The sequence below is a fragment of the Lactuca sativa genome, chromosome 1 (assembly GCF_002870075.4).
Source record: "Lactuca sativa cultivar Salinas chromosome 1, Lsat_Salinas_v11, whole genome shotgun sequence".
NCBI classification, from domain to species: Eukaryota; Viridiplantae; Streptophyta; class Magnoliopsida; order Asterales; family Asteraceae; genus Lactuca; species Lactuca sativa.
The window spans coordinates 146,168,392-146,240,480 of NC_056623.2; positions in this window are offsets into that span (position 1 = coordinate 146,168,392).

Consider the following 72,089-nt stretch of genomic DNA (forward strand, 5'->3'; position numbering starts at 1 on the left):
TTTGACTTCGTATGATTTTTCTATGACTTTTCTAAAACAGTGCAGAAAGGTTTAATATAGTTAACATCATATAACTTTCATAACACTTTGTATTATGTTGAGCAAAGTGTATAATAATAAGTTCTAAGTGTTGAATGTGTTTATTTGTTAATTTTATCATCATAAACTGATAATTTGTCATTCATAATAAGAATATTCATTCATTTGGAACACGTATATTAAGCTATAACAAGCATAGTTTATGGATTCATAGCACAAATGCATTTCATAAAAGAGTTCTTATACATTACAAACATTTTGGATAAACTATAATAGGTATAGCTTATGTATCATTTACTTCTCAAACTTTTTACCAAAGGTTTTCAGTTTAGATCACGTAAATCCTTTAATGAATAAATTTGTGAGTCATTTTAAAGCTCCGATACCCTTGGCTTCTAAATTTGTATTCATTCCTCTAAGGGATTCACTCGTCACGTTTTCAGGTTTCATGGCTTCAAGTTGGGCCGCCTGAATTTGCTTAGACAAATGTGAATGGATAGTTATTGTCAACGACTTGACTCTTCGACCAGAATATTCCTTCCGACTTAGGGCGTCCGCTACTACGTTGGCTTTACCCGGATGATTACGAATTTCGCATTCGTAGTCACTGAGTAGCTTGACCCACCGTCGTTGTCTCATGTTGACCTCCTTCTGATCGAATATGTGTTATAAACTATTGTGGTCGGTAAAGATAGTTCTTTTCGTTCCGTACAAGTAATGTCTCCAGATCTTCAGAGCAAACACAACTGTTCCTAGCTCAAGATCGTGGGTCATGTAGTTAACTTCGTGTGTCTTCAACAGTCTCGAGGCGTAGGCGATGACCTTACCTCGCTGCATCAGAACACACCCGAGCCCTTGATTCGATGCATCGCAATAGACTACGAAGTCTTCTATTCCTTCGGGGAGGGATAGTATTGGTGCGGTGCACAAAGCTCGCTTGAGCGTTTGGAACGCTCTCTCCTGTTTCTCCTCCCAGTCAAAGGCCACGCCTTTCTGGGTCAGTGTTGTAAAAGGTTTCGCTATGTGGGAGAAGTTCTGAATGAACATGCGGTAGTAGCCAGCGAGACCTAGAAATTAACGAATTTCTGTAGGCGTCTTCGGTGTTGACCAGTTCTCAATGGCCTTAATTTTGGATGGGTCCACGTGGATTCCTTCTTCGCTTACCACGTGTCCTAAGAATTCGACTTTTCGGATCCAAAATTCGCATTTAGAGAACTTCGCATAGAGCTTCTCCATTTGTAAAGTTCCTAAAACTTGTTGCAGGTGATCTCCATGCTCTTCGTTACTTCGGGAGTAGATCAAGATGTCATCTATGAATACAATGACGAACTGGTCCAAGTAAGGTCGGCATACTCTATTAATCAGATCCATGAAAACTGCGGGCGCATTGGTCAATCCGAATGGCATCACCATGAACTCGTAGTGTCCGTAACATGTTCGGAAGGCTGTCTTCAGAACATCCTCCTCTAGCACTCGTAACTGGTGATATCCGGATCTTAGATCAATTTTGGAAAAGTAGTTCGCCCCTTGCAGTTGGTCTAATAAATCATCTATGCGAGGCAGAGGGTAACGATTCTTGACCATCAGTTTGTTGAGTTCTCTGTAGTCGATACACATACGAAATGATCCGTCTTTCTTCTTAACAAACAAGACCGGTGCTCCCCAAGGCGAGAAACTTGGTCTTATAAAGCCCTTGCTGAGCAGTTCGTTAAGTTGACTAGGTAGTTCCTGCATCTCTGCTGGTGCTAATCGGTAGGGCGACTTGGCTACTGGGGTAGCTCCTGGGACTAAGTCGATTCTGAACTCGACCTGTCTTTGCGGAAGTAATCCTGGTAGCTCTTCTGGGAAGATGTCGGGAAAGTCGCTCCCTACTGGAATGTTCTTTAGTTCTTTCGTTTCGAGGCTCGTATCATCGACATGAGCAAGGAATGCGTGGTATTCTTTACATAGATACTTTTATGCTTGAAAACTTGATATAATACAAAGACTCGCACCGGGTTTGTCACCGTAGACGATAAGGGTTTCGTTAGACGGGAGGTTTAGACGGACTGCTTTTTCAAAGTACATGATGTCGGCGCGATGAAGACTCAACCAATGGATGTCGATGATAACGTCAAAGCTTTTAATTAAGACCGGCATAAGGTCGATTGGAAATGAATGGTTATCTAGAGTTAGGATACATCCTAAGTATATGCTATTTGTATTTTCTGTTTTTCCATTAGCCATTTCTACTGTGAACAGTTCCGTAAGTGTGTGTGGTTGTTGTTTAAGCATGCGAGCAAATTTATGGTTCACGAAGCTTCGCTCCACTCCACTATCGAACAGAATGCACGCACAGGAGTTATCGAGGAGAAACGTACCAGTCACCACTGTTGGGTCAGCAACTGCTTCCCCGTGGCCTATAGCTAGTACCCTTCCTGCTCCACCAGCATTCTTCGCATTGGGGCAGTCCCTCTTATAGTGGCCCGCCTCGCCACATCCATAACAGGTCTGGCTCACGCCAGAGTCGGGGAATTGAGTAATCGGCCTCGCCGGAGATTTACAGAAATGGACTGTGTGTCCTTTCTTGTTGCAGTTAGTGCACTGCATTTCACAGCAGGGGCCGTTGTGGTGGTAATTGCATTTTCCGCACTTAGGCAAATTTCTAGCATACTGCCTCACCGGAGCAGCAGCAGTAGCCTGCCACTATTTGCTGCTTTCTGGCAGCTCGCTGCTTCTTCTTCTCCTCCCAGAACTTCCTCTTAGTGCCAGCGGGTTTGGAGGGTTCTGGGATGGATAGGGTGGTTGTGGTTGCATGGGTTTTGACCCCATGGTCAATGAGTCGTTGTGCCAGTCGGTTGGCACTGTCGAAGGTAGCGGGGTTTGATAATAGAACATTCCCCTGATACGGAGGCACTAGCCCCCATACGTACCTTTCGATCTTTTTCCCTTCAGCGGAAACCATATTGGGGCAGAGGGCCACCAGTTCACTGAACTTGGTGGTATAAGCGACTATGTTGGAGCCCTTCATGGTTTGGCTCCATAGCTCCCGCTCCAATTTCTGGATTTCACCTCTTGGGCAGTATTCCTCAATCATGAGGTCCTTCATGGTTTCCCAGCCATTATTATTTGCCACTACTAGAGTCAGCTCTTTAACGTGGCCGTTCCACCACGTCAGGGCCTTTCCTTAAAAGGTGCATGCGACATATTTGACTTTGCTCGCAGCAGGGCATGAACAGATTTCGAAGACTGATTCAGTCTTCTCGAATCATTGCGAGCGGGCAATGACTCCGTCGGTGCCATGGAAGGACATCGACTTACAGTTGGTGAAATCCTTGTAGGAGCACTCTCTCGAGCGCACCGGGATTTCAATAGGAATAGAGTTTACAGGGGTTCCACCTCTGCTGGCATCAGTGGAGTGATACTGAGCCATAGCAGTTGCCACTGCTGCAGCTACGGCAGCATTCAGGGCTGCAGTGTCGATGACCTGAGGGGGAGGAGGTGGTGGTGGAGGTGCAGGGTTATTCCTGGGAGATTTGCGAGGAGGCATCTTTCAGCTATAAGTTTATAAAGATAAACAAAATGGTAAGAATCAATTGTAAGAGAGGTGAGAGTGACACATGGACTAACTACTCATAGCCCAATAGTTGAACGAGTGTTTGAGATCACAACATAGAAGATTAGTAGGAAAACACAAATGTAACGATTTTTCCCACAGATTAGATAGGTATCATTAATACTGGTATTACCGATGTAATAAGTTCAGGGAAAATCGACCTAACAGTAGGTCTTACAACATACCATACGGAAAAGTTTGATAGTTCCTAGATTCCTGATTAGAGTGCTGAAAGTTAGGAATATTTTACATACAAGTGCTACTTAGAGCACAAATACTAAAGGCTATTCCTTAACCAAAAGACAAGGATGTACTAGACATCTTCTAACGGCGATGGGAATTCCTCGGGCGAACCCTTAGGTCTGCCACTTGACGAACCACCTCTTGAAGGAGTCGCTCATGAGCCCTCTGATGTGCTCGAAGTTCTATGACTTCGGCGAGGGAGGCAGCCAACTGATGCTGCAGGGTTTCATTGGTCCTCCTGGTCCTTTCCATTTCCTCTTCAAGACGGCGGATGCGGACTGTCTTGACACCAGAGTTGGCATCAATCTCCATGACTCAGTCGATAGCTGCTCGACCTTGTTCACCATTACGAGCTATCCTGCGGATAAGGACAGGCAGATTTTGATCTGCAGAGCCACCTTCGTTGAGGTTGTAAAAGCTTCGGTCCCCAAGGTAAGGTAAGGGTTGATCTTGTTTATCGCTCCAACGATTCAAGTTGGTTTCCCACAAAGGTGTAGGACCTAGAAAAGCTGGTCGGGGGTTGTTGTTTGGGACTTGACCTACTGGCGGTAGGTTGTTGACTTCAGGCTCAGAGTCGGATTCGTCAGAAAAGCCTTCTGTGAGGTGATCATCCAAAGGGATTCGATGCTCATCTTCGGGCTCTTCTTTGATCCACCTAGCATTGCCTTCGTTGGGAAAGTACGGGTCACCATGATGGAATCCAGCCATTTAATCTACGCGAGAAGAGAGGTATGAGAATCTAGAGTATAAATGGCTTGTAGTAGCACAAAATTCTCCTATCGTATTTTAGGTTTAGGTTCTACTGTTCTCCTTCTGGTATTGTTGGTAAGTTTTTAGACTTGTTAACATATCACAGCCATTCTAGGGCATATGCTAATCACTCCTCGGACCAGCATAGTTGAACAAGCTATGCCATTCCCAGGACTGACCATGCGTCCACGAGCTCACTTGTGATATTTAACAATCGTAATACTTTTTTTCTTGTCGTTGTGACACCGATTTTAGTATGAATGCAGACTAGTATACTTAATTAAATATTTTAATATTTAAAGTATAGACTCTTGGTCAGAGTGTTTTAATCCCAAATGGGTTTATAGTTTAGTATATCTTTTATGGGTTGACTATAAACAATGCTCTGATACCAATCTGTCACACCCCAAAAACCGAGAACAACGGAAACGTTCTGGGGCGGAGGACGTCATGTAAAGTATCACAACACAGTATAACAGTAAATAAGCAAACAACATCATCCATTGCATTATATATATATAATTTTAATACAACTGTGTTCTGTACAGTTATAGACACCAAAAGTAAATCAAAACAATAAGATGAGTCTTGGATGCGCTCCATCTTCTCAAAAGTTGGCCTCGGTACCTATCTACTGTCGACCTAAGAATACAAGTTATTTTGAAAGAGTTTTTTAGCATTAAGCTGGTGAGTTCATAAGTATTTTAGTGTCGGTGTTTGTTATCAAAACGTTTGAACATGGTTTTAAGTATGAGTTTGAAAACGTTTGTAAGTGTTTGTAAAAGTCTGAATCTCCTAGAAAAACCTATATTTTCTATTAAAGTAGCCTTCTACCCAGGCGTAACTGTTTTGTATGTTCATTTATTGTAAAAGTGTGTAATTTCCCTAGTGTAACTATCATTTAACAAAATGTAGTTTGTACATTAATGTTTAAGTGAAATGATCACTAAATATATGTAAATGGTAAATTATTGTGGTATTGTAGTGTTGTATTATAGGAACTACTATTGTACTAACTACCTTAAACCGAATTTATATTAAGGTATCATGTGATTAATTGTACCATACTATCGACTGGATAAACAACAACAATTGTAGGTCGTAAAATGAAATGACGTTTGGCACCCGCAGACCTGTAGGTCCGGCTGTAGCTAGCAGCAAGGTGTAGGATAGTTAATCCAGTATAGATCTTTACGCAAACTCATGCTCTCCCTTCAAAAGACTCTGGCTACAACACGGGCCATGACATTGAAGTCATGCCCCGATACGGATCACAATGGTTAATGTATTCATGTATATGTAATGTAATGTTACTCGTTCTAGTATCATTGTATATGTTCTCTTTCTAGTATAGTTGTATATGTTCTTCTTCTAGTATAGTTGTATATGTTCTCTCCTAGTATAGTTGTATATGTTCTTCTTCTAGTATAGTTGTATATGTTCTCTCCTAGTATATAGTTGTATATGTTCTCTCCTAGTATAGTTGTATATGTTCTTCTTCTAGTATAGTTGTATATGTTCTCTCTTAGTAGAGTTGTATATGTTCTTCTTCTAGTATAGTTGTATATGTTCTCATAGTAATAAGTATTGACTAATGAATGAACTGACTCATTGATCTAGCAATAGTATAAGTATGATCCTGTGTTACCCCGATGGTAACTTACAAATGATGTAACCAGTACGCATGAACATGGAAGAACTATTATGACTATATATGTACACATGATATATAATCAATATTGAAACGACCTTCGGACGACTACCCGATAATCCACCAGACCACATCCAAATTGAGGAAAAGGAAATAGGGTGGACGACCTTCCTAAGCCTTTTAAACATTGCTTATATAACTATACATATACGGGCATGCAATTTATAATAAGTATAACAAAGATTAAGTAAAAGCATTTGATAAGTAAAAGAGTTTGTAAAGCAGTTTGAAGTAAAACAGTTTGATAAACAGTTTGAATAGTAATAAATCATTGTTTTGTAGTTATTAATCACATGTGATTGATGTAATAACTATAAGTATTCAACTTGTATCCCCCCCCCCATTAAAGCATTTAAAACATTTAAAAGTATTTCAAAGGTTAGTTAAAGGGGTATGAACTCACTTGCAGTGAGTGGATTGGTTTGAAGTATCGGATACGACGCTAGGTGGCAAATGGAGACTTGTACACACGCACGAGCCTAGTTATCATATAATGATCATATATATATAACTAATTAGCCAAAAAAAACTAATAAATTTAGTTGGGACACTCTAGAACATGAAAACACTTTGTATAAGTGTTATAAGTCCTAAAGCTTGCATGTAAGTTATTGTGGGACAAGGCTAAAGGGGTTTGGGGTTCCAAAAGACCTTATATATGTGTTTACTCTTCATTAAACCCCACACAAGGAGTTTACGGTCGTAAACCATTGAGTTTACGGCTGTAAGCTCCTAAACTTAATGATATTTTGTGTTTTGAAGTGTTACTTGATTTCTAGAAGCAATTCTACTTGGTGGTTTAATCCTTGGACTAGTTTAGGGCATTAAGACACTCCTTTTAGGAGTTTTCGGCCCTAAGGCCATTTCCTTTTGATTTTACTGCCGTAAACTCATATGGAAATGGTTATTTTTATGTTTTCAAGTCCCATACTCATTTAGGATAGGTTCTAGATAATTATCTAAGCCTAAAGAAGGCATTAGGCACACTTTGGTACCCCCTTTTGATGTTCACGGCCAAAGAACCATTTCCCTTAGAGACTATAGCCGAAATCTCTCATGGGGATGGGTTTTTGATGTTTTAAGGTCCTCAAATGAACTAGGATTAAATAGAGGCTAATGTCCAAGGCTTTAGGAGTGATTTAGGCACTCTTTGGCCTTTGTTTTTGGAGTTCACGGTCCAAGAACTTCTTGGGCCGTGAACACCTAAACTTTGGTGTTCTTGGGGTGATTTCAAGTTATAAACACACTAATATACAAGCCTAAGGTAGTTACACATCACGAGGGAAAGGCTAGGCATCATTTCGGGAGTTTACCGCCCAAGAACTCCTTGGGGAGTAAACTCCTAAATCTAGTTGTTTTGCTATGTAATCTATGTTATTAAACACATTAAAAGCTATATAACACAACTAGAGAGAGATACTCACGATTTGGGATGAAAACCCGAAGATCCGTGAGAGAGAAAATGACTTTTCTCTAGTTGTAAATGTAAATAATGAATGAAACTGGTTCAAAATTCTATATATAGTCTTGAGATTTTTGGCAGAAAATATTATTTTTCAGGAATTGAACTCTATTGTCATAAAGTTTTGAAATAACCGAGTTGCACAAACCCATGTGCATCCACTCTCCTGATATCTCCTGAAATGTAAACCCTGAAATACTCAAACTTATTCGAAAAAGTCTTAAAATTTATTGCACTAATCTAACTTCTATTGACTTGATAATGTTCGTACAGAATGGAAATTTCGGGTTGTCACATCAAGGGGAGCAAATGACGTTGAAGCTGGAAGCTCCTCTACTGTTGGTAGTTCTTCAAATCCAGCTCCCCCTCCTTCCAAGAAAAGCAAGTTAATAGTTAATTTGGAAGAATTGACTGAGAACTAGAAAATTACCATTGATGAGTTCAGAGAGGTCATGTTGGAGCATAATGCTTCAGATTGAAAAAAGAATGGATGAATGTTGATCCATCAAACTTGTTCAAATCATTGCCTCTGATTTTGAAGGGATCAATGTTCAAGAGAAAAACATTTAACATTTCAATATCTATGTTGCCAAACAAAACAGGGTATCTGAGTTGAGTGATCAAATCAACAAGAAGAAATTTGGAGATGTTTTATCTCAAAGATATCAACAAGATCATATCATCAAGTTCGCTTAAAGTTCATTTGGTCAGGAAGAAGGTAGAGTATGAATACACTAAAGTTGTCTTTACTTGTGAGTTAGCTAAATATGTCTACTGCGAGTTGATTTAGATTCAGGAGGTAATTTCAAAACATAACGGTGTTGTTGCTCAGGAGGTAAAATTGGCAATTTAACATTTGATTAACAAAGTTTAGAAGTTAAACTTAGTGCCCTCAGCTGGTCCATCTCAGCCATCTACCTCAGATAGACCAAGCAAGCCTAGGATATCCAAGTATACTAAGTTCCTTCTTTCGTATGGCAATGTCTACATAAACAAAAATTTGTCAGTAGGTGTTTAGCCAGTACAATACATGTTCGTTTGACAACTAGAACATGGTATCTTCTACCTTGATAGTCAAAATCGAATGTGCGTTCAACGCACTAAAGATCTTACCGTTGCGTCCACTGAGCAATTTTTCAATATTTGTTTAAAGATCGTATGACATAAAGAACTAGAACGAGGCTATCATGAACTTAGTAAACACATGACTGATCTTCATATTGATGACTTTAAGTGGATGAAACCTGATATCTTGACAAAAGCTAAAAAGTTCTCAAATGATGATTTTGATGATTCTTTTGAAGATTAGTTTTGACATCATTAGATAGGAGGAGATTGTAAGGTTACACCTTATGATTTGATATGTCAAACACCACCCACTGTCCACCAGCACTAGCGCCAACATCAGCATGATCAGTGACAACATGAACTCAATGATCTTAATGATCATATGTATATTAGGAAGATATTGTAGGTATATTTAGAATAGATGTATGATCCGTAATCTTAGTGATTAGGATTAGACCTTTACATAGATTACAATACATCACGTATATAATGGGATCTCCGTTTCAATAATCATATATATATATATATATATATATATATATATAGTACTATTATGGTTAAATGCTAATAGAGCTTTGTGTCGTCTTTGTGACCTATTCTCTTTGTGCGAACCCTATTTCTTAGTGAAAGTATCTTTCTGATCAAATTATTCTTTTTTCTTTGTTTGTTCTTCGTTATTCATACTTGAGTGTATCTGATCGATATAAACCTTCAACTTTGTTTTCTTAAGTGGGTATGTTTGATTGAAATTTAGTATTTTGATATTGGAATACTACAAGCAACATATATTATAATTAGTTGATATATTGGATATAGTCTTTCGTTAAATAATTTTTTTGTTATATATTAGCAAGTTTAATCCTTGAATAAGTAGGTTATTCTAAATGTCCATAGTCGTTCATAGATGTGGGAGCATCTATGAAGAAAGACTGATATAAGTGGACTGGTTGATTCTCATGGAGATGAGAATAGCAGGAGTTGCTACCAACTTCATAGGTACTTGATTAGAAGAATAAGTATTGAACCTGACCCACATCAAAATAACTTTATGGATCGTAGTCATTCGTGATGTTATGATCATGGTTGTATCTTTTTATTCTTAGACATGAGATACATATTTGCGACTTGAAGTGTAGGAATTGTTGTAGTTAACCCGGTTTAGTGTTAGTCCATAAAAGGTTGTCATAAGTGCCATTGTTCGGTATGAAATGAACTACATGATGATTGTATGTAGTCAAGATAGGATTTTCTTCTCTTATCCGTTGAGAGTTACACTTCTAAGGCCTTACTAAAAGTTAAACACTAAATGAGATTGATGGCAATCCCTATCTCATGATTCAGAATGATGTATAAAACAAAGGAATAACTAATACAACACCGTTAGTAACAATTGTAGCCTAGAGCTCCTGGAATTAGCTGTTGATAAGATGAGACCCCTCATATGTTGTTAGGGACAGTAGCTCATTGCTAGACGCCAACTACTGTCTATGTTAGTATGTTTAGAATCTTGTGCAACTAGGAGATTGTTAAATCCGTATGCCTAAGAATCATTATTGAGTGATATTGCTAATAATATATGATCCTATAGGGTCACACCTTTATAAAGTTGGCACATTTTGTATATTTATTATTAATATGGGTATTAATAAATAATATCAATTCTTGTGTTTAATTAGCCAACAATTATTGTTTTGTGAAAATAATAATTAAAGAGAGTATAACTAGTTGTTATTTCATATGGTATGAATTAATAATTCATGCACAACCTTTTAGACTAGATGAATCCTTTTGTCTTTTACCTAAAGACAGTTTATTGTTTATCAACTTTGAGTTTATAAAATTTAAACAATCATTCTCCTTTTCTTATATATGGTCGAAAGTTGTATAGGGTATGGGAGGTTGCTTGTCAACCTCCCTCCCTTGTTCCCCATACCTCCCTTGTTCCCCATGCCTCTCATCTCTCTCTCTCTCTCTCTCTCTCTCTTGAAGCTATTTTGGTGATTAGAATCCCTCTCTAGTTGTATCCTTTGGTGCTTATTTGAGTTAAGTGCTTAAAGTCATTAATCTTGATTGTGGATACTTGTAGAGAAAATCATACTCTTTGATTTTTCTGTCTTCATCAACACCCTAAAACCATGTGTGTTCAAAGGCTTCAAAGATTGTCACTCTAAAACACTCTTTGGTTGTTTTAATATCATTCTAACCTCTAAAAATGGATCCTAGGTTGTTTCGTTTTGTTATAAACTAAAAAATAAACTTGTTATTTTTAACGCTTCTGTTGTGCCATTTTTATGAAAAACACACACATACTTTGTATCAAAGCCCATAAATATATATATATATATATATATATATATATATATATATATATATATATATATATATATATATATCACATATCCCAAATTGTTTAACAACTAACTAACTTATATCTACTACACACAATCAAATAATATTTTCTACTTTACGGTTTATGTTTAGGAATTTACTACGAGAATCTATTCACTTGAACCACACCTCTGATTCAAATTAGTAATGCCCAAGTTTTCATACCATGCACACCTTAAAATAACAAATTTTCTTAGTAAAATTTTTCGATAATTTGGTTTGCACTGGAACTCTGACATACAAGAAGTTATCACAAGAATCGTATTGGGTACAAGTACATGATCAAGTTAGGCATCACAATTAACTAGCTGCAAAACAACCACAAACAAACACCATAAGCCTCACGACTTAGTGAATAACAACTACAATAACATAAATCACTTAATCGAACAAATATCACACAATTCAGTATCACAATTAAATTTTATCTACAGTTATATCCATGGATCTCTAGCAAGAGAACTAACAAAGTATCAACACAACTTCCCAAGTAAAATTTGATCAGTTGCTCAACTACCACAAAGATCATTATGTCAACTCGTAACACATCAATGAATATTATTGTGTCAGCCCGTGACACATTAACTAATAACATTGTGTCAGTCCGAGACACATCAACATATAACATTGTGTCAGCCTATGACATAACAACGAAGAACATCATGCATAACACCGTGTCAAATTGTGACACATCAAAATCCCTTCTGTCTCACAATTCCAAACATACTATCATGTGGCACATGTGTGTCTATAGAACACCACAACATCGGCAATATGATATCCAATCATTTACATTACAACATAAATCACATATTGTGACACATACTTATCAAAGACAAAAGGTGTTAGAGTAATGGTACTCACCTAGTTAGTTGGTAGACTAATTCCAGCTTCGATCCATGACCCATGCTGCCTTCCAGTTCGTCACCTGCCAATACCTAACCAACAATTATCAAGTTCCTCAGAAACTATCACAATTAACTACTCACTATCATCTATAAATATTTGTCACCAAACTCATTATACTCGGTAACACAACTCTAATAGGCGTAACCTGTAAGCCATTAGCTAAATCTACCACATCGGGTAACTCCAATAATTTAGGTTTTACAACCCTCACCATCCCAATTAAATATCACATCCTAAGGTTTATTTACAAATCTTACTGATGGGTCCGTAATAGTGTCGTAGCATGAACGCTCGTAACATATGCTCGAATCTAACAACTCCCAAAAACTATCAGATATAATAATTACAAAATAAAGAGGTAAGTTATACCTCCACAATCTCATAACATAGCCCCATATCTCCCATACATCTATATAACTCCTCCTGTATAATCCCCCAAGAAAGATTCCTGAGCACCATCTCCCGATCAAATGTGAAAAAATCTCCCAAATGACTTGAAAAATCGCATATTTATAACTTGGGGTGCGGCACATTGTGGCAATATATATATATATATATATATATATATATATATATATATATATATGCCATGTCATGGTGATCAACTAAACCATGATTCTGCAACGTGCCGTACTTTCCCACTATGTGTCTTATTGAATAGTCACATACCACATCATGGTGAATACTCTACCATGTTGTGGGGATCAAATTTCCATGTGTTTCTCTATAGTTGACATGTGTCTCTGTGACTCACTCATTTCCATGTCGTGGTGGTAAATATTTGACTGTTGACTTGACTTCTGTTGACTTTCTTAAAACAACAACTTTCTTTCATCTCAACTTTCTCATATGAACTCTATTTTCGAAAAACTTTATATTTACGGAATCATCATCACATGAACTATAACATTCATCAACTATAATTTGCTAAATGGAAATAAACAATTTCAAGAAATATCATACTCATCTACATACCTGTTTTGTCATAAATTTACACCCTCTTAGGTTACAAAAAAACATGTATTACAAATTCTTTCCTCCTTTAAAAGATTTCCTCCTCAGAATCTCCTAAAGTCACATGTTACAAATTTAGGTATGTTAACCCTTTACATAACTTTTATCTCATTAGGGTCTCCCTAAGAAGGCCTATAAGATGACATTAGTCACTTCAATTTCATAAACGCACCACCATGTATGGTGTTATCATAATTCATAACTATATTCTAAATATAAGTGCTCTATACACTTACGCCGAAATCAAATGTATATTAACAATATCACCTTAGTTATTAAAAATCATTTACCACTTAGAGTGGTCATGGATTGCTACTTGCAAACAAAAGATTCACATCTCACTTTAAATTCTAGTCTAATATCAAATCTTTTACAACAAGTAGTATTTCACTTACTACTAATTCAAAGTCGACTCTTAACCTTTTTCTCAACTATCTGCTGGTACTCGACTTACGACTCATTCTCAAGTCAGGAGTATATCACTAACATCAAGTATATGAAAACTCACGATCACATAATCACAATATTTGACGTTATTATTCCCAATTCACTTAATATTATTGATTATCGTCAAATATTATCTTGGTGTACACAACATTTTACACCCAAATATCAACTCGATAAGTTGAAATTCTCGGATTTATTTATGTACACTATGGTTCTCAACACTAATAAATGTGGGCCAAATACTCAGTAAGTTCTCCACATTGATATCGACTAAACGTTTAACATGTCAAAAACACACTTGTTTTTAATAACTTTATACTAAAGATAAATCCCAGTTTACAAATACCTTCGTATCAGCCCAACTTTATACCTTTGTATAATGAAATTTTCACACACTGCTCAAATACTACACTTGAGTCACTTCTAAATAATTATCACAAGGACATCATTTTGTTTTCACCCCAACGATCTTTCTATCAATCAATAAAGTTGTGACATTTCAGAGTGTATTATATCAACCTGCTACATATCGTTTCAACCTATGACATTATAAACTCATCACACCAACCTGGGACATATCGTGCCAAGCTGTGACACTATCGACTCATCACGCCATCATGTGATGCATTCAACAGATATCACTCAGATTCATAGTTCCCATTATAAGTATTACCCACATTCACGATCGAAAATCAACAAATCAATAAGATAAACTTCATATATCCATTCCTGGTACCAGGGTTCATGCTTTCCCTGAAGCTTCTCATTTCTCACACTATTTTAACTTGGGATTCGTAACTTCACTACTATTCATACCATTGTCGTCTATCTATGCTAGGAATTTCTCCCTTTCTCTATGGTTTTCAGTTAACATCACAATTATAATATTTCAATCTACTTTTTCCAAAACCGCACCATGGTAAACATCTCATCGTGCTATGGTCTATCATTATAAATGATCATATAACAATCTGATTTCAGTCTCATTCGTGGAAAACGCTTTCGTGTCACACCCCCTTACCGGAATGGCGGAAACGTCCGAGGGTGGATGACATCATTTAACAGTATCATAAAAACTTAATATAAATGACACAAGCATCACAATCAATATAGTAAATATAGAGATATTACATTGTTTTCAAAGTGTTGTTCACATAACAACAAAAATGTGTAATAAAAGCAAATGACGCGTTGTGACGTCGTCCCATTACCCTAAAGGGTTGTCACTTGAGATTATCTGTTACTGATATCCTGAGAATACAAGTAATTTTGAAAAGTGTCAACAATTAAGTTGGGGAGTTCATAAGCATTTTGTAAGAAAAGGGTTTGTATCTATTTTGCGTAAAATGGTTGCGTATACTTCTAGAAAATCCAATATTTTCTTTAAAAATGAGTTGTAAGTATTTTGTCCAAGACTATAAATGTAAGTATTTCCTTTGTATCTTTCCTTGTAAAATGATAATGTATGTTTCCAGAAAATCCAATATTTTCTTAAATATGAACTGTAGTCTTAAAACCCTAAGACAAGAAATGTAAATGAGGTTGTACTGAAGAATAGTATGTAGTCTTATTTTTTTTATATAACTGATGAAGTGAAAGTTACCCTGTAGATCGAATGTTTTGTTAATCCCTATGTGAGTTATTATAACCATGCTTAATATCACTGATATACCTGAACGACGTTCTTCAAGCGTCGGAATTGGTAGACATTTGTCACCCTAGACTTTCTGGTTTAGCTGTAGCAAACAACTTGGGTGCGGGGTTGTCAATCCCGTATAGATCCATACATAACTATCTCGCTCTTCCTCCAGGAGACTCTAGTTATAATGCAGGACTTAAGGTGCACACTAGGTAGGTACGGTGTGGTTTGTGTGACTCTCAAACTATACCAAATATGACACATTTTTCTTGTAAAATGAAATATACTTATACCATTGAATAATTATGAAAGTGTGGTTTGTGTGACTCTCAAACTATACCAAATATGGGTTGTCTTGTATGTTTTGTTTAGACTATTTATATAATCTTTTATATAAATATAAAGTTCTAATCTTGTCTAGTGTCAATATATGTTACGAAAACATAATATTTTTGGGTTGTAACCCACCAAAATTATAAATAGCTATAATATAATCATTTTTCTAGGAAGTTTATCTTTTAGTAAAAGGTATCAAAACTTTGTAGTTTTACAACTCATATTTCCCTAAGGATATTTGTATCATATAACAATATATGTTTATATTTGTTAGCTTTGTATATTGAAAAATAATATGTCTCATTCTTCGTATAAAAAGTAGTGATAACTACATCTTATGTAAAAATAATCTCATATTTTAACATAAAGATAGAAACATGCAAATATCAATAAGACAAATAATTTTTGACTTGTATCCCCCCCCCCCCTAAAAGTATGAAAAACTCGTATCCAACCGAGAACCATGTTGTGTGAGGTTTTAGGTCCGAGGGAAGGCAAGTTTTCGGTTGCGAAGCTTCTAGGGTTTAAGGCATCTCGATCCAACTTAAACACTCGTAATGCATATTTGAGATTTCGAGCTCCTTGATTTATCTTAAAACGTTTTTCATGCAATTGAAATTACAAGTTTTGGTCCTCCTCATTAAATTTTCAATTGTTTATTACAACAAGATTCTGATGTGGTTTTATACTATCTATAGATACATTTTGTTTGATCAAAATTTCATGTATTGTCACATCACCCCCCCCCCCCTCCCGTTAAAGGGAATTTCGTCCCTAAATTAGTTGAGAGTAGGCACTCAAGAACTGGGGAAGAGATGTGGGTTCTTTTGTTTCATTTCATCTTCATGTTCCCAGGTGAACTCGGGCCTTCGCCTGGGGTTCCATTGGACCTTCACAATGGGGATGTGACTTTGTGTCATCCGTTTCACCTCCCCGTCCATTATTTCTATGGGTTCCTCAATGGAATGAAGATTCTCGTTTACTTCTATCTCATCAAGCAGGACGATGAGAGTTTCGTCGGATAGGCATTTCTTCAGATTGGACACATGGAAGACATGATGTACATTGCTGAGCTACCATGGTGGTCGAAACTTGTATTCCATCGGGCCGATCCTAGCAAGGACCTCGAATGGCCCGATATACCTTGGGTTTAGCTTCCCACATTTGCCAAAGCTTATCATTCCCTTCCAGGGCAAGACCTTTAACAGTACACGGTCACCAACCTGGAACACCAAAGGTTTGTGCCGATTATCTGCATAGTTATTTTGTCGATCCCGGGATGCTTTTAAGCGCTCATAGATTTGGAAGATTTCTCCATGATTTCCCGTATGATTCCTGGTCATGTGAGCGTGCTATCAGGTACTTGTGCCTTTTCAAGTTGCGTGTCATCAACATTGGCCCAGTACAATGGTGATTTGCACTTGCGTCCATAAAGGGCTTCGAATGGAGCAACCTTAATGCTGGTATGATAACTATTATTGTCGGAAAATTCAACAAGTGGCAAGTGAGCATCACAGTCTTTACCAAAGTCTATCACACACGCCCTCAGCATATTTTCTAGTGTCTGTATGGTTCTATCGCCCTGCACGTCAGTCTTAGGATGATAAGTGGTGCTCATATCAAGTTGGGTTCGCAAGGATTCCTATAGGGAGTTCCATAATTGTGAGGTGAATCTACTATCTCTGTCGGAGATAATAGATATTGGCACACCATGCAGTCGCACTATTTCCTTAATGTACATCCTTGTCATCTTCTCAATCTTGTAGGTCTCCTTTATTGGCAGGAAGTGTGCTAATTGTGTTAACCTATCAACGATCACCCAAATGGTGTCAAGCCCACCCGTTGTCTTGGGTAGCTTGGTTATGAAATCCATGGTTATCTGTTCCCACTTCTACTCAGGTACGTCTGGTTGCTGGAGTAAACCTGATGGCTTTTGATATTCTACCTTCTCTCTGGCGCAAGTTAAACACTTTCCCACATAGGTAGCGATCTCTGCTTTCATGTTCGGCCACCAATGAAGTTTCTTCAGGTCCTGATACATCTTTTCAGAACCAGGATGAACGGAGTACTTTGTTTTGTGGGCCTCATGCATGACGACATCTCTGTACCCACCAAACTTCGGTGTTCAGATCCGATCCATGAGATAGTAAGCTTTGTCATCCTTGACCACTAAGTTCTTCTCCATTCCATGTAAGGCTTCACTCATGGTTTATTCAGGTTTTAAGCCTTCCAGCTGGGCCTCTTTACTTGGTGACCTTAGTATTCTTTCCAGCTCAGGGCATCTGTTACCATGTTTTCCTTGACCAGATGATACCAGATCTCACACTCATAGTCGTTCAGTAGCTCTACCCATCGTCGTTGTCTCATGTTGATCTCCTTCTGGTTTAGGATGTGCTAGTGGCTTTTGTGATCTGTGAAAATGGTGCACTTTGTACCGTAAAGGTAGTGTTTCCAGATCTTTAGAGCAAACACTACCGCTCCCAGCTCGAGGTCATGTGTGGTGTAGTTTACCTCCTGGTTCTTTAGCTGTCTTGACACATAGGCTATGATGTTTCCTCGCTGCATGAGTACGTAGCCTAATCCTTGATTGGATACGTCACAACAGACCATAAAGTCTTACGTCCCTTCTGGGAGAGACAAGACCGGTGCGCTTCATAGAGCTTGTTTCAAGGTTTGGAAAGCAACCTCTTGTTTCATCTCCAAGATGAAGGCTACACCTTTCTGAGTTAGGGAAGTGAGTGGTTTAGCGATCTTGGAGAAATTATGTATGAACCTCCTGTAGTAACCAGCGAGGCCTAAGAATTTCCTGATCTCCGTTGGCGTTCTTGGTGTTTCCCAGCCTCCGGCTGCCTTTATTTTGGAAGGGTCCATGTGTATCCCTTCTTCGCTGACCACATGTCCTAAGAAATCCATTCTGCGGATCCATAATTCACATTTGGAGAACTTGGCATACAACTTCTCCTCCCTTAATGTTTCCAAGACTTTCCGCAGGTGTTGACTGTGCTCTCCATCACTTCGTGAGTAGATTTGTATGTCATCAATGAATACTATCACGAATTTGTCTAGGTAGGGTCGGCACACCCGGTTCATTAGGTCCATAAATGTCACAGGCGCGTTTGTCAGACCGAAGGGCATTACTACGAATTCATAGTGACCGTAGTGAGTTCAGAATGCACTTTAGGGAAATCTTCTTCCCGTGCCCATAGTTAATGGTACCCAGATCTTAGATCTATCTTGGAAAAGTAACTTGATCCTTGTAGCTGGTCAAATAGGTCGTCGATCTGGGGAAGGAGTATCGGTTTTTTACGGTGAGTTTGTTTAGCTCTTGGTAATGGATGCACATGCGGAACGATCCGTCCTTCTTCTTTACAAATAATATCGGAGCTCCCCAAGATGAGAAACTTGGCCTTATGAACCCTTTGTCCAGTAATTCGCTCAGTTAACTAGAAAGTTCTTGCATCTCCGTAGGAGCTAGTCTGTATGGCGACTTGGTGATTGGAGTGGCTCCGGGTATCAAGTTGATTGTAAATTCGACTTGTCCTTCGGGGGCACTCCCAGGAGATCTTCGAGAAATAAGTCAGGGAAGTTACATACCTCCGGGATGTTCTTAATGTTCTTTTCTCCTTTCCTCTTGTCGACGATGTGGGCTAATAAGGCTTCGTTCTTCTTGCAGAGGTTCGTGCCGGGTTTGTCATGTATATGACCAACATTTCGTTGTTTGGTAGGTGAAGGCGAACGGCCTTCTCATAACACATAATCTCGACATGGTGAGGACTTAGCCAGGCCATGCTGAAGATAACATAAAAACTCTTTATGGTAACCGACATTAAGCCGATTTGGAAGGAGTGGTTATTCAAAGTTAGCATGCATCCTATGAATACATCGCTTGTTGTTTCAGTTTTTCCATTGTCCATTTCCATCGTGAATGTTTCGTTTAGTGTTTATGGGTTTTGTTTGAATAGATGTTTAAACCTATGAATCACAAAGCTTCTCTCTGCAACGCTATCAAATACTATGCATGCATAAATATTATTGAGGTAGAACATACTGGTAATCCCAGCGGGGTCCATCGTCACCTTATCAGGTCCAGTTGTTGACACTCTCCCTATGCCTCTGACATTTTTCTTTCTAGTATTTGGGCACTCCCTTTTGAAATTCCCCGCCACCCGAAAACTGTAGCAAACCTGCCCCACTCCAATATTAGTGGCTTGGGTGGTCTGTCGAGCTGGCACCCTACAGATTCAAGCGGTGTGCCCCCTTTTTCTACAGTTATTGCAGTGCTTCTCTCGGCATAATCTATTGTGATGGAAGTTACACTTGCTGCATTTAGCCACGTTCCCAACATATGGTTTCGTCGACACTAAGGCAGTAGGGACAATGGTGGTATGGACTGCCACAATTTGTTGTCTTTTGGCATAATCTTGAGTCGAACGACCCCTTTTCTTGTTCCATAACTTTCGTTTCTTGGTCAGTACTCCTCCATTGTCATAGTAGTTCTTAGGTTTGTAATTTGGGAAGACTTTGCACGAGTACACTCGTTGGTGTCCTTAGTTATCACCATGATTGGAACTGTTAGCACTGTTCCCGTTTTTGTTTGTGTTGTTAGTGCCATGACTGCTGTCACGGCGGCTACTATGGCAGCTTGAAATGTAGAGGGCTCCATTTGTAGAACTGGCACTGCACTGGTACGCTGGTTACTTCCGTGTAGTGGCATGATTCGATTGTATGGTATGAAACGAGTTTGTAAGTAACTATGGTTTTGGCTAGTTGTATCTCATCTATTACATGTTTTGTTGTACAATTCTCAATGTTTCAACCAACATCATCGTAACGTACTTATGGTAGTAAGAAGTAGTAGGTCTTGTACAAATGTTAAGTCACCAAAATAGAATATTGATCTCAAAACACAAAGTTGATTCTGGTTACATTGGTTTTGGAGGGCATACCTCGCTTGATTTACTACTAATAGTTGTAATAAAAGACACAATGAGCCTAACACATAGTGTTAGTAATGTAAGTCACTAACTCACTAGGCTATACTAGTCTACCACATACCAAAATGACGCACAAGGTGTCCTTCCATCTTACACATCTCGCGAGTGTCCTCCTCCCCGCTTTGTTCCGCTATGACTACATGGTGTTCTTGTTCCTCGTGGATGCGTCGAATTCGCATTGTCGCGTTCTGGGCTTCGCCACCGATCTCCATTACCTCGTGATGGAGAGCCTGAACCTGAGTGTCCAAACGGACTGCTTGTGGTACATTCATTGGTAGTGCTTGATCTGTGAGGGTGTTGGGGCCCGGAGCATGGTGTAGTGGGTGCATGCCGAATGAGCATCGGCGGCCGTATTCTCTAGCCCATGCATACAGCTGGGTTGTCCATTGTGGGGGCGCATCCTTGAAGGAGGGAGGTGGGAGGGGCTCACACCTGCTTGTGATAGGGTAAGGTTCATTAACGATCTCCCCAGTTCCTTCCTCATCGTCTGATCCCTCATCCGAATCCTCCTCCTTGTAGTCCATCTCTTGGTACTCCTCGGGATCCTCTTCAGGATCCTCCTTACGAACCTCTTTTGGCTCCTCCTCGATCCATCCGTTGGCTACCATGGCAAGGTAGTAGGGGTCTTTGTAGCGAAATTTGGCCATGTGTTCTAAGCAAGAATAGAGGTATGAGAGACACATAAAGAATCTAGGTGTATGGTTCGATAGTATCATAAAGTACTCCTATAGCATTTTAAACTTTATGTTTGGTTCTTAGCGTTTCTTTGTATGGGGTGTTGGTAAGTTTTAGACTTGTTATTCGCCACGACTATTCCTAAGCACATGTTAATCACATCTCAGATAAATATAGGTTATCAGGCTCTATTTATCCAAGATCTGATTACATAATACCTACGCCTACCCATAGCGTTCAACTTATCTTAATACTTTTATATGGTCCTTGTTATGACACAAATCTAATATGTAGGTATGCACTTATACTTTACTAAAATATCATTATATTATAAAAGTATACTTTTTAGTCAGAGTGTTTTAGCCCTATAATATTTCTAGTTGTATATCTTATATGGTTTGATATACTTAGTTCACTATAAACAATGCTCTAATACCAATTTGTCACACCCCCGAACCGGAACGGAGGAAACATCTGAGGGTGTATAACGTCATTTCACAGTATCATAACAATTAAATATAAATGAAACAAGCATCACAACCAATATAGTAAATATATAGATATTATATTGTTTTCAAAGTTTTGTTTACATAACATCAAAAATGTTTAATAAAAGAAAATGACGCGTTGTGACATCGTCCCATTTCCCAAAAGGTTGTCACTTGAGGTTACCTGTTACTGATTTCCTGAGAATACAAGTAATTTTAAAAAGTGTCAACAATTAAGTTGGTGAGTTCATAAGCATTTTGTATGAAAAGGGTTTGTATCTATTTTTGTGTAAAATGGTTGCGTATACTTCCAGAAAATCCGATATTTTCTTTAAAAATGAGTTGTAAGTCTTATCTCCAAGACTATAAATGTAAGTATTTCCTTTGTATCTTTCCTTGTAAAATGATAATGTATGTTTACAGAAAATCCAATATTTTCTTAAATATGAATTGTAGTCTTAAAACCCTAAGACATGAAATGTAAATGAGATTGTACTGAAGAATAGTATGTAGTCTTATTTGTTATAAAACTGATGAAGTGAAATTTACCCTATAGATCAAATGTTTTGTTAATCCCTATGTGAGTTATTATAACCATGGTTAATATGACTGATATGCCTGAACGACGTTCTTCAAGCGTCGAAATTGGTAGACATTTGTCACCCTAGACTTTCTGGTTTAGCTGTAGCAAACAATTTAGGTGCGGGGTTGTCAATCCTATATAGATCAATACACAACTATCTCGCTCTCCTCCAGGCGACTCTAGTTATAATGTCGGACTTAAGGTGTACACTAGATAGGTAAGGTGAAGAGATTGTCTCACAAGAGCATCAATAGATTTATGTGAACTATGACACCTTTTTCTTGTAAAATGAAATATAATTATACCATTGAATAATTATGAAAGTGTGGTTTATGTGACTCTCAAACTATACCAAATATAGGTTGTCTTGTATGTTTTGTTTAGACTATTTATATAATCTTTTATATAAATATAAAGTTGTAATCTTGTCTAGTGTCAATATATGTTACCAAAATATAATATTTTTGGGTTGTAACCCACCAAAATAATAAATAGGTATAATATAATCTTTTTTCTAGGAAGGTTATCTTTTAGTAAAAGTTATCAAAACTTTGAAGTTTTATAACTCATATTTCCCTAAGGATATTTGTATCATATAACGATATATGTTTCTATTTGTTAGCTTTGTATATTAAATACTAATACGTCTCATTCTTCGTATAAAAAGTAGTGATAACTACATATTATGTAAAAATAATCTCATATTTTAATATAAGGAAGAAAACATGCAAATATCCATAAGACAGATAATTTTTGACTTGTATTCCCCCCCCCCCCCCCCCCTAAAAGTATGAAAAACTCGAAAAATGGGGGTATGAACTCACCTTGAGTGGTTTTTGTGTAGGTTGGTTGATGTGAGAAGATGAAGATTTCGATGCCTAGAACCTTGGATGAAGGTGATGAAATTTCTTGGAAATGCTAGTATCCTAAGTATTTAACACATGATAATGTGTGTGTGAGGATGCTGAAACTAGCATAAAAATGTATAAAACACTAGGGTATTTTTGCAATACTTACTGAAAAACCCGAGAATCACTTAAAGAAGAGGAAGTTTGTGGAGACCCTAGCTTGCTTTTGAGAGGAAAAGATGAGAGAGTTTGGAGAAATGAATTTTTGAGTGTGAAGGAGGCCTCTCATCCGAAACTTAAATAGAAGAGGGAAAAGATGGGTCATTGTTACATGGAGGGTATTAGCATGGAGATATGATGGTTAATAGTACGCTTGCATGGAGATATGATGGGTAATTGCATGGAGGTTTGTTGGGTAAAAGTGAGGTGTCAAGTTGCTAGGTCAAACCTTGGTTTTCCCACCCATCAATGATCCTTAAGCCGAGGCTAGGGTTTTTGATCATCAAGGTCGAGAACTAGGTTCTCGGTTCCAACCAAGAACCATGTTGTGCGAGGTTCTCAGTCCGAGGGAAGGAAAGTTTTCGGTTGCGAAGCTTATAGGCTTTAAGGCATCTCGATCCAACTTAAACACTCCTAATGCATATTTGAGATTTCGAACTCCTTGATTTATCTTAAAACAATCTTTATGCAATTGAAATTACAAGAAGTTTTGGTCCTTCTCATTAAATTTTCAAATGTATATTACAAGATTGTGATGTGGTTTTATACTATCTATAGATACATTTTGTTTGATCAAATTTTCCTGGATTGTAAAATCATCCCCCCGTTAAAGGGAATTTCATCCCGAATTGAGTTTAGAGTAGGCACTCAAGAACTGGGGAAGATATGTGGGTACTTTTGTTTCATTTCATCTTCATATTCCTAGGTGAACTCGGGCCTTCGCCTGGGATTCCATCGGACCTTCACAATGGGGATGCGACTTTGTATCGTGAGTTTCACCTCCCTGTCCATTATTTCTACGGGTTCCTCAATGAAATGAAGATTATCGTTTACTTCTATCTCTTCAAGCGGCACGACGAGAGCTTCGTCAGATAGGCATTTCTTCAGATTGAACACATGGAAGACATGATGTACATTGCTGAGCTACCATGGTAGTCGAAGCTTGTAGTCCACCGGGCCGATCCTAGAAAGGACCTCGAATGGCCCGATATACCTTGGGTTTAGCTTCCCACAATTGCAAAAGCGTATCATTCCCTTCCAGGTCAAGACCTTTAACAGTATATGGTCACTAACCTGGAACACCAAAAGTTTGCGCTGATTATCTGCATAGCTATTTTGTCGATCCCGGGATGCTTTTAAGCGCTCATAGATTTGGAAGATTTGCTCCAAGATTTCCCGTATGATTTCTGGTTATGTGAGCGTGCTATCAGGTACTTGTGCCTTTTCAAGCTGCGTGTCATCCACTTTGGCCTAGTATAATGGTGATTCGCACTTTTGTCCATAAAGGGCTTCGAATGGAGCGATCTTAATGTTGGTGTGATAGCTATTAGTGTAGGAAAATTTAACAAGTGGCAAGTGGGCATCACAGTCTTTACCAAAGTCTACTACACACGCCCTCATCATATCTTCTAGTGTCTGTATGGTCCTCTCGCTCTGCCCGTCAGTCTTAGGATGATAGGCGGTGCTCATATCAAGTTGGGTTCCCAAGGATTTCCATACGGACTTCTAGAATTGTGCGGTGAATCTACTATATCTGTCGGAAATAATAGATATTGGCACACCATGCAGTCGCACTATTTCGTTAATGTACATCCTTGTCAGCTTCTCCATCTTGTAGGTCTCCTTTATTGGTAGGAAGTGTGTGGATTGTGTTAACCTATCAACGATCACCTAAATGGTGTCAAGCCCACCTGTTGTCTTGGGTAGCTTGGTTATGAAGTCCATGGTTATCCGTTCCCACTTCTAATCGGGAATGTATGGTTGCTGTAGTAAACCCGATGGCTTTTGAAATTCTACCTTGACTTTGCGCAAGTCAAACAATTGCCCACATAGGTAGCGATCTCTGCTTTCATGTTCGGCCACCAATAAAGTTTCTTCAGGTCCTGATACATCTTATCAGAACTAGGATGAACGGAGTACTTTGTTTTGTGGGCCTCATGCATGACGACATCTTTGTACCCACCAAACTTCGGTGTTCAGATTCGATCAATGAGATAGTAAGAACCGTCATCCTTGACCACCAAGTTCTTCTCCATTCCACGCAAGGCTTCACTCATGGTTTATTCAAGTTTTAAGGCTTCCAGCTGGGCCTCTTTGATCTGTGAAGACAGGTGACAATGGATGGTCATGGTTAGTGTCTTTACTCGGTGACCTTAGTATTCTTTCCGGCTCAGGGAATCTGTTACCACGTTGTCCTTGACCAGATGATACCATATCTCGCACTCATAGTCGTTTAGTAGCTCTACCCATCGCCGTTGTCTCATGTAGACCTCCTTCTGGTTTAGGATGTGTCGTAGGCTTTTGTGATCTGTTAAAACGGTGCACTTTGTACTGTAAAGGTAGTGTTTCAAGATATTTAGAGTGAACACTACCGCTCCCAGCTCGAGGTCATGTTTGGTGTAGTTCACCTTGTGGTTCTTTAGTTGCCTTCACACGTAGGCTATGACCAGTCCTCATTGGATGAGTATGCTACCTAATCCTTGATTGGATGCGTCACAATAGACCATGAAGTCTTCTGTCCCCTCTGGGAGAGACAAGACCGGGGCGTTTCATAGAGCTTGTTTCAAGGTTTAGAAAGCAACCTCTTATTTCCTCTCCAAGATGAAGGTTATACCTTTCTGAGTTAGGGTGGTGAGTGGTTTAGCGATCTTAGAGAAATTATGTATGAACCTCCTGATGGGTTTTAGCCAAAAGACATCCTATGTGCTCATGCAAACCCTAAAGCTTGGATCTATGTTTCTCTATTGTACATGCCATTAATCCATGACTTAAAACCCTATATCTAATCAATATAACACCTGAATTAGGCTTTAGATCATACCTTGATTGTTATATAGCAATAACAATCTCAATTCCTTCTTGTATTGACTTTAGAAAGCTTAGAGTCACAAATGTCACTCCTCTAATGGTTCACAAACACCAAGAGCAAGAGGATGAAGAGGAGAAGAGAAGGAGGCTTCCCAAAACGTGTGGAAACCCTAGAGAACAAGTTCACCACGTTTTTGGGGCCTAAGGGTTCCTTAAATGGTGAGGCTATTAGGGTTATCTAACAAGGAAACCCTAATTTGGATGCTTAAGCCCTAAGCAACCCATGGACTCTTTCCTTAAGGCCTTTGGACGATTTCTAATGGGTTTTCCCATAGAAATCATCCACCCCCTTAATAAGGAGTCCATCAACTCAATATTCAACTATCACACAATTGACAGTTCCAGTCCTTTAAGTTTAATTAATGTCTTTTAGCCACAAACTTAATTATTATTAATTCTTGACTAATATTAATTAAATAATATGATTTCTCCTTTAATATATTATTCTCATAATATATTAATAAATCATATTTAATCCTTTCTCTCCATAATTCATCCTATCAAGTTCCTTTGGTGAAGGCAACCCAAAAGGACCATCCACCATCGGGTCAAGTACATACCAAAATAGTTATGGACTTAGACACTAATCCAATAGTCTCCCACTTGGATAAGTCTAATAACTATTCCGCGTATGACTTCAGATCCTGATCTGCAATCGTAGCTTTCTAAAGCCGCTGTCAACTCTGATCTTATCAGATACGCGTGTCCTTTAAATAAGGGATCACATATTCCTCCATTCTAGATATTGTCGTATAGACTGAGACATGGTTCTAAATCATTCTCTCTGTCTATGTGTTGTTTCCCGAATTCAGATTTATGACGACTGACAACAAACTACAATTGAACACATCAATTTAGTCCTGGCTTGGCCAAGCGCTTAGGTATCATCACTAAATCATCGAGGGGCCCACAGATATCGCTTTTATCCTTCTTTGGATAAAAGGAACGGATAAACTTTGACTCAATGCTCACTTGCACTCACTCACCAAATTACACACAACAATATATTTTATAACACCAAGTTACTGGTGCGTTTACATATTATCAATGTGCAACCGACTCGCAAGATACAACTCACACATCTCGGTTTCAAGAATATAAGATGATATCGACTCACTAATCACTCGTGATAAAATCCATGAAGTGATCCAAGTGAGCGTGGGTTTAATCCAATGCTCAAATCATATTCATAAGCACTCATGAACGTTGCAGCAACCTTTTGCTTATGTCCAACACTCTTTAGACAATCCACACACCAATTCACGACGGTCTTCATTCATACCTACTTCCAACATATGAACGACTGTGGCCCATTTGAATAATTTGACTATTCTTAACCAATTAAATTATTCAGGAAGTCAAAACATGCAAAGAAGGATGTTCAAAGCAATGTACTTTGAATATGAGACTTCCATTCCATAGAAGTTGACCTTCTTTGGAATACTCTGTAATGACTGGTGACAAGGTTTTGGTGACTTTGTGCATAATCATTACAAGAGGAACATTGCATAAAAGTTTAAAATCTAACAGTTTTTTTTTTGGTAAATGATAGAAATCGGGGATTCTCACATTTACAATAAGGATTTGGGATTGTGAAATGAGTATCATTGGAATCATGTTCAATTGATCTACATCACAATGTAAGGATCATAGACAAACATAGTGTGCATACTTGGAGTATGGCATAACTATTGTTTAGAAAAACAAAGTGTACATGCTAGAAGCATGGGACGACTGTTGTTTTTATTCAAGTCTTAAGCTGATTGTTTGAAACATTATACAATGAATAATGTGTAATCAATATGGTGATAAATAAAAGGTGGTTCTATTTATATTCAAAAGGGTTCTAATACCTTATTGGATTCGATTATTATTGTGTTTCACTTTGCATGTTTTGACTTCCAAAATAGCTAGGTTATTCTTTCCGAATGACTAAGTTATTTAAACACTCCACAGTCGTTCATATGTTGGAAGTAGGTATGAATGAAGACTGTCATGAATCGAGTTTGTAGATGGCTAAATGGGTTTAGTCATAGCAATGGTTGCTACAACATTCATGAGTGCTCATAAGTTATGAGTATTGGAATAAACCCACGCTCACTTGTATCACTTCATGGAATTTATCTCGAGTGATCGTGAGACGGTAATATCATATAAATCTTCAAACCTAGAGATATGAGTTGTTACCTATGAGTTGGTTGTGCATTGATTGCACGTAAACGCATCAGTAACTTGATGTTATAAAACGTGCCTTTGTGTACAATTCAACAAGTAGTAGAACAAGCATATGAGTCAAAGTTTATCTGTTCCTTCTAGAAATAGAAGCGATATCTGGGCCCCTCTATGATTTTGTTGTGACCTATGTACCGGCCGGTCAGAACTAAATTGATGTGTTCGATTAAGTTCTTTGTCAAACAAATCGAAAATCGGGAAACAAACTGCTGGACAATAAGTACGACGTTGTTCCATGTATTTGTCCGGCTGATATCATGAGAACAGAGGAGTATATGATCACTTATCTAAAATGGCGCTTCATAGTTCAACAGAGTTTTCGAGAGCTACGATTGCTGGTTGGTTCCTGAAGTAACATACGCAAATATAGTTATTAGACTTATCCAAGTGGTAGTCTGTTGGATAAGGTGTCTAAGTCCATAACTTATTTGGTACATACTTGACCCGACCCGGCATGGTCCATTTGGGTTGCACTTCACCCGAACTATTTATGGATAATTTTATGAGAGTTATACACATATGTTTATTAATATATTGTAAGTTATAATATATTAATATGAAGTTATTTAATTATTCTTAGTCGTAAATTAATTATGAATTAATTTAGAGATTAAAAGGAAGACTAATTAAATTGTGGGCTATTGTTTTATATGGTGTGGGCTAACACTCATTTGTTAATGGGCTAGGCTTATATGGAAGTCCATGGATGATCCATGGAGCTTTTAACCCATGGATCCTTAGTAAAGGGAAGGTCATGGGTTGTTAGGGTTTCACCCTAATCATGTACACTATATAAGCATGCTTATGTTGCATGAAATTGCCACTAGTGTCACTAGTGTGTGTGCTTGTGTGTGGCCGAAAATTACAAGTGTGTGTACTCTCTCAAAGTTTTCCAAGAGTTTGTGGTGATTTGTGATTCCATTTGAGGCATTCACACTATTGGTGCTTGGCCCTCAAATTCCTTAGGAATCAAGCTCATCATCAAAAGGTATGTAATCTCATCTAATTATTTTATGTTTAAAAGTACCCCATGCCATGTTAGATAGGTTATGAACCTTGGAAAATTATTATTTTGCATGTATTTAGACAAACATAGATCCAAGGTTTATTAGGGTTGCATGCACACTTAGGAAGTGTTAGATTGCTGAAAACCCAACAGTGGTATCAGAGCCTAGGCTTGCTTGTTTGATACTTGATGCAAAATAGTGAAAACAGTTGAAATTGTTGCTGTCTGGCTGATGGACTCGCCGAGTCCATGGGGGGACTCGCCGAGTTCAAGGCAAAATTCATCCTACTCGGCGAGTAGGTTCGTGCACTCGGCGAGTAGAATGATCAGAATGCAGAATTTCGACTTTTGCTGCTGGAAATGGACTAGAAACATTACCCTAAACTGTTTTGGTGTTTTAAAACTTGTTTTAGTTGGTGTAATGGTTGTTCTAATCGATTTACAATAGCATATATCAAAATTCCATGATTTTTATGTGTTCATATAATTCTTAAAATTTTGATGATCATGTTCATGTTCTTATGAATTTAGAAGATGATAGGAATTATTTGCTGAATTGTTTAGAATTAATTCTTGATCATTTATGTGTTTTAATGGAGTCCATAATTTGTCCTCAAGTTATGGATATCCAAAGGTCACTTTTCTTTAACACACATTTAAACACATAAGTTACATGAAAATGAAGAGTCTTCATTTTTATGAACCTTTAATTCATAAGTTATGAAATGAAAAGTTTATGAATTTTTCAAAACTTGCCCTCAAGTTTTGGAATTTGTAAAGTCTCACACAAACTTTAATTCCATACCCTAGAAATTTTAAAAGTTAAAATTCTACCCTTATACTATTATAAGATTAATGGTTAATTATTATATATATATATATGTATAAGAATAAGTCGTTCTACCGTTAGTAGGCCTCATTCACGAAGCCGGTCTATAAGGTGGGTATAAGGTTGTTGCCTATAAAATGGCAACTTAATGGGTGTCCACTCTCACCCACTGCTTGCGTGATCGGTGGAGGGTCGTTAGTCGAACGGGTAGGACAATGACTTTAAATTCTCATTAAAAGTATAATGATTATTATAAAGTAACTAAATATTTTTATTTAATTCCCAATCTTAGTTACTTTAGGAAAATGTGAATTTGGTGCTAGCCCATGGAATTCACACTTTGTACCTTACCAAGTCGTTGGTGGAGCGTGTGTGGTTAACCGGCACACTAACTTGGACTAGTAAGGATCCTGAAGGGTGACTTAATGTTTGTCATAGATCAATGGAGCATTTGTGGTTAACCGGCACATTGATTAGGTGATAATATTAAGGGTACCAAGTGAATTGGTATGGTTATTCACACCTTGTTTTGTGATCCTCGGCATCCCAGTCACAAAATTTGAGAGGGCACACTCGAGATTGAAACATGCCATTGAAAAGTTCAATGAATCTCAAAAGATCTAGGAATTTCAAATCCAATTAAAACCTAATAAATTATTTCGTTTTTCATGGTGGAAATTGGTGAATCGTCATTCGCCTACCTTCAAATATTTTATAGCTTGGATTACGGCATCCCTCTTCCAAATTATAAAATATTGTGTTGGGTCCTAGCCTTAATATTTCATATTGGGTGTTATATTAAGGATTTTGAATCAACTAACTTGATTTTCTCCCATTATAGATGCCTGGTTCAGAAAACTATGATCTTCCCAAATCTCTTGATGATGGTGTCCCTCAACATCATGCTTCACTTCCTCCACCTCCTCCAATTATTCTCCCTCACCCACAAGTTCTTGAAAAGTTTAAAGTCACTCAATCCCTATTGGCAAGCATAGTCTATGTGTGCTCACATCTTGGAGATAAAGTCACATATTGACAAGCCGGGAGAGTTGGGTGTCAAAGTCCCGTGAAAGTTGGATGTTCAATCACTTTCTTAGTAACATAGTGAGTCTCTTTGGGACTACTATGAGACGGACTATGACATGACCATTAATGATGTTACCTATTTGCTTGGTGTTGTGGAATCAGCAATGATTTGGAACACCAGTAAAGCAAATTTGATTAAAAGAACAACTTCACAAGTCTACATGGACATTGCCAATGGTAGCATTGGATATCTAGAAAAGGATTTCTCTTCCCAATGGAAAGGGATCGGCTATAGTCAACTCGGTTGACCAAATAGTAAAAAGAAAGGCAAATTATGAGATAGTCTCATGTACCATTACCAAAGGGTCCATGTGTTTTGTTGCCAAAGGAAGGGGCATTGGTTGCAAAGCTGCCCTATTCACCTGAAAGGTCATAAGGTTGATCAAGTCAAGAGGTTTGACTCTACTTCGGGTAAAGTCCACTGTCTAACTCTATTAAGTTCCTATTTGGAGATTCTTATTACATAATGTGAATGGGTCACATGCTGATGTTTTTAAGAATCAAAGAAAAGATAGGAAGCTTAAAGTAAGTATATGTTGATTCTGATTGCAAAGGTGGGTTTCGATCGCATGGTTCGGTAATCAGAATTTTGAGCTATTGCTTAAGAGTTATAATATATTGCTTATGAATAGATAACAACAAGGTTTTCATGTGGATTGTAAGGATAAGTTTTTCCGCAAAGTTTTAAAATAAAAGAAAAAAGGGTTTTAATTTTATTTATTTTAAAAAATATCCTTACAATGGCATCTGTGGAAAATTGTTGCTTATATGTTTCCAGTAATAGGAATATTGGAAAGTGGATTTGATTCTTTCATTTGTGGTAGTGTCTGAATTTACCAAATGAAGAAAGTTTTTCATCACCCAAGTTTCAATTGGATAGAAACTTGGAATCATACAAGTTGTATTGTATGATGAATGAGAATTTTCATCTTTGAAAATTAAGACTAATTCTTTGATCACATGTATATGTGAGTCAATTGAAGGACTAAGGAATTAGGTACACTGGGTGTGCGCTGGTCAAGGTCCACCACAAAGATTGACTTGTCATGATTTACTAAAGATTAGTAAATATGATTATACTTATGAGGTTAAGTATAATTCTGTAACATTGGAAAGGTTACAATGTATGACAAAACAAATGAGAAGAATCAAATTAGGCAGAAAGATAAAAGTTTCTCAAATCTGAAAGGATGGGAGAGTACTTTAGTATCATATTTCATGATCATCTTAATGATTATGAAACCATATCACAAATTCATACTCTAAGGACGTCTTAGTGCATTGTTATGGCTAAGAAGAGAGGTCATGAATTGTTGGATTGGTTAAAATCAAGAAGATGAGTCATACTTCGTTCCAAAACAATTCTTAGAGTCATACTCCAAGATTGTAACATTGAGTGACATAAGGGAAGATTTATTAACACTAGTCAAATGTAAGAGTAAAATGTTTTCTACTCTTGTACATTTGAGATTGGTAAGTTGTGATGTCTTGGATGAGACAAAGACCAACTAAGACCAATTGTGTGAAGTGTTAGTCTTGATAAGAATCCGCACTATCCCTTGAATATTTGTTTTATCAAGGAATGGTTCTTGACTGGGGAAACTTATATGTCAAGGGGACAGTGGGAGCCTTAAAGATCCTGAAAGAGTTTCAAGATTTAATCAAGAGTAAAACCTGTAATTTATCACTAGCACACGACTTAAGGTTTGCAACCTATCGTTTTAACATAATTCTTATTTCTGTACCTACTTCAAATAAGTTGAATTTGCATGTGAGTTATCAGAGTTCAACTTGGAAGCATTGGTGGGCCTTGTGCTACCAAGGTGACAAGAAACTAAGACTGAACAAGTTTAATCCATGTAAGGCTGAATTTGTCACTAACCTTATCTTGTGATTATGGTTTTGACAAATTCACATGGATAGGAACTCATACACTATAAAATCTAAGTGTCATAAGGTTTCTCTCTGACTCATGAAAATGATGGTGAGGAAACGCTTTCACTAAGTAGATTTTACGTAGATATCAATTGTGTTATTTGCATTTTCAAAAGTCGTTAGTGGAGCGGGTGTGGTTAACCGGCACACTAACATGGACTTGTGAGAAATGGCAAATGCCTAAGCAATTGAGACTACGATTACGGCATCCCTTTTCATAATCCTGAAAATTATTTAGACACACATGTGAGCTATCTAAGAAAGGGTGTATGAATCTAAATTTCAGAAGTCCAGCAGATTTCTGGAAATATGTCAGAGCTAGTGGGAGCATAAGTGTTATTCTGATAATCATCATGTTAGTGGGAGCATGATTATTACGTTTAGTGTTTCAAGTTAGCAATGTTAATTATAGAAAACAAAGTTTCAATTCGTGAAGTTGCAGGGGTTGAAAAGTTGTTTTGCTATAATTAAGGGAGAGGAAATTATACTTCGTTTCAATTCTAAAGCTTAGATTGAGATTTTAATCATCTTTAGTAAAGAATATATATATATATATATATATATATATATATATATATATATATATATATATATATATATATATATATGAATTTTATGTTGGAATGGTTCAACTTGAAGAAATTCAATATATATATTGCGTTTTCAAAATTCGATTATGATTACGGCATCCCTCTTCATAGTTAAATTTTGAAAACATGGCAAATAAAAAAATATTGTAGCAAAAGACTGGTCTAGTATCATGTCTTTATGTCAAACATCATGAATCGTGTCCCATATGCTTCGGATATAGGATCGATTGCATGTGCTATAATATTCATCTTTTCTAAATTTTCCAAATGCTTAAGGCATTGAGAAAGGAAAAGTATAGAACTAGATATGACTAAAGTGATTAAGCAATTGTCGAGGACAATCTGAGGTTCGCCAAAGATTGGTTGCTCAGGGAAAGTTGGAAGTATGATGTAAGTTGTCGGAAAGGACCATATTGACATATTCTGAAAAGAAGTAACTCTTGTTCGGAAGTGATAGTCAAAATGGGACTATGGAAATGTCTCCATAGGTGGAAGTTATTCAATCTATGTAAGATTAGAAAACCTTAATGCTAGAAGGATGTTCAAAGCAATGTACTTTGAATATGAGACTTCCGTTCCATAGAAGTTGACCTTCTTTGGAATACTCTGTAATGACTGGTGACAAGGTTTTGGTGACTTTGTGCATAATCATTACAAGAGGAACATTGCATAAAAGTTTAAAATCTAACAGTTTTTTTTTTGGTAAATGATAGAAATCGGGAATTCTCACATTTACAATAAGGATTTGGGATTGTGAAATGAGTATCATTGGAATCATGTTCAATTGATCTACATCACAATGTAAGGATCATAGACAAACATAGTGTGCATACTTGGAGTATGGCATAACTATTGTTTAGAAAAACAAAGTGTACATGCTAGGAGCATGGGACGACTATTGTTTTTATTCAAGTCTTAAGCTGATTGTTTGAAACATTATACAATGAATAATGTGTAATCAATATGGTGATAAATAAAAGGTGGTTCTATTTATATTCAAAAGGGTTCTGAGACCTTATTGGATTCGATTATTATTGTGTTTCACTTTGCATGTTTTGACTTCCAAAATAGCTAGGTTATTCTTTCCGAATGACTAAGTTATTTAAACACTCCACAGTCGTTCATATGTTGGAAGTAGGTATGAATCAAGACTGTCATGAATCGAGTTTGTAGATGGCTAAATGGGTTTAGTCATAGCAATGGTTGCTACAACATTCATGAGTGCTCATAAGTTATGAGTATTGGAATAAACCCACGCTCACTTGTATCCCTTCATGGAATTTATCTCGAGTGATCGTGAGACGGTAATATCATATAAATCTTCAAACCTAGAGATATAAGTTGTTACCTATGAGTTGGTTGTGCATTGATTGCACGTAAACGCATCAGTAACTTGATGTTATAAAACGTGTCTTTGTGTACAATTCAACAAGTAGTAGAACAAGCATATGAGTCGAAGTTTATCTGTTCCTTCTAGAAATAGAAGCGATATCTGGGCCCCTCGATGATTTTGTTGTGACCTATGTACCGGCCGGTCAGAACTAAATTGATGTGTTCGATTAAGTTCTTTGTCAAACAAATCGAAAATCGGGAAACAAACTGCTGGACAATAAGTACGACGTTGTTCCATGTATTTGTCCAGCTGATATCATGAGAACAGAGGAGTATATGATCACTTATCTAAAATGGCGCTTCATAGTTCAACAGAGTTTTCGAGAGCTACGATTGCTGGTTGGTTCCTGAAGTAACATACGCAAATATAGTTATTAGACTTATCCAAGTGGTAGTCTGTTGGATAAGGTGTCTAAGTCCATAACTTCTTTGGTACATACTTGACCCGACCCGGCATGGTCCATTTGGGTTGCACTTCACCCGAACTATTTATGGATAATTTTATGAGAGTTATACACATATGTTTATTAATATATTGTAAGTTATAATATATTAATATGAAGTTATTTAATTATTCTTAGTCGTAAATTAATTATGAATTAATTTAGAGATTAAAAGGAAGACTAATTAAATTGTGGGCTATTGTTTTATATGGTGTGGGCTAACACTCATTTGTTAATGGGCTAGGCTTATATGGAAGTCCATGGATGATCCATGGAGCTTTTAACCCATGGATCCTTAGTAAAGGGAAGGTCATGGGTTGTTAGGGTTTCACCCTAATCATGTACACTATATAAGCATGCTTATGTTGCATGAAATAGCCACTAGTGTCACTAGTGTGTGTGCTTGTGTGTGGCCGAAAATTACAAGTGTGTGTACTCTCTCAAAGTTTTCCAAGAGTTTGTGGTGATTTGTGATTCCATTTGAGGCATTCACACTATTGGTGCTTGGCCCTCAAACTCCTTAGGAATCAAGCTCATCATCAAAAGGTATGTAATCTCATCTAATTCTTTTATGTTTAAAAGTACCCCATGCCATGTTAGATAGGTTATGAACCTTGGAAAATTATTATTTTGCTTGTATTTAGACAAACATTGATCCAAGGTTTATTAGGGTTGCATGCACACTTAGGAAGTGTTAGATTGCTCAAAACCCAACAAAACTATATTCTGGTAATGATGGTCATACTTGGGAAAATTACACACTTTTACAAACAAACAACATAGAGAACATTTGGGGCTTGGTAGAAGGCTACTTTTAGTAGAAAATATAGGATTTTCAAGGAGATACAAACATTTACTACAAAAACTTTCAAACTTTTACATCAAACATTTACAAACACTTTTATACAAATAATGATAAAAAATACTTATGAACTCACCTGCTTTAATGCTGATCTATGGTTTCAAAATAACTTATATTCTCAGGTCAATAGTAAACATATACCGATGACCAGGTTTTGAGAAGACGGAGCTTCAAGACTCGTCTTTATTTTGATTATTCATTTTGGTGTCTTATAAACTATACACATAACACACTTGTATTAAATTATATTATTAGTGCAATGGATGGTGTTGTTTCTTGTTTACTATTATGCATCGTTGTGATACTATACACGACATCCTCCGCCCCAGAACATTTTCGTCGTTCTGGTTTTTGGGTGTGACATATGTCATCAATGAATACTATCACGAACTTTTCTAGGTAACGTCGGCACACCCGATTCATTAGCTCAATAAATGTCACAGGCGCATTTGTCAGATCGAAAGGAATTGCTACGAATTCATAGTGACCGTAGCGAGTTCAAAATGCGGTCTTGGGGATATCTTCTTCCCGGACCCATAGTTAGTGGTACCCGAATCTTAGATCTATATTGGAAAAGTAACTTGATCCATGTAGCTGGTCAAATAGGTCGTTGATCCGGGGAAGGAGTATCGGTTTTTTACGATGAGTTTGTTTAGCTCTTGGAAATCGATGCACATGCGGAACGATCCATCCTTCTTCTTTACGAATAATACCGGAGCTCCCCAGGGTGAGCAGCTTGGCCTTATGAACCCTTTGCCCAGTAATTCGCTCAGTTGACTTTAAAGTTCTTGCATCTCCGTAGGAGCTAGTCTGTATGGAGACTTGGCAATTGGAGTGGCTCTAGGTATCAAGTCGATTCTAAATTTGACTTGTCCTTCGGGGGCACTCTCAGGAGGTCTTCGGGAAATAAGTCGGGGAAGTTACATACCTCCGGGATGTTCTTAATGTTCTTTTCTCCTTCCTTCTTATCGATGATGTGGGCTAATAAGGCTTCGTTCTTCTTGTATAAACACTTATGTGCCTTGATACATGAGATGATGCGGAGGTTCGTGTCGGGTTTGTCACGTATATGACCAAGGTTTCGTTGTTTGGTAGGTGAAGGCGAACGACCTTCTCATAACATATAATGTTGGCATGGTGAGGGAAAAGATGGGTCATTGATACATGCAGGGTATTAGCATGGAGATATGATGGTTAATAGTACACTTGCATGGAGATATGATGGGTAATTGCATGGAGGTTTGTTAGGCAAAAGTGAGGTGTCAAGTTGCTAGGTCAAAGCTTGGTCTTCCCAACCTATCCATGATCCTTAAACCGAGGCTAGGGTTTTCGGTCATCAAGGCCAAGAACTAGGTTCTCGGTTCCAACCGAGAATCATGTTTTGCGAGGTTTTCGGTCTGAGGGAAGGGAAGTTTTCAGTTGCGAAGCTTCTAGGCTTTAAGGCATCTCGATGCAACATAAACACTCCTAATGCATATCTGAGATTTCTAACTCCTTGATTTATCTTAAAACATTCTTTATGCAATTGAAATTACAAGAATTTTTCGTCCTTCTCATTAAATTTTCAAATGTTTATTACAACAAGATTGCGATGTGGTTTTATATTATCTATAGATACACTTTGTTTGATCAAAACCATCCATGCCATGTTGGGCGATCCAAGCCCCTGAGCGTTCAAGAATTGCTTCTTTTGTTCAATTATTGAACTATTACAATTCACCCCTTGTACCTTTAATCAATTCTAATTATTCTCGAATGAGATTCAGATTAATAATTAATTGATTATAATTGATTTCTTATAAATTTATTAACCATATAAATTAACAAATCAATTATTTAACTAATGATCTCATATTAATTTATTAATCACATAAGAAATGAACTATTCCCATTTAATATATTAATTACATCATATATTAACAAATCATTTCTCTCTCTCTCTCTCTCACACACACACACTCTCTCTCTCCTAATGTCATTGCTATCTATTTTTGGTTATTAGGGCAACCCAAAAAGGATTTTGCTTCTATTTGCAAGTTTATACCAATTTAGTTATGTGCTTAGACACCTTAATCCAACAATCTCCCACTTGGGTAAGTCTATAATTACAATTGCAAGTATAACCAAACAACAAAGAGAGCTTTCCAAAGTAACCGTCGAACTCTTACCTAATCATACATTAGCCCTAAGATAAGTGATAAGCTATTCCTTCAATCTATAAGATATCGTTTGGATATGAGACATTGAATAGAATCGATCTCATTGTCCAAGATTCTGTTTCCCGATTTCCCGATTAATGACGGATGAATTATGTCGACTAATTGAATACATCAATTTAGTTCGGGCTTGGCCAATCACTTCAGATGTCAGCAACAAATCATTGAAGGGCCCAAAGATTTCTCTTTTTTAGTTAAGGCAAAAGGAACAAATAAAATTCGACTTATATACTTGTATCTTTTACTCACCAAATCATACATGACACTATGTTTTATGACATCATGTTACCGATGCGTTTTCGTAATGCAAATGCATAACTTATAAATTAGAACTTATATATGTTCGTTTGAAGAATAAAATATATTATTATCTAAAAATTACATGTGATTGAATCCATGAAGTAATTCTCTGAGCGAGGGTTTATCCAATACTCAAAATCTCAATTTTCTAAATAGTCATGAATATCATAGCAATCCTATTGCAATGCCCAGTCCCTATGAAAAATCTACAATTTATTCATGATGGTCTTAATTCACTACTTACATCCCAAAGTATGAGCAACTATGGAATTTTGAATAATCAATCATTCAGGAAGTAAAACATGCAAAGTAAAACACAATAATAAACCAATTGACTATGATATCATGCTTATTGAATATAAAATAATACTTATAATTTAATCACCATAACAATTACAAATTTATTCATTGTATAATGTTTTGAGTAATCAACTAACCACTTGAATTAAATAACATCAGTCATGCCATGTTACGAACATGCATACTATGCCTCTTAATGATCCTTCCTTTGTGAATAGATTGACTGGAAATTACTCCAATGATACACATTTCACAATTCCAAAATCTTATCACTAACCACGATGTAGTTGGAATCCAAACTTTACATGCATTGATCTCCTGTGATATTGAGATTCCAAAGTCTCGAAGGCTGAATCTTCGATGATACAGAATATTTCACTGGAACTTTTTTACTAGAAACAATTCCATGGTAATCAAGTTACAAATTCATGGTACACTACTTGAACACCTTTCTTGCATTAAAGTTTCCAACTCACATGTATATTTTACAAGCATCTCCCATTATTGAAACATTTCCATGTGACCAAGGATCATCATAATCCAGAATCATGCCATTATGGTCCCTCCTAAATAATATCATGCTTCTAACTATCCACAAGCAACCGGTCTTTGGTAAACCTTAGAATGTTCTTGACAGTCTGTTTAATAACTCTAGTCAATTAAAATTCTACTCCCTTTTCTAACAATGATCAGAGCATTTGAAAAATTAGAATAATCGAATTTTACAACATATGTAATCAATTCTATATCCTAAGCATATGGGATTCTATTCATTATGTCTCATATAAGGATTTGATATTTGTTCAATCTCTTGCTATAATACTCCCATATATCGAATGTCCTATGTTGAAACATTTCAACATGATATTCATATATGTATTTGACTAAGTCCTATTAAACTATATGATCTAAACCTTTAGATTCGAAATGAAGTATGAGTTCCCTATCCCTTAAGTCTACTATGGGGAAACAATTCCCAAACTTTTCAATTTGCAATTTGGAGACATTTTTCTCTATGAGCAATATTGTAAACATGCAATACCAACATAACAATTATGCTCCCACTAGTTGTGATATGTACCTATAAACCAACTAGACTTCTAGAAATCAATACTATTTGACTTCCTTACAAAAGCACAAATTTTTGTTACGTGACTCTTCGATAAGTCTCTAATTAGACCTCTTAAGCTTATGCACCTTAATTTGACATCATATGTGTGTATTTGAACCCTTTAAGGATGATATATATATATATATATATATATATATATATCTCCAAAGTTCAAACAATTTTGTGTCATTCCTCATAATTAGAAATATGAAGAGGGATGTTATAATCATATTGTGGTTTTGATAATGGATATAACACAACCAATATCGATATTGATCTTTATCATATCATATAATCTATCAACCAAAGTATTTCCTCATAATTATTCTCCTGAATTAGACCGAAAACTTTGCCCCTTAGATTTTATGTTGCATACGTTCCCATCCATGTGAATCTATCATTTCCAACCTACGGTTATAAGAAAAGGTTTAGGGTCAAACCAAATTCAAATTTAGCTTTCCATCATGGACTGAACTTCGCTATTCTAAATTTCTTTCCCTCTGGTAGCACAAGGGCCTACCAGTGCTTCTATGTTGTTAGCAGCTCATGCATATTGAACAATGTACTTTCACTGACCAACATGATTCTGATTTTTGCAGTTAAATGGAAAAACATAGAACTCATAAGCATTGTAAACTCAACTAGAAGTGTACAGAAATAAGAATGTGTCAATCAAACACGACAAGTTATCAACCTCAAGTTGCATGTTGGTGATAACTAAAAGGTTTGTTGCCGATTGACTCTTGAAACTCTCAAGATCAATATGAATCCCACTAACTTCTTGACATATGACTTATCTCTCAAGGAACATTCCTTGATGAGCTAAAATAAATATTCAAAGGTTCGTGTAGATTCTTGTCAAGAACACTTCAAATAATAGGTCTCAATTTATATTTTGTTTCTCGATTAATGAAAACACTACAACTCCAATTCTATATGCTATAGAGTAAGAAAACAATTTTACTTCACATATATCAAGGTGTTTTCAAACTACTTAGTTTGAAATGAGTTTCAAGATATGATTCATAGTTACTAGAGCTTGGCTCTACAACTTCATTTAGAATGAAGTATGACTCATCTCTTGATCAAAGTATTTCCAACAATATCTGATTCCTCTTCTTAGTCATACAAATGAACTAAGATGTTCTTCGAGGATCAATTGTAATATAATTCCATAATCACTAAGATGATCAAAAAACATGATATTATAGTACTTCTCCTTTCTTTTCAGACTGGAGAAACTTTTATCTTTCTTCCTAACAGATTCTTCTATTCGTTTTGTGACTCTTCGAATCTTTTTAATGTATTTAGAATTTTTGTTTAATCTTATAAAAAAACATATTTACTGAAGCATTAGTAAATCATGACGAATAGAGCTATCGTCTTTTGTGGTGGATCTGAATAGTCCACACCAACATGTACTAGATCCATTAGTCTTTCACTTGCCTCACATAAAGATGTGAACCATGAATTAGTCATAATTTTCCAATGAACAAGATTCATCATTAAATTCAAATTGTATGACTCCAAGTTTTTGTCCAACTGAAACTTGGTGGTGAGATTTCTTTTTACTTGGTTGATTATTACAGTAACACAAACGATATCATAAGAATCAAATCCACAATTAACATTTCCATTACTAGAAACACGATCAACATATTCATTTATTCCATTACAAGGAAATATAAACCAGATGAACCAAAACTTCATTTTATTGAAAAAGCAAATGTGAACTTGTCCTTACAATACATAGAGAGAAAACTATGTTTCTAGACATCTTTGAAAAGTAATAGCAATCTATTAAATTATCCTAACTCTTTAAAAGTAGGAACTTATAAAAAAATTGACCATCAAACCATGTGACAAAAGTCCATCTCTCACGATCAGATTTAGCTCACTCTGCTTAAGCTTTCTTCTTTCTCATAGATTCTGCAATTTCATCAAAATGCGATCATCACATCATGTATTACGAGTATATGAATAGGAACTTATAAAAAATTTTGAATTAGATAATGGATGTACCTGAAGTGGAGTCATACGAATTGACTTTACTATCTTTGAGATCCTTCAGGTACTTTGGGTACTTTCGCAACCAATGTCCCTTCAATTGGCAGTTGAAACACATGGACTCTTTTGGGTTAACACATGGAATGATTCCAGAACTAGCATTTCTCTTTACCATACGATCAAACGGTTTAATATTAGATGACCCTTTTTCGTTGGGAAGAGATATCTTTTATGGACCACTAATGTCACCATTTCCAATGTCCATGGAAACCTTGGAGTCAGACCCTATAAGAATCTCTGTTGTAGATGTTTTCTTAAGCATTTTTTCTTCAACAACCACCAACACATTAGTCAAATCAATCAAGGTCATGTCGAGGTTCCTAATATAAAATTTCTTAATAAACTGATCATATGACTTTGGAAGGGAGAAAAGAACCAAATCAACGGCTTGCTCCCTTTGGAAAACGACACCCATTCCATCCAACTTGTCAATGTATGATTTCATTTTTAGAACATACACACATACAGAGTTTCCATATTGATGTTTACATGCCAATAGGGATTGAGTAGTCTCATATCTTTCAACTTGAGGGAAAAGTGACGTTGGGAGAGTCGTCAGAGGACGAGGTGGAAGAGTTGAAGAAACATGATCTCCAATTATACAATTTCCTATGGAAGGGAAAACAATTTCACATTGACTTGAAATTAGAAGACTAACTCCAGAAGATTGAGGAAAACCATTTCCATTAGAATAAGGAAGACCATTTCTATCTTTAGAAGACATCTAAAAGTGGGAAAAGAAAGAATTCAAGTTAGTTTATTTTAATCTTTAATTATTAACCCAAAATTTAAATTAAGGCTATGATCCATATTTTCTATTCGAACTTTGAAGAGGGATGTTGTAATCAAACTCGAATCTATTTTAGGTAGGTAAGGTTTTTACCAATTTCAATCTTATGAAACTCCTAGATCTTTTGAGACTAATTGAATCAAATCAATGACATGTTTAATGACGTATTATGCTCTCCCTTTTGTGACTGGGATGTCGAGGATAATAAACGAGTTATGAATAACCATGCAAACCTTCTTGACCACATTGATGTTTTTTATTATCTCCAATCTGACGTACCAATTAACCACACATGCTCCATCAACAATGATAATTTATGATATGTACCATTATTTAACTTTATAGTCACAAATTAGTGTGCAAGTTAGCCACACACGCTCCACTAGCGACATATAAAGAATGATGTGTGTTTTCATCAATTAGCATATAATTTCACATTTTCTTCAAGTAACTAGAGATGGATTTTTACTAAAAAAGTAGTTATGTTACTTTATATCATTATACTTTTAATGAGATTTTGTCACATTAAACCTATTCGGCTAACGATCCTACATCATGCAAGGGAGCGGTGGGTGAAAATAAACACCCATTCAACCGTCATTTATAGGTCGCTTCCTTATACTTTTCTTATAGCATGAATTCGTGAATGAGGCCTACTATTGGTTGACTGACTTGGTCTATACATATAATACATTGAACATTTAATCATACATAGTATAAAGTGTATTTTAAAATTTTTCAAAATCCGAGGTTTAAATATTAATTATCTAAATTAAACTTTTAATCAATTAAAATTTAAACCAATTATGATTTAATCTCTATCTTTTAATTAAACAGTTAATTAAATTAATTTAAATCATTGAGGGATTAAATAATTATTTTATATTAAAAAATTAATAAAATAATTCAAATTTGATCCTAATCCTAACCTTTCTAATTTTCGAAATTCGGGTATGGGGATCCAATTTTAATTATTCAAATTTTAAAGCTTTTAAAACAGTAATTAAGGAAAATAGAAATCCCTAAAGGAATCCTAGCATTTTTAAAATAACGGGTGGAAGGTAGGGTTTCAAGAAACCCTAACTAAGTTGAAATTTCAAGGCTCTTGGGTTTAATTTTTATAAACCCTAAATTTTATACATTGACTATTATGCACAATCAATAGAAAACAATCTAGGCTCTGATACCAATGATGAGTTTTACATGTTATAAATCTATGCATGAGGCGGAAAAATACTTAACTCTTAGATTCACATGAAACCTATTTGGATCTGTATTTCTCTATTGATAGAAATAACCTATGAATATAAAAAACCCTAAGGTAACTCTATAATAATTAAAATTTACATAGAGTTGGGGTTTACATACCTCTTGATTATTATAGCAAATAATCACACCAATATCCATCTTGAAAACCTTAGAAAGTAAGCACCAAAAGGTTAGTGCCTCTAATGGGTTTGTAACAAAAACCCTAGAAACCCAATAATAAAGAAGAGAGAGAGGGGAGTGGGATATAAATTTCGTTCGTAATCTTGTAGGAACAGGTATGAACCAAAATAATGAGCCAAGGGGTCTGATTTATAGTTTAGGTAACTTGTAGGCAAAACTAGATTTGAATTAATTAAATGATAGATTTAATCTCAATTCAAATCCTTTTCCTTTTTGCATCCAAGATGCTTCCAGAAACCCTTAAAACCCCTCCAAAACCGTCCATGCCATGGAGGGTTCTAGAAAAAAAATTGGTTAACCTATTGAAGAATTACAATTCATCCATTACACCTTTAATTAATTACAATTAATCTTGAACTAATTTGATATTAGTAATTAATTAAATTCTAATTGATCTATCATTAATTTTTTAACCATATAAATTAATAAATTATCATATAACTATTGATCTCATATTAATTTATTAATCACATAACAAATTAACATATCAATTATCAATTCCCAAATAATATATTAATCACATAATATATTAACGAATCATTTTTCTCTCTCTCCTAATATCATTTCTACTTATTTCTAGTTATGAGGGAAACCCACAAAGAACTTTGCTTTTATTTGCAAGTTTATACCAATTTTGTTATGAGCTTAGACACCTTAATCCAACACATACCTCATACCAGGGGTCATCCATTCCCCGAAATTTCTCATTTCACATTTCACATACACACAAGTCATCCTGTGACATTATTATTTCTCACACTATTTCAACTTGGGAGTCGTAACTTCATTCCTATTCATACCATTTCACTCTATTTATTCTTCGAGTTTCTCCCTTTCTTTATCCTTTTCAATTAACATCACGAATATTATAAGATTTCAACATACTTTTGCCAAGCACCGCGTCATGGTAAATATCTGATCTTGTTGTGATCTATCATTATAATTGATCATATAGCAATCCGCTATCAATCTGCATCGTGGAAAACTCGTTCGTGTCATGGTAACTTTAAGTTTGTTACCTCCTTTACTCATTTTTCATAACCACGTCGTGGTCCAGTCACGTCATGGCCTCAATCTCACAACGTCGTGTTTTCTACAACTCCATTATAGCACTTTAGTTTATTACCACGTCGTGGTCACTCCCCGTCCGCATCGTGGTTCGCAAAGTACATTGCTACTTTGTCCAACTACCTCACATATCTGTAATCACCATACCGTGTGTTTTGTCATAAATTTTAAATTTGTCCACACTACATGGATCCCACAACATGCGCCGCAATGCCACCATATCACGAACTGTGATAACACCCACCATCATCTACGCCGTAACGTCTATCACAACGTTATTTATTGAAAGTTTATTTATATACATAATAACGCACATCAAAATTTGCACCAAACCACTCATGACAACATTCTCCATCACATGCATTGCAACAGGAATCATGACATGCCCCAAAACTTTCTTCACAAAGCTCCACAACATTGTATATAGCGAACTATATATACTCGTATAAGAAATCAAAATCTATTTAATCTTAACCTTGAAATTTCCGAATTACACTACGGTTAAGTATTTTAGTTGTTCATTATATGTTGCTACAAATTTGTATGACATAGATCTTTTATAGGTTTCATGTACCCTATTAATTGTTAATTGTTTTTCGCATTGTACAAATTTGTTTAATAATAAAACCCAATACACACACACACACACACACACACACACACACATATATATATATATATATATATATATATATATATATTACAGATCCATAATTGTTCAACACCTAACTAACATATATCTACCACACACAATTAAATAACATTCCACTTTACAGTTTACGTTTAGGCATTTATTACAAGAAGCTATTCACTTAAACAATAACTCTTATTCCAACTTGTAACGCCCAAGTTTTTATATCAGGTACACCCTAAAATATCAAATTTTCTAAATAAAAATTTTATGATAATTTGGTGTGCACTGGCACTCTGGCATACAAGAACTTATCACAATGATCGTATTAGCCACAAGTACATGATCGAGTTGGGTGTCACAATCAACTACCTACAAAACAACCACAAACAAACACCATAAGCCTCACGGATTAGTGAATAACAACTACAATAACATAAATCATATAATGACACAAATATCACACAATTCAATATCACAATTAAATTTTATCTACAATTATATTTATGGATCTTCTATAAAAGACCTAAAAAATTATCAAAGCAACTTTCCATGTAAACTTTGAACTGCTACTCAACAACAACCACAAAGATCATCATGTTAGATCGTAACACATTAACGAATGTCACTGTGTCAGCCCGTGACACATTGACGAATAACATCATGTTAGCCCGTGACATATCAACGAATAACTTCGTGTCAGCCTGTGACAAATCAATGAATAACATCATGTCAGCCCGTGACACGTCAACGAATTACACCATGTCAAACTGTGACACATCAGTAGCACTTATGTTTCATATAATCCACTTGCATGAATAAGCATACCATTATGTGGCACATATGTATATGTATAACACCACAACATCAGCAATATGATACCCAATCATTTACATTACAACATAAATCACATATTGTGACACATAGTTATCAAATACAACTGGTGTTAAAGTAGTGTTACTTACCTGGTTAGTTCGAAGACTAATTCCAACTTTAAACCTTGACCTCTACTACCTTCCAGTTTGTCACATGTCAATACCTAACAAAAAGTTATCAAGTTCGTCGAACCTGTCATAGGTCACAACTAATATCCTCCGTAACTATTTGTCACAAAATTCATTATATATGATAACACAGCTCCAATAGGCTTAACCTGTAAGCCATTACCTAAATCTACCACATCGGGTAACTCCAATAATTAGGGTTTACAACCCTCACCATCTCGATTAACTATCTTATCATAAGACTTATTTATAAACCATACGAATGGGTCCATAATAGCACCATATCACGAACACTCGTAACACAAAAATCTTTGCCGTGTGTCGCACTCTCCCGCTATTTTTCTCGGTGACTCACCACATACCACGTTGTGGTGAATCTCCTACCATGTCATGGGGATCAAATTGCCACATGTTGCTCTCTGATTGACATGTGTGTCGGTGACCCACTCATTTCCACATCATGGCCAGCATACCACTACGTCGTGGTGGTCAAGAGTTAACCGTTGACTTGACTTCCATTGAGTTTCTTAAAATAGCAACTTAATTTCATCTCAATCTCTAAACGGACATAACTTTCTCATATAAACTCTATTTTCGAAAAAAATTATATCCATGGAATCATCATCACATGAGTTATAACATTCATCAACTGTAACTTGCTAAATAGCAATAAACAATTGAAATAAATTTCATGCTCATATACATTCCTGTTTTATCACAAATTTACACCCCTTAGGTTTTGAAAAATAGGTATTACACTTCTCATCTAACCATACATACTCCATGTATACATACATGCTTTCTTAAATATTTCTAACATCTACCTATACATATTCTAAATATACATACATGTTATGTTACTTCATTTTAAACGAATAATTAGAATCTATCTCCATCTAATGACTTGAGTACATTCGGTTAGTGCCTCAAGATCCACATACATACACATATGGATAAACATAAAAATATATACATAATCTATCCCCGTCTAATAACTTGACTACTTAATGGATCAATGTTTTATCTTTTCATTTTTACTTCTAAATCCAATAAACCAATGAATTAAACATCCTATAGTAACTAATTCATTATAATCTACATCTAATGCATCAATCGTATCCTCATTAGTTAGGTTTTCAAACCCTAACTTTACGTATATGGATTTCACCATGGAAATCACATATAAAGCTTGTTCAGATCTTCTAAAATCTGTCAACAATATCTTTGACAAGCTATAGGTCAATCAGTTCAACTAATCATATCAAACTAACAATTTCACCAAAATGGAGAAATTTTACCTTAATGGAGAGTCGATGAAAAGCCTTGCCATCCACCATCTCTATCTTGTATTGGCACTATTTTACCAATAAAATCACTCTCTTCATCTCTCCAATGACCCCCCCCCTATAAACAAGATAGAAATGAGCTCTTAACAAGTTAAAACTTGTGTTTTGAGTGCATGACTAAACCATGGTGAAGTCTCCACCACGTCGTGTGACCATTTGACTCTAGCCAAAGGCAACATGCTTACTTCGTTGCGTCGTGTCAAGTTATCCACCATGCCATGGTGGTTGGCCATCAGCAAACAACATTGCTAAGTTCATTCCAACTTTGGGGACAACTTTTATCCCAACTTCTATGTCACACCCCCAAACCGGAACGACGGAAACGTTCGGGGGCGGAGAACGTCATGTTCAGTATCATAACAATGCACAATAGTAAACAAGCAACAACATCATCCGTTGCATTAATAATATAATTTAATACAAGTGTGTTCTGTGTATAGTTTGAAAGACACCAAAATATGAATCAAAATAAAAGACGAGTCTCAAATGTGCTCCGTCTTCTCAAAACCTGGTCCAGTGTACCTGTCAACTGGTAACCTCAGAATACAAGTTATTTTGAAAGAGTAGATCGGCATTTAAGCTGGTGAGTTCATAAGTATTTTAGTGTCAATGTTTGTATAAGTTTGATGAAAGTGTTTGTAAATGTTTGATGTAAATGTTTGTAAGTTGTTTAATGAAAAGCAGTTTTCTACCAAGACCCGACTGTTTTGTATGTTTGTTCTTTTTTAGGATGGTCAATCCTGTATAGATTTATATACAAATTCATGTTCTCCCTCCAGGAGACTCTGGTTACAAAATGTGACACAACAGTATATTGCCATGCCATGAAGTAGTGGATCACATTAATGTTACAGTATTCTTGTATTGTATAGTATGTTTTATCTGTTCTAGTGCATTGTATGTTCTCTTTGTATAGTATTTTCCTCCCTATTTCTCATTATAGTATGTTCTTTCTATTTCTCATTATAGTATGTTTGAACTGACTCAGGTATGAACTGACTCTTGTATGTTTCATTGAACTAGAAATAGTGAGTAGTAGTCCTCTAAACTATAACTATTATAGTTTACTAGTAATGTTGTTTGAATGACTTAGTATGTTTGTACACCTTTGCTACCCAAAGGTGTTGAACTGATGTAAGAACTTTTATATCTTTACACATATACATAATATATAACTAAGATTCAAACGACACTCGGACTAACAACCGATACCCTAAGTCCACAACCAAACAAGGAACAGGAAATAAAGTGAGTTATTACTCCAAAGCCCTTTCAACCTTATTTATATAACTATATCTATCTAGACATGATTTTGACAATATATAAGTTTAAAAGAGTTTGATAAACAGTTTAGCATATAAAAGAGTTTGATAAAAATTTTTGAAATAGTTTGCTTGATAACACAGTTTGATGTATAAGAAATCCACATGTTGGTTAGTTATTAATCACATGTGACTTATACAATAACTATAATGTTTTCTACTTGTATTCCCCCCCCCCCCCCCCCCCCCATAAAAGAATTTAAAATCATTTAAAAGATAAGTTAGGGGTATGAACTCACCTATAGTGAGTGATACGAATGTAAGATCGATATAGGATGCTAAGTGTCAAGTGAAGCCTCAAGCATAAACAGATCCTATAAGCATATTGTAACGACCCAATTTTCACAACTAAAAATTTTCTTTTGAAACATTACTAAAACCACATTTATAAAGACCATATCATAAGTCATAACATAATTTTCATAATATTAATTCCAAACATAACTCATTATAAGAGTAAAACATTCCCAGGCTAACTGACTATGGTGTGTGCACTACAACCTATCCGAGCTCTTCTTTTGAAAACTGACTACCTAAAACCAAAAACTAAAACCGTAAGCACGATGCTTAGTGAGCTCCCCCAAACTACCACATACCATACAATAACATATAAAGCACACACTGGGCCTTGCCCGCTGCATCGGACCAAAGTCCGGAAACTGCATCGGGCCGAAGCCCAGACTAACTGGGGCCTTGCCCCCTGCATCGGACCGAAGTCCGGAAACTACATCGGGGCGGAACACGAACTAACTGGGACCTTGTCCCCTGCATCAGACTGAAGTCCGGAAACTGCATCGGGCCGAAGCCCGGACTAACTGGGACCTTGGCCCCTGCATCGGACCGAAGTCCAGAAACTACATCGGGTCGAAGCCCGGACTAAATACGACCTTATCCCCTGCATCAGACCGAGGTCCGGAACTAACTGATCATAGCATAGCATAAACACATATCAACTAGTATAAACACATATACTGCATACTGCATCAGACTGAAGTCCAGAACATATAACACATAAACATGCTTGAATCACAGAGACACCAAGCATACTGAAATACTGCGTCAGACCGAAGTCCGGAACTACTGCTAACTAAACGGGCCGACATTGTGGCCTTAGACCCGTTCCTACTGAAAGGAAACTCACCTGAACTACTGAGCTATGCTGATAACCCTCTGGCTGCCAACCAACAACCCTCTGAGCCGCTGCTCCTCTAGCTCTCCGAACTACCAATATCAATATGACACTTAGTCTGACAGTCCTCCAAAAGTCAACTAAGTCAACTCTGGTCAAAGTCAAAGTCCTGGTCACAGTCAACCTTCTAGGTTGACCCTACTCGTCGAGTCAGCCTATTGACTCGTCGAGTTCATGAGCTCAGAAACCTGCTCCCTTCTCGACTTGACTCGCCGAGTCTACTGATTTCCAAGTCCTAACCTGTCCAACTCACTCGGTCTCCACTCAACTCACTGATCCGAGTCTTAACTTGAAGGGTTTGGGGTTTCGTGACTTGACTCGCCGAGTCCAAGAACAGGCTCGCCGAGTTCAAGGCGATCTTCAATAGACTCGCCGAGTTGTTCTTCCAACTCGTCGAGCTCCTGCCTATCTTCATCCAATTCGCCGAGTTCACCCATGTGACTCACCGAGTTGCTACACGGTTTAAGTCTGATATCTAGCCTGACTCGCCGAGACATCTCCCAGACTCGCCGTGTCCATACGTTCATTTCCATAATTTCGAGTCACAGAGCTTCTCCTTTGCTCCAAACAATAGATCTGGGTTCCTAGAGTCCTTTAGCAACATAAAGTTGCTAACTTTACGTGCTTCTTGCCTCATAATACCAAAAACCAAGCTAGAGAGGAACTCAACTCATGGGGAAAGGCTTTTGCATAGCAACTAACATGGATTTCTGCATTTTCGATCCAAAAAGAGCTCAGATCTGGAGTTTCAATTCTAGATCTAGCTTATGCACCAATTTCTCATCACATACTCTCAAAGAAACCCTAAAACTCCATGAAAGATGGATCTAGAAAGGAGAAAGCCAAGGATAACGATTCATTACCTCCAAATGCTCTAAAAATTTCCACCAACTCTGGATCCAAGGCCTCCTCTTGCACCACTATGAATCTCTTCTCTTCTAAGCTCCAAATTACTTCACCAAGGGTAGATCTTGCTCCAAAAACGATTTTAGTGGCTAGGGTTTGGGGTTCTGGACTCTAGGGGCCGCAAATGAGCCCTAGGGAAGAGAATAAGATGCTTAAATAGGGTACCAAGTGCCGGAATTAGGGTTTCCCAACCCAGACTAGACTCGCCGAGTCGGTCACTTACTTTACACCCAGATCCCGCTCCGACTCGCCGAGTTCCTCCCTAGACTCGACGAGTCAACCCTCTTTAACTTAGGGTTTTTCCTTTCCTTTATTGACCTTTCTGATTTCGGGTGTTACAACTCTCCCCAACTTAAACTAAACTTCGTCCTCGAAGTTCTCTATGGTCAACTGACCTGCAATCCGCCTCAACACCCTGCCTGGTGACTTTAACCCTTTTGTCCATCACTCCAGCCACTCTTAGTGCTGGTCATTACTGTTGGTACATACTGAATTCTTCTCTTTTCCATAATTTCCTTAACGTTACTTCCTCCGACTGAAAATTTTGTTTCCCCTCATCCGCCTACCGGATGCACTGATACCACCCTGGTCCAACTAATCTGCCGATATATGAGTTACCGGAGTTCTACCGGTCACTACACCCCATCGCAACCTACTACTTGCTTCCAGCGACTTCTGAAGATACTTCGATTATCTATAACTGCTCTATCCACTCTGTCGCTTATACTGAAACGATGCTGCTATAACCATCCTGCTTATCTCCCATCTGATTACTCAACTCCTACTAACTCGAGCCTACCTTCGTGAAAGAAAAGCTACCTGCCTAACTATCCTTACAGATCACTTATACTTGGCAGAAGGCTCAACTGATCCTGCTGAGAGGGACTTGCCATTTCCAAATCAACCAACTATACCGTCAGCACTTGCATTCCAACACACATACTAATGCTGACCATCACACGACAACTATCCGAAACACTGAACTGCCTGCAACACTGAACTGCCTGATACACTGAACTGCCTAAAACATTGAACTGCCTGAAACACTGAACTGCCTGAAACACTAAACTGCCTGAAACACTGAACTGCCTGAAACACTAAACTGACTGAAACACTGAACTGCCTGAAACACTGAACTGCCTGAAACACTGAACTGCCTGAAACACTGAACTGACTGAAACACTAAACTGCCTGAAACACCGAACTGCCTGAAACACTGAACTGCCATATGGCTGCTTCCCAAATATCTCGAGACCTTCCTGGTCTCCAATAATTCGTCGGTATCTGCAACACCGAGTTTCAACTCAACTATGGAGTCCAAGGACTCCTTACTTAGTCACTCCCACGACTTCTGAACGAAATCATTCTCTGGAACTAGTTTCCACTAGTTCTCCTTTCACTGCGGCCCTAACAACCTTCCCGATCCAACCGATCGGGTCCATACGTCGAACCCTGACATCATCAGATCCAAGACTAAAAATGATGGCTCCCAGACTAGCGGTAGCCCTTAACGTACGCGAACCCAAGCGGTCCACTACTTCCCTGATCTCATAACTGAGGTGACGATCTATTGCCAAATCGCCGACTTAACCATAACTGAACCATTTGGGAAATCCGAAATCTAACCCGTGGATTCCCATATCCTCACTACTGCACCCGAACTGGTGGGTACTACTGCTTTCCCCGTGTCCAACAACGTGCTCATGCTGCCTACCAATCTGATAAAGGCCACGGCTACACCCGCGGACTTACAACTCTCTAATACTATCTGGCTGCTAGTGAATACTATGGCTACCCCCGTAGACTTACAACACTCCACTACTATCTGACTGCTAGTGAATGCTACGACTACCCCCGCAGACTTACAACACTCTACTACTATCTGACTGCTAGTGAATGCTACGGCTACCCCCGCAGACTTACAACACTCTACTACTACCTGACTGTTAGTGAATGCTACGGCTACCCCCGTAGACTTACAACACTACTACTACTATCTGACTGCTAGTGAATGTTACAGCTACCCCCGCAGACTTACAACACTACTACTATCTGACTGCTTTACTAACCTACTATTCCGAGGACATCCTGACTATCCCTAGTCCTGGTAGCGATCCCTCATTCTGATTTCTCAAAACCAGCCCTCAGTCATCGAATACTGCATCAACCTCGACATCTTACATCCTTGATATACTTCGCGTTTCGTCGAGGAAGTCTTCGGCTTGGTTCCCAAACCAACCGTCTACTAATCCGGATACATGAAACTATTGTCGGGAAGTTTCCAAACTCCCAACTCCTGAATCTACACAACACTGCATGCTGTCTCTGCCACTGGCTACTAACACGGAAGCATCTCTTGCTAACTATTCTCAAGATCCTCATTCCGACTCACTAGAGTCCTACAGGCGATCCTCCAATCCTGGATTCCAAACCAGCTACTAACCATCTCGATTTCATGAACTAACTGTTAGGAAGTTCCTCAAACTCCCAATCCTGAAATCCTCAATACATCCATCGCTGTGCTACTATCTTTTCTTCTCAGAGGCCGCGTAATCATTCTGGGTCTACGTGCTCTTATCCTTGTATACCTGGAGGGTTCTCCCCCACTTGAATCCGGCTAACTCCTCACTGCTCACTGGTTGAAAGGATTCCCCAACCTTCCTTCCATGAAAAGGGGCAATCCGTTACCCGCCTACGTTTACCTCTGTTGGCGCTCCAACTAACCCTTACCAGGTCCAAACCATTTCTGCTTAACTAACCTAGCACTCTTCAATCCTTCATTGTATCTACTTAGTGACTGCATCCCGAGAACTTGCGTTCAGGGTGAACATCTCTAACCCACTTCCTTATAAGACCACTAGCTACTCCACTAAAAGCTCTGGATTGTCACTACTGAGAATATAACTGATCATTACCCGACTAACACCTTCCGCAAGTAGTGAGGCACTACTGAATCTTACACATACATGTTACAGTCACCGCATCTGAAGTAACCTGATCTAGAGGGAATGACCTCCAATTCACCATTCTAATCCCAAGGTATGAAAATGGCATATAACTTAACCATAGGCAAGTAATATAATACCCCAACACATATGCTTATTGATATCAATGCAGCAACATAACAATAATATCATGAATAATAATTGACGGGAAGGTAAAAGATACGTACCCCCAACATCCAATGCTGCCCGAATCCTTGTTGAAATCATCCGGAATACTCTGCTCTGAGCCGTGGGTGCCCTTGCCCGGCCCCGGCAACCGCTGGTGGTACTCGAAGTCACAGGAGCAGGAGCTATCACCTGCTCTGTTGTATACAAACTCAGACAGTGGGCCTTCTTGTGGACCCTCCGACTGCAATGGAAACATATTGAGTCAAGTTCCTGGGCGATGGTAACAGTACAATCTCTGCTAAAATGGCCAGTCTGGCCGCACTTGAAACATCCAGCATCGCCACTACCTCTACGTCTGCACGCACCCTTGTGCGTCCTACCACACTTCCTGCATCGATCGCGGCTCTGATAGTGCCTCGTTCTCAAATCCGACCCCTTGGGCCTCTTGCCCGAACCTGTGGCTACCTGAGTCTCATCCGTTTTCCTCTTCCCTTCCGACTCCCTGCCCATCTCTCGCTCATGCGTTACCTTGTCAACCCCATCCATCGTCTGAACAACAACTGTCTGATCCTGGAGCTTCGCGGTCAACCTATCAGTGATCCTCCCAACCATGTCGTGCAGATCCTAGCAAATGGCTCGCGAGACCTCCTCAACTATCCAATCATGCAGAGGTATCTCTTGGAGACAGGGTGCCCCACTCACACCTGTCCCCTGATGGCAAAAACTAGAAATGGGATCTCCCTCCCTAATGGATCCTTGATCTCCATAAGCATCGGGCTCTAGACGAGCCCCAATCTGTCCTGAAACTATCCCGGCCCTAAAGGCCTCAATATGACTGTCCATAAGCTCCACAATGGCCTCTCTAACCGAGTCGAAAATCACTGGAGTCTGATCAATGATGTTGCGCATAATCTCTGCAGAAATGAAATCCCTCATCTAATCATCAAGCTACCCGGCTCCAGAGTCCGAGCCAGACCCCTCCCCGGTACCTGAACCGCTAACTGGTAACTCGCGCAATGTCACCATGCTAAAAATATAACACTTCTCGATCAATATACATACCGCTGCTGAGGGATCTCTCACACACTCTACAAGTTCCCTGGTATTGTCTCGGCCCCTCTTGACTGGAGTACGGATCCTCTGCTTTCAGTAGTACGGGCCCATACTACCTTCCACATCTATCTGTACTTTCCTCAAGAGTTACCTCAACTCCACCAAGTCACTCTCCTGCTACTCATCTCTGCTACTACCTTCCTAGGCTTGCCTTAGGGAACCTCTGACTCCACCCAAACCAGTCCTCATCTACTGAAGGCCTCCTTGTAATGCCAATTAGCCACCACCTGAATACCATCACATGCAATGAGGCTCGGATAATCCTTCGAGTAAAAGACTCGTCCCTACAACGGTTTGACTCATACGAGAGCTGCGCAGTAGGGCCAAATCGAGCACTCTGATATTATTCAACCCTGATCACATGTGATGTTATGTATTCTCCTAATGGCTAACTCTTATCACTCAGAGTCCCATAAAGCATAAAGCAAGCAGCATTCGGATAAAGGGAACATACTCATGCGAAACTATTCTCATTACGAGAGACTGTACTAGCATACATTGCTAATCTCATACTATCAGGCATAACCTACACAGGCTATCCTACCTCTATCTACTCAATACTAGCATGCAATTCTTATCAAGCTAAAACACATAAAGCAGACACATAAGGCATCCTCCTAGATCCTTAGTCCTATACTAGCATGTTGTTCTACTGAAACTGAAACTGAACTGATCTGAAACTGAAACTGAAACTGATAATCATAAACTTGTATGGGTAATTTAGGACTTACTTGAGCTCGGCTGATTGCATGCACCACACCCTTTTTCTCTTTTCAAAGTTCTTTCTAAAATTTCTTATCGCTTTTTCTAAAACTCTTTTCTTTCCTCAAAAATTCTTTTCGAAAATGTTTTTCTTTTGAATACCTTTTTTTTCCTGTTTCCTTAGTTTGAGTCCAGGCACACTCTCAAGTATGTCCGGATCCCTCAAACCAAGGCCCTGATACCAACTTGTAAAGACCTAATTTTCACAACTAAAAATTTTCTTTTGAAACATTACTAAAACCACATTTATAAAGACTGTATCATAAGTCTTAACAAAATTTCATAATATTAATTCCAAACATAACTTATTATCAGAGTAAAACATTCCCAGGCTAACTGGCTATGGTGTGTGCACTGCAACCTCTCTGAGCTCCTCTTTTGAAAACTGAGTACCTGAAACCAAAAACTGAAACCGTAAGCACGAAGCTTAGTGAGCTCTCCCAAACTACCACATACCATACAATAACATTTAAAGCACATATTGGGCCTTCCCGATGCATCGGACCAAAGTCCGTAAACTGCATCTGGCCGAAGCCGGGACTAACTGGGGCCTTGCCCCCTGCATCGTACCGAAGTTCGGAAACTACATCGGGCCAGAACCTGGACTAACTGGGACCTTGTACCCTACATCAGACCGAAGTCCGGAAACTGCATCGGGCCGAAGCCTGGACTAACTGGGACCTTGTCCCTTGCATCGGACCGAAGTCCGGAAACTACATCGAGCCGAAGCCCGGACTAACTGGGACCTTGTCCCTTGCATCAGACCGAGGTCCGGAACTGACTAATCATAGCATAGCATAAAAACATATCAACTAGTATAAACTGTAACGCCCGGGTTTCAGGGCTAAGCATTTTTGTCAATGTAATAGTCTAGGTCAACTCTTGTAACTCTTTTTGAAGTAATAAAGATGAAATATTTGAGTATTATGTGAATTATATGTGTTTATTATTTAATTATAAATATATAATTAATAAAGAATAAAAAATGAGTGTCAAAAATTAAAGTGGGAGATAATCCCGATATCTCTACATAAAGTTGTAGAATATGTCTCAAGGTTTCCGTGCATATAAGGAACGCCGAAATCCGAGTTATAACGAAGAAGTTATGACCCGTCGAAGTTTCACGACAGAACCGGCACGATACTGGGAAACGTGAATAGTGAATTTACGATAGAGCGAGATTTAGCCTTAGTGATCTAAACGAAAGTCGTAGAATATGTTAAACTAAGAACATCGATAAAAAGAACGCCCAAATCTGACTTCGTATGAAGAAGTTATGAGATTTTAAACAGACCAATCATGTCCCGGCTTGTTAAAAATATAACTTTAAAAATAAAGTCAAAATTAGCCGACGGAGTCTAAACGAAAGTTGTAGAGTACGTCTTCACCTACGCGTGGATATAAAGAACGTCAAAAACGGAGTTCGTATGAACGAGTTACAAATTATAATAGCATATTTACGTATTAAAATAAAGTATAAATCATGTATACGTACACATATATATACATATGTATATATCATTAGAAAGGTATCGACGATGCGGTCATTATAAGACTAATGTTGAGTTCTTTCGACATTAGTTTAGTACAAATATCATTAAATCCATTTATAATAGTATTATAGAGGGGTGTTTAGTTGTTTATATAACTAAAAGGTCATTAAGTAATTATGGAGGGTAGTTTTTGAAAATTCAATTAGTATAAATAAGAGCCTTGGGCTCTCATATTTCTTGCACCATTCTCTTGATTCAAGAGTCTTTCTCTCCTTATCCCCCGAGCATTTCGGTCCCTCGTGATTCGACTTCTCTTTCTGTAGCTTAGTATAGTAAGGTGAGCGCTGAAGCGCTGCACGAATCTTTCTTAGAAAGATTCAGCGACGAAGTTCTGCCCCTGCAGAGCCCGACTCCTAGCTAAAACCCCCTTGTAAGTAAGTTATGCTTACCTTATTTTAATATAGCTTATATTTAAAATTAGTATTGTTATTATGAACTTATAATAAATATTTGAGCTATTATTATAACTTATATAAGTGTCGTTATAATATTTTTTTTAACTACTCGCGGTACGGGGAATCTGGTTTAAAGGGCCGCATAGGGTTGTTGGATTTCAGAAGTGCTATATGCCAAAATGGTCCTGCCCTCCGGTGTTTTATGTCTGGCCCCTGTCTATACATAGTGGTTGGAAAATATTGTTTAACACTTATATAATAATAATAATAATACTAAGACTAATAGTTGGTCACGGTAAATATTAGACTAAAATTTAGCGATAATAATGCTAGGTTTCGTCGAAGGAAAATAGAATCGTTAGAAGCAAGCGCTTCCCGATTTTGGAATCATCACCTTAACAAGTGAGTGCATAATTACTTTCAACTTACACATACATATGAAGTATTTTATATAAATTACGTGCTATGTGTGCATATTATCTGAATACTTGCTATCTATGCTAGATGAACGTTGTTATACATGTTTTCAATGATTTAAACTGTATATGTATTTTATATCTACGAAAATGTTGGGGTAAAACATGGGTAGACGCAATAGGTGATGTGTGATAAAATGATGAGAGGCCTCGATGTTGATGTTGTTGATTCTGTCATCTAGCGGAGTATGGATGACGACCACGGACTCTTCTACACAGTCCAGTGGAACACTAGCAGGCTCGCAACCTGTAGGTGTTTGTGAACGATATGTTCATCGGTGTACTCCATCCCCCACATGGTTGCCTTTAGGACATTTATTGCTGAGGAATCCCCTTAGCAGTAGTGTCCGTCCCGATGATGATCCTTAGGCTAGGTCCCTTATGATAGGTATTTAGGGACGTAAAGTGAGGATAACGGGAACGGGTAATTGGGTTATTGTTGATCGATGAAATTAATAAACTTATTTATTGTGGGTTGAAAACCCTATGTGCTCACCAGGCTCCCAAGCCTGACCCACTCAGTTTTATGAATTACAGGTAGTGGCGCATGAGCATAGATGTGATGTTTTGGACGAGGGATTACGGATATAGGCCTGTAGATATGAAATAATGTAATAAGGCTTATATTGTACTGTTTATGCTTTTGATCTGTACGAACATGACATCCCAAGTCTTTTAATGAAATACATTTCTATGGAAATGCTTTTGATAAATCTTTATCATATCTTGTTTTGGGACAAATTCCGCAACATTTTCATTTAAAATGTAACTCTGATTTTTAAACAAAGCATAAACAAACCGGTCTTTTCTGGCCGTGATTTTGGGGATGTCACATAAACACATATACTGCATACTGCATCAGACTGAAGTCCGGAACATATAACACATAAACATGCTTGAATCACAGAGACACCAAGCATACTGAAATACTGCGTCGGACCGAAGTCCGAAACTACTGCTAACTAAACGGGCCGACATTGTGGCCTTAAACCCGTTCCTACTGAAAGGAAACTCACCTGAACTACTGAGCTCTGCTGATAACCCTCTGGCTGCCAACCGACAACCCTCTGAGTCGCTGCTCCTCTAGCTCTCCGAACTACCAATATCAATATGATACTTAGTCTGACAGTCCTCCAAAAGTCAACTAAGTCAACTCTTGTCAAAGTCAAAGTCCTGGTCACAGTTAACTTTCTAGGTTGACCCTACTCGCCGAGTCAGCCTATTGACTCGCCCAGTTCATGAGCTCAGAAACCTCCTCCCTTCTTGACTTGACTCGCCGAGTCAGACCATGACTCGCCGTGTCTACTGATTTCCGAGTCCTAACCTGTCCAACTCACTGGGTCCCCACTCAAGTCACTGATCCGAGTCTTAAATTGAAGGGTTTGGGGTTTCGCGACTTGACTCGCCGAGTCCAAGAACAGGCTCGCCGAGTTCAAGGCAATCTTCAATAGACTCGCCGAGTTGTTCTTCCAACTCGTCGAGTTCCTGCCTATCTTCATCCAACTCGCCGAGTCCACCCATGTGACTCACCGAGTTGCTACGCGATTTAAGTCTGATATCTAGCCTGACTCGCCGAGTCATTTTCCAAACTCGCCGAGTCCATACGTGCATTTCCGTAATTTCGAGTCACAGATCTTCTCTTTTGCTCCAAACAATAGATCTCGGTTCCTAGAGACCATTAGCAACATAAAGTTGCTAACTTTACGTGCTTCTTGCCTCATAATACGAAAAACCAAGCTAGAGAGGAACTCAACTCATGGGGAAAGGCTTTTGCATAGCAACTAACATGGCTTTCTGCATTTTCGATCCAAAAAGAGCTCAGATCTGGAGTTTCAATTCCAGATCTAGCTTATGCACCAATTTCTCATCACATACTCTCAAAGAAACCCTAAAACTCCATGAAAGATGGACATAGAAAGGAGAAAGCCAAGGATAACGATTCATTACCTCCAAATGCTCTAAAAATTTCCACCAACTCTGGATCCAAGGCCTCCTCTTGCACCAGTATGAATCTCTTCTCTTCCAGGCTCCAAATTACTTCACCAAGGGTAGATCTTGTTCCAAAAACGATTTTGGTGGCTAGGGTTTGGGGTTCTGGACTATAGGGGCCGCAAATGAGCCCTAGGGAAGAGAATAAGATGCTTAAATAGGGTACCAAGTGCCGGAATTAGGGTTTCCCAACCCAGACCAGACTCGCCGAGTCGGTCACTTACTTTACACCCAGATCCCGCTCCGACTCGCCGAGTTCCTCCCTAGACTCGACGAGTCAACCCTCTTTAACTTAGGGTTTTTCCTTTCCTTTATTGACCATTCTGATTTCGGGTGTTACACATATAATGACACATATATGTATATAATTAGTGTATATAACAACTAATCATGTTAGGGAACCACCTTAGGGACTAGGAAACACTTGGAATGAAGTGTTACAATCACATATGATTGATTTAATGGAGTTTACGGCCACATAAGGATGTGTTCACGGCCTTAGGAATGTTCACGGCCAAGAACACTTGAAGTGTTCACGGCGCATACTTGGTATAAGAAGGGTTTACGGCCCTGTCATGATCACTTGAAGGGTTCACGACCGTGAACTCTTGAAGATCATGCTTAAAGGGGTGTTTGATTCATGGGGATTTAAGAGCTTCTAAAGGATAACTAGTATATGGAAAGGATACATACGTTTTGAAGCTTAAAGGGGTGTTCACAGCCAAAAGAACTAGTGTTTGTGTTCTTGGTGTTCTTGAAGATCTAACCAAAAAGAGGTGATTTCAATGATGAAATCATAGGGTTTCACTAGATTAAGCAAGGTATCAACTAACAAATGGAAGAAACACTTACAAATTTGTCGGGATTTAGAAGTGTTCTCGATGATACTTGAGAGAGAAATGAGTGTTCATGAGTTGGAATTGAGAGAAATGATGAAAAAGTGAAGGAATATCATACTTAAGGAGCTAGTTTACGGCCAAGCAAGGGTTTGCGGCCATGAACCCTAGTTTACGGCCGTAAACTCCACAGGATGGAATTTTCCGACTTGAATACTACACAATGAACTCTAGCAGATACTTCCTAACACCCAATCCTTGAATGTACTAGGCTTAGAACACTCAAACAAACCCTAAACAATGCTAAAAGATAGCAGAAGCAAGTCTGACTTTGATCAAATTGAATGGATATACAAGATAGAAATTCCGGGTTGTCACATCATCCCCCCGTTAAAGAGAATTTCGTCCTAAAATTAGAGTTTAAGCAATTACAAATAACTAAGTAAAAAAGATGAGGATATTTCAGTTTCATTTGATCCTCGCGCTCCCAAGTGAATTCAGGTCCCCGCTTGGCATTCCTGCGAACCTTCACTATTTGGATACGACTTTGCTTCGTTTGCTTGACGTCTCGGTCCATGATCTCTACTGGTTCTTCCACGAAGTTGAGGCTCTCGTTGATCTCAATCTCGTCGAGTGGGATTACAAGAGTCTCGTCGGACAGACACTTTTTCAAGTTCGATACGTGGAAAGTAGGGTGTATGCTACTTAGTTCGTGAGGTAGTTTGAGTTTGTAAGCTACAAGGCCAATTCTAACGATAATCTCGAAAGGCCCTATGTATCTTGGATTTAGCTTTCCACGCTTTTCGAAGCGTATCAATCCCTTCCATGGTGAGACCTTCAAAAGAACACGGTCACCAACCTGGAATTCCAAAGGTTTCCTTCTCTTGTCTGCGTAGCTTTTCTGTCGGTCTCTAGAGGCTTTCAATCATTCACGAATCTGAACGATCTTCTATGTCTTTTCCCGTATGATCTCCGGACCTATGAGAGTGCTGTCAGGAACTCATCCTTTAGATAACTGTGTGTTACCCACCTCAGCACAACACAGAGGGGATCTGCACTTTCGGCCATAGAGGGCTTTAAATGGAGCAGCCTTTATGCTCATGTGATAACTATTTTTGAAGGAGAAATCGACAAGGGGTAAATGAGTATCCCATGCTTTACCAAAGTCTATCACATAGGCTCGCAACATATCTTCCAAAGTTTGAATAGTCCTCTCACTTTGTTTGTCGGTTTGTGGATGGTAGGTTGTACTCATGTTCAGCCTAGTTCTTAGGGAATTGTTTAGTGCTCGTTTTTCAATCACTAAATGAACTAAAAAGCTTTTTTTTTGTCCCCGGATTTTACAATTTACATAATTTTTTGAGATTAAAAATACAAATTTATGTTAATAACTGTAATGGACTCAATATTTCCCGGTTGGTATTTTTGTTCCCGTTCAGTTGGGTTTTTGACCTGTCTTGCATGGGTTCCTCATCTCTTAGATAATCATGCAGATCATTTTTCACCATGATACACAGTCTAATGGGCCGACATTGGTTCCTTCGACCCATAAGTACAGTGAGACAACTCACCTCGCAGTCTAAAATGTAGATGAACAAATCACAACTCCAACTGTTGACTCTACAGGTCACCTATACAACAAATAGTGACCAAATCTCAAAGTACTGCTCAAAATGCCCAAAATACCCCTAAGCCAAACTTAGTCAAAATCCTGGTCAAAGTTAAGGTAAAAAGGTCAAGGATCCCACTTAGGTTGTGTATGCCCCGCATACTCCCCTCTATGCCTAGTGTAGAAGGTGCCTCACAACGTGTAGGCTCTAAACCTAGTACGCGTAGTGTACCAACGCTGAATCTCCGATTCATCATTAAGTTCTTATTTTATAAAGCTAAAGCACTAAACATCACACACATTTTAAAAGGGTCATCTTAATGGATAAAGTCTCTAATGTTATCCATTTGCATGCATATAAGAGGGTATAAACTTAAACGCTTGGTCCAAAAGTCATCCAAAACTCTAAAACTATTGCATGGCTTAATGAGAGTGTCCAATATCTTATTTTTATGAATCCATGAGCTTAAAACTACATAAAACTACATTTCAAGCACCTGGAGTAACTCATACTCCACTAGACCAAAACTATGTGACCAAAAATGTACACAAACTCTAGACTAGAAATATCTAAGCAATAGCTCATCAAGTTCCAACCTTTATACCTTCAAATGATGCTTGCATGTTAGATACTTCTGGATCTAGTTTGCCTTGAGCTTCCAAGATGATTCCACTATATCCTCCTTCTTTCTAGAACACAAAATGCTTACTCTCAAGCTCAAAAATGCCCACACAATGGATTAGGGTTTGCAAGATACAATTTGGGAGATGGAGGCAGATAAGGAAAAAGTCCTGAGGAGATAAGGATGTTTAAAAAGAGCTCAAACCCTAAAAATTAGGGTTTTCTCATTTGTTACGTACGCCCAACATACTCACATGAAGGTGCGACTTCATTAACGAGCCATGGGGTCTAATTTGTAACAAATTTCATTCTAAGGATTGAAATGGAAAATACCTGGCATCTAGATGTTACAATTCTCCCCCATTTGAATCTGACTTCGTCCTCGAAGTTCGGTGTTGCGAATAACTAAGGCTAGTGCTCTCTCATCTTCTCCTCGAGTTCCCAAGTCCATTTGGAACCCTTTCAATATTGCCACTGGACCTTGACCAATGATACCACCTTATGCGCAAGGCCTTCATCTTCCTATCCAAAATTGCCACTGGCCTCTCAACATAATTTAGGGGATCATCAACCTAAATATCATCTAAAGGAACCACTACTGATTCATCAGTCACACACTTCCGAAGCTGAGAAACATGGAAGGGTTTGTGAATATGACTCAGCTCTTCAGGCAGATCCAGTCGATAGGTCACCCTGCCAACCCTAGAAATCACTCGAAATGGCCCAATAAATTGGGACCCCAATTCATGAATCTTATTACACCCTTACAGGGTGATAACTTTAGTAAAACCATGTCGTTGACCTGGAACTCCAACTCAGATCGATGTCTGTCATCATAACTCTTCTGCTAACTTTGAGTTGTCTGCAACCTCTGTCTGATCTGTTGAATAATATTTGTCATCTGAAGGACTCCTCGGTCTTTCCCATAACTATATGACCGTCGTCTCCCCAACAGACTGGTGCATGACACTTCCTCCCATAAATAAGATCAAATGAAGCACACCGATAATGGAGTGATAGTTGTTGTTGTAAGAAAACTTAGCAAGAGGAAGGTAGGAGTCACAACTCCCACTAAAATCTATAACATGTGCTCTTAACATATCCTTGAGTTTCTGGATGGTCCACTCACTCTGGTCGTCAGTATTCGGATGATAAGCAATACTAAAGTGCAACCTCGTACGTAGTTCCTCGTGCAACCTTTGCCTAAATCGATAAGTAATGGAAACTGGGACACCATGTCGAGCGACTATTTTGCGTAAATATACATCGGCCAATTTCTCGGCCAAGGAGCTCTCCTAAAAATCTAGAAAGTGGGCACTCTTGGTCAGACGGTCCACTATAACCTGTATCACATCAAATCCCTTAGCCGTCCGAGCTAACTTGGTGACAAAAACCATGGTGATTTGTTCCCATTTCTATATGGGAATCTCTAATGGCTGAAGCTTACCGTGCGGCCTCTACTGCTCAGTCTTGACCATCCGATAGGCCAAGGACCTCTCAATATACCAATTTATCTCCCTCTTCATGCACGGTTACCAGTAACTATGTCTCAAATTCCGATACATTTTTGTGGTTCCAGGGTGTATAAAAAATCTAGCTTTATGTGCCTCCTCTAGTACAGTCTGCCTGATCCCGCCAAAATCCGGCACCCCTACTAGCATGCAGAAAGAATACTCAAAACATCTTGATCGTGAAATTCACCAACTTCCAAATTCTAGAAATTATGCCCGAAAACCTTGTATATACTCTTGACTCCTTGACAAATTATCACCCGAACATGCCATTAAGACTAACAATCCAAGATTTAAGAGCCTCAATAAATTGACTACCGGGTCCCTCACATATGAATCATTATTCCATTGGTTCATGATACACCATGACATGAACCAAGCATCGAGATTAGAAGTTTATGGTTCCTCACTGTTCTTGCCAAATCTCGATCTCGGCCATCATGATCCCCGACTAGTGTCCGGTGGGTCTATAGACATACGACCATCATCCCACCGACCTGCAGGAATCTAAACAGCATCTCGCTTAACACTTACCAAAACCATACGATCCATAATATACTACAATATGTAGTCCTTCAACATTCTCACAACCATTCCTAATACGACCTAACTCATCACATAGAATGCTACGGGCCAAGTCATAGACTTACCACACTTCCATGCCCATCTACCACCTAGTGAACGCTACGGTTATTTAATGGTCTCACAACACTTCCATGAATGCCATGAGCCCAAACCATGGTTTTTCCAACCATCTACACGAATACCTAATCAAAGATCAATATGAGCCGGATCCCTGACCGAGATAACCCAAATCCTTAATCTCTGATTCCCTGGTTATGATCAAAAACCAACTATTCTCTTTCCCTTAGATATGAATTCCAAGTTAATCTGCAGTTAAAATTATTTCTGATATTTCAAAGCAGTTCTCCCCACTTAGAATCATCCCCTCACTAATGACTTCAAGACTTTTAATATACATCCATAATCTATAGTATCCAGACCCTAAGCTTTCCAGTCTGATCACCACCCATATCAATAAACATCACAACCATAAAACCTTATCAAATAAAATTTCCAGTTACATAATCGAACCGATCCTAAAATTGCTCAATTGTTTGAACCAAACTTCTTGAATTCTATCAGAACCGAGATCAGACTAACTCCTTTCTAACCTTACTGATGAGACCCCGCCGAAAAAAGGCTCCACGTAGATCTAAAGTCCTTCCAAAATACTGGTCAACGTTACTCTGACACTCTATTCACGGGTCAAAAAATATATGTTGCTCTATACTTGAAGAAAGATTGATGCACACATAGAACCGTCAACTGATGCTACTTGATAATTCTCGAAAAATCTCATCCACTGAACCAAAACCCATGCAAAATTGTATCCATTACACCCTGAAGTTGACTAATAAATCAACAATAGCTCTACCCCTAATAATGATAGTAATCGATTCAATGAGCCAACCCACCCTTCAATTGATATTCAACCTGAGCAATACACACTCCTCTTCCGACGCAAGGACTACGTACACAACCCTAACAGCAAGAATCTAACAACAACTCACCCTGCACCTGCTTCGAATCGATCTCTCAATCCTCTAAAACATAAAAGATCTCAACAGTCTTGAGCACCGTAAATCCAACGACCTTACACTACAACTTCCTTCGACTCATCGCGTGGGAATCATCAAAATCAATCTGGATGTCGATCCTTCAAGAAGAACGGTCAATCCTCCTCCACTAAGGGCTTGCTCCCTCATTGGTTGACGTCTGCCACGTCGAAGCCTAAAACCAGTTCACCCCGATACTCTCTAAACACAACTCTCGTTATGAATATGGCATATGACAATTCTTGAATAAAAACCAGCAATCACAAGGAAATCCTAAACCCTACATGGATATGTAAGAAGCTTTCCCAACATATTCATGAACGATCCTCTTACTTTATGATATACGAAGCACCCCAAAGGCCGAAACCCTGACCCATTAAAACCTACAGATGCTAACATAATAGTTCTAACAAGCTAACTATATGAATGACTATCAATGCAAGATAAAACGGAGGATCAAAATTCATACCTGATGCTAACATAATAGTTCTAACAAGCTAACTATATGAATGACTATCAATGCAAGATAAAACGGAGGATCAAAATTCATACCTATGATTTCTTGCGATTCAACCTTGACCTCCTACCGGACGGTAGGTATCTGGGCTTGCTCTCCCTCTGCTACCCATGCAGGACAATCAGGTTTGAGATGTGTAACATCCCAAAAACACGACCCAAAAATATTTGTTTTTACATATAATAAAAGTCATAACACTACATCTCATATAATAAAAACCATACGTCGGGTATCCCAAAAGACATAATAAAATGTCATATCAAAAACTATATCAAATCATGTCTAAGTAACTGGACAAAACTCCCAGGAATAAAGCTGAAGTTGTGGTGTGTGCAATGCCATCATCCCGAGCTCTTCCCTTTACTTGCGGAAGTACCTGAAACCAAAACTGAAACTGTAAGAACAAAGCTTAGTGAGCTCCCCCCAAAACTACCTCATACCAAACAAACATATATACAACTACTGGGCCCCCGCCCACTGCATCGGGCCGAAGCCCGGAAACTGCATCGGACCGAAGTCCGGAACTAACCAGGGCCCTGCCCTCTGCATCGGACCGAAATCCGGAACTAACTGCCTCGGACCGAAGTCCGAAACTAACTGCATCGGACCGAAGTCCGGAACTAACTGCATCAGGCCTAAGCCCGGAACTGACTGCATCGGACCGAAGTCCAGAACTACTGAACATAACATAGCATACACATATCAACTAACATAACAACATAGACTACATACTGAGTCGGGCCATACCCAAAATACATAACACACAAAACCTGTCTAAGCCACGAAGGCATCAAACATTCTAACTAATACATCGGACCGAAGTCCGGAAACTACTACTAATTAAACGGGCCGGCATTGTGGCCTTAGACTCGTTCCTACTGGAAGGAAACTCACCTCGTAGCCTAGCTGCTGAAAGAACTGCTCTGAAATCTTTCTGTTGCAGCTCCAGCTTCACCCCGACTACAATTTCCATAAGTACCCTCAATCAAATACTGATAATAATACTGAGGGTAAAAAGACTATCTTACCCTTGGTCAAAGTCAACCTATCGGTCAAAGTCAACATTCAGTTGACCTGACTCGTCGATTTGGGTCACCAACTCGTCGAGTCCTTACTCTCACTTTCTTGTTTCTGCCCGTTACTACTCGTCGAGTTTGGCATAGACTCGACGAGTTCCTCTTCGAAACTGACACTCAGTCAATCTGCATCCGACTCGCCGAGCTTTATGAACAACTCGCCGAGTTCTCCTTCAACATATGAACACTCTGACGGTGACTCGTCGAGTCTGTTCTTGAGGCATGAACATTGCCTTGGACTCGCCGAGTCAGGGCATTGACTCGTCGAGTTCTTCCATGAATGAGTCTAACCTCCAGCTCACTGAGTCCAACACTCACTCACTGGCTCCACTCGGCATAACACGAAAAGGGGAAAACAGGGGACTCGCGACTCGACTCGCCGAGTCTGAAGAACGACTCGCCGAGTCATATACATGCAATCACTATATACTCGATTTTGCTTGAAACCAGTTCATTTCATTCATAGATCTGGGTTCCTAAGGCTAGATTAACATGTAAAGTTTCCAACTTTACGTGTAAATAACATCAAATGAAGGTTTTGAGGCTCAAAGCACACTATAAGAGTAGATATAGAGCTTTCATGCAAAATGGCTCCATAAAGGTACTAGATCTAAGCTTCTGGAACTCAAACCTAGCTAGATCCGAAGGGTATTCATCTCAATGAGTCCTCTATGCTACTACCAAGCCAATAAATGTTTCAAGAATAGCTTTAATGGCGTTCCAAAGGGGATTAAAGCATAGAAACAGAAAAGGGTCGAGTTATACATCACTATACTCTGAAATGCCACAAAGATCTTGGATCTCCTTCTTGTCGTCTTGATCTACCTTCCTTCTTCTCACAAGATCTTCAAGAATCACACCAAAACACACAAAATGCTAAGAGAGTTCTAGGGTTTCGAGAAGGATGCTCTGGGGGGTGATGGGGGCTAACTTGGGGTCCCAAAAAGTTGTTTAAATAGGGTGCAAACCCTTGAAATTAGGGTTTCATCCAGACTGGCGGACTCGCCAAGTCCAGAATATGGACTCGCCGAGTCGCCAACTTAAACGTGCTCAAAATCCCGACTCAACTCAACGAGTCTGGCTACTGACTCGTCGAGTTTCTCTTGAAAATTTGAAAAATAACTATTTAAATAACATACCAGAATTTGGGGTGTCACAAGATGACTCGGATGATGATAGTGGAAACATGTTCGATCCTTCTTGCAATCGCGAACGACATGCCCTTTCTCTCCACACTTGTAGCATTTAAACTTGTGACAAGAAAACAGGTGGGTTCCACCACACTTCTTGCAGATATCAAAGTCCCACTAACTTCTAGTACTTATGTTAGCAGCCTCGAACTCTTTGTATATCGTTAAAAGAGCCCTCTTTCTCTTTCTAAGTCGCGTACCCACATGAAGATCTCCCCCATTAGTCGCCTCAACAGTCCCTCTCACAGTCTACATTGCTGCAATTCGCTCCTCGAACTTGGCAATAAGCCTGCCAGTAATCCGACCGATGATACCAGGAAACTCCTCCCGTAATATCTATGGAACCTCAGTGGCAATCCAAACATGTAATCCTAAGTCCGCACAAATGTTAGCGGGTTCTGCTTCCCATCCAAACGTCGTCATCCTATTAAACAGGACCAAACCGTCATCATTAATCCATCACACTTTACCCACTAAACAGAAACATGTATATCATCCTCTACTGGCTTCTTAGACTCCTCATGACTTTCCTCGATTCGAGTATGGATCCTGCGCTTCTAGTAGTACGGGCCCAATACTACCTTCTACACCTATCTATATTTTACTCAAGAATCATCCCAAATCAGTTAAGCTACCTCCTTATAATGATACTTCCAACACCCGCTAACACCGTGAGTACTACACACTCCTTAGGCTATCCTATGATCCTCACCTCACCTTACCATCAGTTAACGAACCACCCCCCCCCCCCAATTAGTGCTAGTTAACTACTTCATGAATACAATCATATGCAACATAACTTAAGTAATCTTAGATTAAATGACTCAACCTACAATGGTTGAACTCAGACAAGAGTTGTACAATAGGACCAAATCCTTCACTCTAAGATTATTTAACCTTTTCAGAATGTGACTTAACATATTCATTTAGTAGTTAATTCACACACGAAAGATTCCTACAAAGCGACAAAAAAGCAACATTTGAGCCGAAAAACTCTATAGGAAATAAGGCATCATAATTCAGGAAATTCTATCATACAATTCCTAAAGATCCCTACCCAACAACTAGCATGCAGTTCTATCATATTCATCATAAGCAACTAACCGTGTGAGTATTTTAGGGAGTACTTTCTGTTGGAATAGTGTCTAAGGCTGCAACTATATTAGGCAAGTATTTGACCCGGTTGAGCATGGTCCTTTTGGGTTGCCTTCACCATAGCAACTTGACAGGATGATTTATAATGAGAGAAGGAATATTATTAATTTATTATAAGAATAATATAAGGAATAATAATATTGTTATTTGATTAATATAAGTCATAAATTAATTTGGAATTAATTTGGTGACTTAAAGAGATT